This window comes from Podarcis raffonei, chromosome W, assembly GCF_027172205.1.
Source record: "Podarcis raffonei isolate rPodRaf1 chromosome W, rPodRaf1.pri, whole genome shotgun sequence".
Classification (NCBI taxonomy): domain Eukaryota; kingdom Metazoa; phylum Chordata; class Lepidosauria; order Squamata; family Lacertidae; genus Podarcis; species Podarcis raffonei.
The window spans coordinates 9,216,843-9,288,931 of NC_070620.1; positions in this window are offsets into that span (position 1 = coordinate 9,216,843).

Here is a 72,089-nt window from a genome sequence, read left to right on the forward strand (position 1 = left end):
AGAGGCGTGTAATTGAGCCTCGGAGTGAGTGCCAGAGTGGGAGACTGCGCCATTTTATGAGCTGTTGGAGGGGGAAGCGCAGGTCTCAATGTAAATCGGATTTCAGTGACTCTGATGGGTGAAATTTCTGCTAATTGCTACTTGTAAATCTGTAAATAAAGATCATAAAAGCGCCAAAGAGACTCTCGTGGCTTCTGTGTGAGAGGAGAGGCCATCAGCTCTGACAATGGGACTCTCAAGAGTCTCCTCCAGCACCATAATTCAAAAGCATCCATTCTTCGGTGATCAGCCTTCTTTATTTTTTTATCGGGTTTTTCACACACAAACAACAAGAAAATAAAGCAATCTTTTACAATCAACATTTTAAGTCATCATATTTACACTGCGTGTCCTCACGCCTCGACTTCCTTCCTTCCCTGCTTCGGTTTTCTTGAGATATATCCCCTCCTGTAGATTCTTATTCCCCTTCTATGCACATCACAGGAATTATGTTAACCCTGCCATAGTTTTTAAGCTTCTACAGTTTGTTCTTATATATGTCATAAATTTACCCCATTCTTCATCAAACTTTGTCCCTTTTTGGTCTCTTATTCTATATGTCATTTTAGCTAATTCTGTATATTCAAAAAATTTAGCCTGCCATTCCCTTACCATGGGAGTCTCCTGTAGTTTCCATTTTTGAGCCACGAGTATTCTCGCTGCTGCAGTAGCATATTGGAATAATTTATGATCTTCCTTTTTTACTTCCTTCCCTATTATCCCTAATAAAAAGATTTCGGGTTTTTTGGGGAACGTATACTTGAGAAGTTTGTTTAATTCAATATATTTTGACTCCCATTTTTCCCCCCATCTTTTCGCACTCCCACCACATATGATAGAGATCCCCCTCTTTCGATTTACATTTCCAGCAGGCTTTATTATTCAATTTTTACATTTTGGGCAATTTGACCGGGGTACTATACCACCGGTATACCATTTTTTCTAGATTTTCTCTTAAGGTGGAGCATGCTGTAAATTTCATCCCATCGTTCCACAATTTAACCCATTTATCGTAATCGATATTGTAGCCAAAATTGATCGCCCACTTTATCATAACTTCTTTAACCATCTCATCCTTAGTGTCCCATTCCAACAAGAAATCGTACATTTTGGACAAAAGTTTTGATCTGCTTTCCAAAATATCTGTTTGAAATTTAGATTTTTCCTCGCTAAATCCCTTTTTTTGTCTTCTTTTAATAAACCGTTTATTTGATGGTATTGTAACCATTCTGTGAGCCCATCTTTTATTTCCTCATATGGTTTAATTTTCCACCCGTGTTCTGTTTTCACTAATATATCTTCATAGGTTATTCTCTTTCCCTCCATATTCAATTTTTCTTATTGTTAACACAACTATCGGGGATAGCCACAGGGTGTGGTTCTTTCTAGCAGATATTTGTTTTTGTCCCATACATCATATAAGGGACCCCTAAAGATGTGATTTGTAAAACATTTATGTATTTTCACCTTGTTTTGCCACAGATAGGAATGCCAGCCATATCTATTATTGTATCCTTTGAGATCTAGCAAGTCAGTTTTCTTTAAGATTATCCATTCTTTTATCCAGCACAGACAGGATGCCTCATAGTATAATCTCAAGTTTGGAACTGAAAAACCTCCTCTCTCCTTCCTGTCTGTCAATAATTTAAATTTAATCCTGAGTCTCTTTCCTTGCCAAATAAATCTTGATAAAGTTTTTTGCCAATCTTTAAACTGGGATGTTCCTTTAATCACTGGTATTGTTTGAAAAAGAAAGAGCAACTTTGGTAAAATGTTCATTTTAATCGCTGCTAGTCTTCCGCTCCAGGATAACTTTAATCTATTCCAGGTATCCAGGTCATTTTTAATTCCTTTCCAAACTAATGCATAATTGTCACTAAATAGATTGATATTTTTCATCGTTAACCAGATCCCTAAATATTTTACTTTTTTCACCACATTAATTCCACACTTTTGTTCCAATTGTTCTGTCGCATTCCTATCCAAATTTTTAACCATCCTTTTAGTCTTTGTTTTATTTAACTTGAATCCCGATAATTTGCCGAATTCCTCTAGTTCCTCCAATGCTTTCCCAGCACTTCTTTGTGGTTCCTCTAGAGATAAAACCAGATCATCTGCATAGGCCTTCAGTTTAAATTCTTTGATCCCAATTTTGACTCCTCGTATTTCTGTCAATTTTCTTAGCCTATCTGCAACAACCTCTAGAACCATTATAAACAACAACGGAGATAGAGGGCAACTTTGTCTCGTGCCTTTCATGATGTCAAAGGGCTCTGTCAATGTATAGTTTACAATTAATTTGGCTGTCTGAGTAGAATAAATTACATCTATCCCTCTCATAAATGAGCCCTCTATCCCCATTGCTTCCATGGTCTTCAATAAAAACTGCCACGACACATTGTCGAATGCTTTTTCTGCGTCAATAAATATTAACGCTGCTGGTACATCGTTCCAGATTTCTAAATATTCAATAACGTTTACAATGTGTCTTACGTTGTCTTTGAGTTGTCGACTGGGGAGAAAACCAACTTGATCCTTATGGATAAAGTCCTTCAGGCTTCTTTTCAATCTATTTGCCAATATTTCTGTGAAGATCTTATAATCGTTATTTAACAACGAAATCGGCCTATAATTCTTGATGTTTAGCTTATCTGTATCTTGTTTAGGAATTAAAGTTATATGTGCTTCTTTCCATGTATTTGGAATATTCCCTCCTTGAAGAATATTATTCATAACTTCACATAGAGCTGGAATTAATTGTTCACTAAGAGTTTTATAGTATTTGGAAGAAAGGCCATCTGGACCTGAAGCTTTATCCAATTTCATCTTTTTTATTACCATTTGTATCTCTTCTGGTGTTATTGGTTTATTTAGTTGTTCTCTTTCTTCCCCTGTTATTTGTTTTCCTTTATAGTCTTCTAAATATTTTTCTATTTTACCTACTTCCTTAGACTCTTTCTTATATAGGTCTTTATAAAATTTATGAAAAGCCTTCTTTATTTCTCTCTGATCTTCTATTTGGAATTCTCCAATTTTAATTTCATTTATCACATTCTGATTTTGTCTTTTTCTCAATTGCCATGCAAGGAGCTTCCCTACTTTATTAGCCGATTCAAAAAATTTCTGCTTCATATATTTAATTTTCCATTCCACTTCTTGATTTACCAATATTGAAAATTGTGTTTGTAACATTTTAATTGCTTGTTTGGTCTGTTCATCTTTAGACTTTATTGTTAATTCCCTTTCACACTCTTCCAATGGAGCCAAGATTTCTTCTTTTTTCTATTCTCTCAATTTTTTCCTATAAATATTTTGTTGAATCAAGAAGCCTCTCATGATGGCTTTACTTGCATCCCAAACAATGTCCAAACTACTTTCTGTCGAATTCAAGCCAATAAAGCCAGCGAAGTTCAGAGGAATTGGCCACCCTCCAGGTGCCCGGCTTGAATTCTTGTTGACCTCCCTGCCAGCGACTCCCGGCAAGACCAGGGGAGGTCTCCAATCGGCGATTCTTCCCAACGTGAAGAAGAACACACCATTCCTCCCCCTCCCATTGCTAGGGAGGGGATAGAGACAGACAGAAATATATCTACATGCTTTTATTCCTGTCTTTCCAGCAGTACAGAGAAATCATGTCTGTACTCTCTCATCCCAACTGCAGAGAGAGAAAAACTCCACCCATGTACTTCCAGTACAGGGTCATGTGCCACTCTGAGCTAACATCCGGTGCTCAGTGCACTGAATAGACCGTCCCTGGTTCCCACGGTACAGTCCCATAACATCAGCTTCCTGTTTACCATTCCAGCCATCTGGAGCTCGCTTCTGCATTGCTCCTTTTTCGTAACATCCTCCCCCAAAAGAATCAATGCGTGTTGCGGCAAGCAAAGCGTGATCCAGAGAAGAAAACAAACAGTTGTTATACACATAACACTCCCCTGTTGTTTCAGTTCCACCCTTGGAACTCCCCGCCACTGGTTTCCCCAGTGTACCTCTCTGGTTGTCTGGTATCCAAGGAATGAGTGCATCTACATTACCTTGGTTAGCATCTCTCCGTTGTGTCTTTGTCTCTGACTTAGACACAGCTCCAACCTGTCCTCGGTTGTGTACAACAGCAACACATGCAACAGCTAAGTTAGCAAACTCTTTTGAGTACCTCTTGGGTGGTTCACCCTTTGTAACTCTCTCAGACCTACGTATGAGGTTCTGATCCTCTCTGCTCACTGGTTCAGTCTCAGGACTCTTTGGAGAACCAGTTCCAATAGTAAACAGTGGTTCATCCTTCACCTGCGAAGGTCTATCCATTGTGTGAGATTTCCTCTCAATGACTGTGACAACTGAGCTCTCCGAGCTATCACTGTCACTCTCAGTACCACTGTAATCTGTAAAATCAACATCATCATCTGAATCGTCCTCAGTGGGAAATGTGTGTACTTTCACTCTCTCCTGTTCAGGAGCACTCTCTACAAATTTTGTGAGAATCACCTGACCAGATTCAGACAAAATTACTCTGTAGAGACCCTTTTCATAACCCACAAAAATGCCTCTGGCATTCTTTACTCCACCTGGAGCTTCTGTCCTCACATGAGACCCAAAAACCTTGAAATGGGCAACAGAAGGTTTTCTATGGAACTGTTTCTCAAAAGGAGAACTTCCCAACTCTTTTAAAACCTTTCTCATCTTCGTATAACAGAACGACATTAGCGACTCAGCCCAGTACTCATGTGACAGATGTGAACTAAGCAATTGCGCATTCATCCCCTTTTGCAATTCTCTGTTCACCCGTACACAGACACCCCTGTTCCACGCTTCCTCTGAAACAGCAACCTTGTGTCTTATCCCTTTCTTCTGCAGGAACCTCTGGAAATCCTGTAAAAGAAAAATCTGCTTCTCGTCTGTGAATAGACAATCAATGTTAGCATCATGCATATTCTTAACCTTGTCACAAAACTCCTGAAACCTCTCCAAGGCTTCCTGTGGCTTTCTCAACACATAAATCCAGACAAAGTTAGAGAAATGATCCATACACACAAGATAATATCTTGCATTGCCTCTAGATGGTTCTAGAGGACCAATCACATCAGCATACACCTGCTGAAATGCTCTGTTGACCCCGGTGACCTTCTTTGTCACACCTGCAAGAGAAACTAGGTTAGACACAGATGAATTACATTCCATGTAATCACTTTGGTCAAAACTCAACAAATACAGTCCATCTTTCTGTCTGGCAGAAAGATATAACTCTCCATCTTTGAAGATCTTGCAGCTTTCAGCATCATAGGACAGTCTCAGTCCTCTCTTTGCAATCTGTGAAACACTCAGCAGATTGAACTTCAATTCAGGAACCAAGTAAACATTGTTTATAGTCAAGTTCAGACTCTTAAGATACACAGTCCCTATCCCGGTCACTTCCAGCTCCTGACCATTGGCCTGTTTCACAGCGAAGCTTTGCTTCTTAAACGTTGAAAAGAGTCCTCTGTGTGGGGACATATGAACGGTGCTTCCTGCGTCGATTACAAACGCGTTCCCAACATCTGGCGTGGTTCCTTTCACCATCAAAGCCTTTGCAGGTTTCACCGAAGACTTGGTATGACCTTTGCCTAACGCCTCAGGCTTTGCTGAGCGGCCCTTCGCTCCTTTTGGTTGGCGTGGCTTTTTACAGTTCCGCTGAAGATGCCCAGCCTGTCCACAATTGTAACATTGGACAACGTTCAAAGCTACTGCTTTATCTCCAGTAGCCTCATCGGTGGGGGAATTAGAACTCCGTTCCTCCCTCCCCCTGTCCTTTACTTCCAGTGCAGCAAGCCGGTCGTGTTCATCCAGAACCACGGCACTCAGGGGAGGTGGATAGGGTAACCCTCCCCCTTTCTTGGCATTCATGCTGAATCCAAGTCCTTGCTCTCACTTTCAGGCCAGTAAAATCCAAAAGTCACTCCTGGGCTGTTTACAGCCTTCACTGGCAGGCAAGCTGCACGCTGTTTTCCACAGCTGCGCAGAATTCAAAACAATTCCACTTCCCAGGCTCTTTGACTGAGCCAGTTACTTTCCAAGCTGTCGTTGCCTAGCAACCTGCTCGGGACGGGAATGTTATCTACCACAAGAATTCCTGGTATGCCAGCCTTGCTCTCAGAGCAAACGTAGCTGTCGTGAACCAGAGAATTAATCTTTCTGCGTTCACACTCTTTAGCCCGAAATTCAGCATACCTTTTTGGGCTCCGTTGCCTGGAAAACACTCCTCTCGGTATCCAGCTGTCTGTTCAGCTTCTGGCTGCAGGCAGACACTTTCTTTATCTCCTTAGGTGCAGAGGATGGCAACGATTCATCGACCTCTCACCACTCAGGCTGATTCCCATGGATCAGTAAACCAACGGCAATGCTACCAGATGTCGAATTCAAGCCAATAAAGCCAGCGAAGTTCAGAGGAATTGGCCACCCTCCAGGTGCCCGGCTTGAATTCTTGTTGACCTCCCTGCCAGCGACTCCCGGCAAGACCAGGGGAGGTCTCCAATCGGCGATTCTTCCCAACGTGAAGAAGAACACACCATTCCTCCCCCTCCCATTGCTAGGGAGGGGATAGAGACAGACAGAAATATATCTACATGCTTTTATTCCTGTCTTTCCAGCAGTACAGAGAAATCATGTCTGTACTCTCTCATCCCAACTGCAGAGAGAGAAAAACTCCACCCATGTACTTCCAGTACAGGGTCATGTGCCACTCTGAGCTAACATCCGGTGCTCAGTGCACTGAATAGACCGTCCCTGGTTTCCACGGTACAGTCCCATAACATCAGCTTCCTGTTTACCATTCCAGCCATCTGGAGCTCGCTTCTGCATTGCTCCTTTTTCGTAACACTTTCTTTATTTGAGTTCCACTTAAAATAATCTTTTATAGTCTCTTTAGCTTTTTCAATCACTTATTGATTATCAAAAAGATTGTCATTCATCCTCCATCTGAATAACTTCTGTTCTTTATTTCTTAACTCTATTATTATAGGATTGTGATCTGATAATGTTTTTGGGAGTATCTCGCATTTCACTGTTCTTGGGGACAAATCCCTTGAAATCCAAATGTAATCTATTCTTCCCCAGCTTTGGTGAGGCTCAGAGAAGAAAATAAATTGTTTGTGGTTGGGTGTTTAAGTCTCCAGATGTCTATCAGTTCAAAGTTGTCCACGAGATTGTTGAATGGTTTATTTAAATGTAAAGGTTCATCATTGTTGCACCCGATGTGTATGTCTTTAAGGGGCCAGAGCAAGGGCCAGAGTAAGATAACGAGACCCAGCTTTACAGCTGTGAAGCATAGCAGGTGCTGCTGAGTTGTATTTGATTAAGGTGTGTCAGCATTTGGGTGTAGTATATAAGGAGCAGCACCTAGCTCTCCCATTACCCTGGGGGATGGGTTGGTGGTTGGGTCTGGTTTGGTTGTTAATGTACTTAGTGTAAAAGGGGTTTTTGTTTTTCTTATTAAAACCTAGTTTAAGTTATTTTTGAGTCCTTTATTTTTTTAATGCATGGTCTCCCCAGCAAGCTCTCTGCAGCGTTACCATACTGCAAACAGACAACAGAGATCAAAAAGAGTTCTTGGTAATTTGCCTTGCTTGTACTTTTTCTTTTTTGTTGATCTATTTCAGGTGTCACCACACCATTCCAATCTCCCATTAATATTATCTTTTGATCGACTGTTTCTGTCAGTCTTTCTTCCAACTTCTTATAAAATTCTGTCTTGTTTGTATTTGGCGCATGAATCCCAACCACATTAATCCTCCCCCCCGGTAGTTAATTTGAACAGCAATTATTCTCCCTTCTTCATCCTTAAAAATTAGTTTAGGCTCCCATTTCTCTTTAATATATAGCACTACACCTCTTTTCTTATTGACATTTGAGTTAATAAATTCCATACCCAACCTTTTATTTTTCAAAATATGTTTGTGTTTTTTAGCTACGTGGGTTTCTTGTAAACAGATTACATCAAGGTTTTTTGTTTTTGTTTTTTTTCTTCAAAACATTTTCAACTTTATTTCTCTTAGATTTCTCATTCAGGCCATTCACATTCCACGTTAACAATTTCAAGGTCATTTTTACGTATTTAGTTCACAGCTATATAACAAGTTCAGATTCGGGTGGTTTTGTCCCCAAAATCCGCTTCCTCTTCCTCTTCATCCTCTTCCTCCTCCTCCTCTGCTTCTTCCTCTTTACCCTCCTTTGGCTCCTTCTCTCTCTCTTCTCTCCTCCTCCTACTTTCTTCCTCAGAGTCCTCCCTTACTCCAGGTCTGTGAACGACTCTATCCCCATCCAGCTTTCCCAACTCTCTTTCATACCTCCTTGAGAATTTCTTTACCTCTTGAATATCAGTAAGCCTAAATCTTTTATCTTTATAATAAAAAGAGATCCCCTCAGGAAATTCCCACCTATGTTGTATTCCATTTCTTTTCAGCAAAGTCACTAGCTGTTTGTATCCGTCCCTCTTGCGTAAGAATCTGGTGGGAATTTCTTTAAAGATAATAATTGGCCTACCATCAATTGCCAGTTTATTTTGATAACTCATTCTCAAGATTGCGTTTCTCATATCTAATGAGTTAAAAATCATTAAACAGTCGCCTGGTAATTTTGTTGATTTGGCCTTCAGGGATCTTACTTTAATTCTAAATACATTATCCACAGTGTATTCAATTTCTTCTTCCTTCATATCCATCCATCTTGCCAATTCCTTAATCATTTTTATCTTTATATTTTCATTCATTTCCTCATTTACGCCTCTGAATTTCAGGTTAAGCTGCTTTTGACGCATCTCCAATAAGGCTAAATTGTCCCAGACCTGCTCCTGTGTTTTGTTTGAATCTACCACTTAATCTTTAATTTTCTCCATCTCTTTCTTGTTTAACTTCCTTTTGAATCCTTTTCGTTGATTCCTCAATCATCTTGGACCTAACAGTCAAGTCTTTAATTTTATTTGAGAGTTCTCCCACCACTCCCTCTATTTTTTTATCCAATGTTTCCTGTATTTCTCCTAATTTTTTCTCCATATGCTGTTAATTCTGTTTAAATTCTTCCTTTATTTTTAACCACAAAATATCCAAATCTTTAATCACTTCTTGTCTAGAAATTTTCCTTTCACCTGGTGTCCCCCCAATTTTTGTTGGGATACTGCCAGGGAGATAAAGTCCATCTGAGCCCCCAAGCTCGGTGCCGGACGATCCATCGACCTCCCTTAGTCACGCAGTATCTTGCAATTTAGCGACACTAAGCCTCAGGCTTAGTGCACACTCTAACAGCAGAATTCACACAGCATGAAGTTGCACAGCATGAGAGCAGAACATGCATATTTACAGATTTATTCAGCGTTGGTCAGAACAAAGAAGACATGACCGTCTGCTCCGACTGCTCAGGCAAAACAGCAGAAAACGAAAGGAACTTACAACATAAACATCCTGTGAGACAGGAACTTACGCAGGCTGTTATACAAACATCCTGCTCCCTTTTAAGGTGGAACGGAAATATCCTAACATCCTCCCCCTTTCCGTGTAACCTGTAGTACCTGTGGTTCAACCCAATTGCAACCTTCGTGCGTAAACCTTCAGTTGTTCTCTGTTAACAACCTTAGACAACAGATCAGCAGGAATTTCATTTCCTGGCATGTAGGACACCTGAATGAGTCCTTTCTGAATACACTCTCTTGCACGATGTAGCTTAATCTGCAAGTACTTGGTCCTTTGCTTGCAACTCTCCGAGTTCAGCAAAGCCAAACAAGATCTATTGTCTTGATACACTTGTATAGGACATTTCACAGAAACCCCAATGTCCTTAAACAGTTGCATCAACCATTCACAATCCATGAGTGAAAATGACAGAGCATTGAGTTCTGCTTCACAGGAACTTAGGCTAACTGTCGTCTGCTTTTTGCACAACCAGTCAAACAGGCAGTGGTTGTACATGTAGCATACTCCAGAAGTGCTCGTACCATCTGTGGTGTCACTTCCAAAACTTGCATCTGCAAAGATTTCAAGACCTCCAGTCTTCTGACTGGTGAACCTCAGCCTGTAATGCATAGTCCCTTTCAAATACCGGGCTATGCGCTTCAGAGCTTTCCAATCCTGAACAGTAGGATTGTTAGCATGTCTGCTAAGCAGGTTACTGCTTACAGCAATGTCAGGTCTTGAACATCTAGCAATGAAATTCAGCTTGCCTAGAATGCATCTGTACAGCGTTGTGTCAGAAAACGCTTCAGCAGTACTGTCTACCTGGTAACCTGTCACCATCGGTGTGTCTGCTGGGTTTGCATCAACCAAATTCAACCTGGTTAATACATCAGCAATTTTCTGTGTTTGGTGTACCAGAAAATTACCTGCTTGGTCCCTCTCCACCTGCAGAGAAAGATAGTTGGATACCTCACCAAGATCCTTCATGTCAAAGTGCTCCTTCAGCTGAGCTAGGGTGCTTTGGTAAAAAGCCTGATTCTTCCAAAACATCAGAAGATCATCAACAAAACATAAACAATACAGTTTGTTTTGCCCCTCCTCCTTGACAAACACACATGGATCAGCTTTGCCCTGGTGAAAACCTAGAGAGAGCAATGTCTCAGTGAGTTTTGTGTTCCAACACCTGGCACTCTGCTTGAGACCATACAAGGATTTCCGCAGTTTACAGACCATTCCCTTCTGTATCTGCATCCCGTCAGGTGGAAGCATGTACAGCTGTTCGTTCAAAATCCCGTACAAAAAAGCTGTATTTATGTCATGATGGGAAACATGCAGTTTCTCCTCCGCAGCGATCTTGAGCATCAGTCGAATGCTCTCATATTTGACCGTGGGTGAGTAGGTCTCGTGGTAATCCTGCCCTGGTACCTGTGAAAAACCTCTGGCAACCAATCTGGCTTTGTGTCTGACAACCTTGCCATTCTGGTCTGTCTTGGCCTTGAAGACCCATTTGCTGCCAACCAGTCTCATCCCTGGGACTACCGGTACCAGCTCCCAAGTTTGGTTCCTGTTCAAGGAATCAACTTCAGCCTTCATGGCATTAAGCCAAGGCTCAGCATCTTTAGAGGTTAACTCCTGGACCTCTTTGAAGCTTGAAGGTTCCCACACCTTCTCTGAGCTACTAAGAACAGCAGTTGCCGTCTTAGCAAACTCATCAGCAAATCTCTTTGGAGGTTTGCCTTTGGTCGCCCTTTCAGACCTGCGAACCAGACGCAAGTCTTCTGGACTCATCTCCTCTTTCTTAGGAGAAAAGTGACCAATGGTGAACAGTGGTTCTTCCAGTTCATTGTCAGACTCATCAGACGGTCTGACTGAGGCCTTTGCGCTCTTGTAGTCTGCTGTGTCATCACTGTCACTGACAGCAGCAGCAGCGCCGCCCACTGAACTGGAATCCGAACTCTGATCATCATCATCATCATCATCATCATCATCAGTTTCCTCCAGCTTTCTCAGCATGATCTGCTTTCTTCACATCACCTTCATCCTCCTCTGGGTAACTCTGGAAAATTCCCACATTTTCCCCCCACTTAGGATTGTACTCAACACTCCTTGTGAACTTTATGGATTTTGAGTTAGTCATCCATACCCTGTATGCACCTTTTTCGTACCCCATGAACAAACCATGTGCCCCACGATTCCCAAGCTTGTTGCTTTGTGGGGTGTGTACCCACATGTCAGAACCAAAGATTCTCAAGTGCTTGACACTAGGTTTCTTACCAAACAACTTCTCATAGGGAGTGCAGCCAATAGGTGATGACAGTCTCCTGTTAAAAGAATAAACAAAATTCGCCAAAGCCTCCCCCCAAAACTTCTCAGGGAGATTGGCATCATGCAACAAGGTTTTTATCCCTTGCAGCAACGTTTGATTTGCTCTCTCCGCAAGCCCATTCATCCATGGCGATCTAGGCGTTGACAAATCATGCTGGATTCCCTTCTCAGTCAGGAAAGCTTCAAACTGCTGAGAAGTGAACTCCCCGCCCCGATCAGTAAACAGACAGCCGATACGTTTACTGTGAGCATTCTCCAACCAAGCACAGAATGCCTTGAACTTAGGAAATGCTTGCGATTTCTGCTCGAGCATAAACACATGAATGTACCTGGAAAAAGAATCAATTAGAACCATGAAGTACCTTGCTCCTCCCAAAGAGGGCGCTAGAGGACCTACCAGGTCTGCGTGAACTAGCTGGTAGGGTTTGGAAGCCTGCCTGCTAGACTCCTTGCCTTTTGGAGCAACCTTCACTTTGTTCTCTGCACAAGATACACATTTCATGTGAAATTTACAAGGTTTGACGTCCAAACCTTCAACCAACCCAGGCATCTTGGCTAGCGCTTGCCAAGATAAGTGACAAAATCTTCTATGTGCATCGTGAATGCATCCTGCATGAAGAACCTTGTTAGTTTGTGCAACACAACAAGAATCAGCATTAGATATAACAGCATTGTCATCATAAGTTAGACAGAACAAACCATCCATCAACTTTGCATGCAAAATGTCCTCTTTGCCTTTTCTGATGACACAGACAGTCCTCTTGAAGGAAACCTCAAAACCACGCCCATTCAGCTGTGGGACACTTAGCAAATTGTTCGCAGCTCCTGGAACAAAAAGTACATCTCTGATGGTTGTATGCAGACTAGCAAGTTTCACAGTCCCAACTCCTGTAGCTTGCAAAGTCCTTCCATCAGCCAGCTGGACCTCTCCATCTTGAGGTGTGAAGGAGATAAACAGATGGCGGTCTTTGGTGAGATGGCGCGTGCACCCTGAGTCAATAACAAACCTGGCCTTGGCCTTGTTTCCCACCGGCGTGGGCTTTTGCAGCTTGCCTTTAGCCTTTGGTGAAGCTGTGCCAGCAAACATAGCCTTGTTTTCCACTGGCGAGGGCTTTTGCAACTTGCCCCCCTGCTCCTGGCCATCAGACGTGCCTTTAGCCTTTGGTGGAGCTGTGCCAGCAAACATAGCCTTGTTTTCCACTGGCGTGGGCTTTTGCAACTTGCCCCCCTGCTCCTGGCCATCAGACGTGCCTTTAGCCTTTGGTGGAGCTGTGCCAGCAAACATAGCCTTGTTTTCCACTGGCATGGGCTTTTGCAACTTGCCCCCCCCCCCCCGCTCCTGGCCACCTGCAAGCATCTTGCTCTGTTTACATCTGGTCTTCCGGCCTCTGCAAAGGCTCTGACCTTGGTTCTCACGAGAAACAGAGCTCTCAGCTGCCGACTCCTTGGCTCCCCCTGGAGGCTGGAATGCTGCCTGGGATGACGTTATAGTCTGCTCCCCCTGCAGCTTGCAACCGGTGCCCTCAGCATCCCTGCATTCACTAGCATTCTGGGAAACAGCCAGGACCTCCGATGCATTCAAACACTGGGCTGGGATTATTGGCTGGTGGGCCTTTTTCAAAGCATCCCACATGTCACGTGCCGTGAGATTTCCAGCAAGCGTCTTTATTTCCTCCAGAGAGACGGATAAGACTATAATATCAATGGCCCTCGAATCCTGGGCCTGCCATTTCTCTGTCCGAGGAACTGGAGTGGCTTCTGAGACAGTATGCCAGACTCCAAACTGACGCAGCAAACTCTCACACCATTTTGCCCAGGTCTTATAATTGTGCCGATTTAACTTAGGGCACTCAATGGCCTCCGAAGCTTGGAAAACATCCATTCCAGCTTTTTGCTTTAGCCGTTATGCCTTCTAAGACATCTTATCTCGGCAGCCCATAAATCACGATGCCTCTGGCTCGGCTCCCAGGCCAATTAGTCTTTGCCGGACATCAAAGACTTCTTCCGCGGCATCCAGAATAGCCTCTGCTTTCACTTTTCCAGCACATACCTTTCAGCAGTCTGTCGCTGTCTTACTCTCCTGCAAGTGCCGTGAATCTGGGCCCGAAACCTGTTGTTGGGATACTGCCAGGGAGATAAAGTCCATCTGAGCCCCCAAGCTCGGTGCCGGACGATCCATCGACCTCCCTTAGTCACGCAGTATCTTGCAATTTAGCGACACTAAGCCTCAGGCTTAGTGCACACTCTAACAGCAGAATTCACACAGCATGAAGTTGCACAGCATGAGAGCAGAACATGCATATTTACAGATTTATTCAGCGTTGGTCAGAACAAAGAAGACATGACCGTCTGCTCCGACTGCTCAGGCAAAACAGCAGAAAACGAAAGGAACTTACAACATAAACATCCTGTGAGACAGGAACTTACGCAGGCTGTTATACAAACATCCTGCTCCCTTTTAAGGTGGAACGGAAATATCCTAACAATTTTTTCCCCGTTTTCCCCTGACATTTTCAGTCTGTTGTTATAATACTCAATTTTGTCCACTAGAGGGCAGGGAAAGTCTCCACAAAACAAAACAACCTTACCAACACTGTACCTCTAGATGTCCCCCTCTCACTCCCCCTCACCCACAGTGACTTTCACTTTATCTCTTTGTTCCCAACTCCAATTAATACCAAATTAATTAAAAATCCTTAACAATTCCGCTTCAATCATTTGTTACAAAAATAAAGGAGCAGGAAAAAAACAGAAAAAATACATAAAGACTCCTATTATTAGTCCAATTAAAAGTCCTCTTCTACGGAGACTTCCGGGTTAGCGCCATCGGCAATGGCGGAGTTCCTCTGACCGGGAGGAACCCGCTCCGCAAAAATCGGGTCTTGCCGCCGCGGCGAAGGCGGAGACCCCTCAAAAATCCCAGGCGGACGAAGCCTGGGAACGTGGGATTCGGCTGACACCAGGAGCGCCTCCCCTACTCGCAGGGAAACCCTTTTTCGGGGATCCGAAGCAACGTGGGGTGAGCAGCGCGGTGTTTTGAATCGACCGCTACTTTTACAGAGTGAAGCCGCACAGCCGTTGCCGGAGAGCGCTGACTTTTTCCTGTGGACAATAGGACTCTAAACAAGTATCCGTGAGTAGAAACGGAAAATTGGATAAAGAAACATTTTAATTTGGCACCGAAGCGGGAAGGTTCAAAACAGGAAGTCCGCCTTCCGCTTTTGTAAATAGACTGAAGCAAAAACCTTGCAAGCTAAAGTCTGGAAAGTCGTATATAAAGGTCTAAATTTCCTTCATTTATAACCACCAAAACCCCCCTTGGAAGCAGGAGAAAAGGGGGGGGGACTTTGACTGTTCAAGCCTGCAGGAGAGAGAGTAAAGAAAGATAAATTTCCACCGTCTCAAACCTGGGAACGGGGTGTCAGAGACAGAAATTTTTGGGGATGTTCATTGACTGTGAAGGGAACGTCTTTGACAGATAGCTAAAAAAAAAAAAAGAGAGAAACAAATTGATTCCAATGTTGCCTTTTGCATTCAAAAGAAACAAAATATTTGAAAAATGAAAGTAATTTTCCTTTGTTGGACCTGCTTTTAAAAGACTTTTTAAAAGACTTTTTAAAACTTCAACCCGTGAGTAGGGGATTGAATTTGGATTAAGAAGATAAAATTTATGAATCTGGCATACAAGCGGGAGACGTAACCAGGAAGTCCGTCTCCCGGGTTTTGTTGTAAGATCAAAGCAAAGACTTTTAAAAGAACCCAAGCCCCGGACTTGGAGCTAATAAGTTTCAAACTCTCACATTAAGTTTAAAGACCTCTCCTCAACTTACTGTGGGGTGGAGGAGGTGAAAAATTAGCCTTTTCCTACCTATTCTTTGAACTTTGGGACTGGAAAATATTGAATCTCTGGTTACTGAGCTGCCAGGGTTGGAATTTGAAGGCTGCTTTGGAACTGTTACTTAGTATCTCGCATCTTGCTGGGACAACCTAACTTGTTAAAGAGTAACTCTGTGGAAATCTAAGGGATTTAAGAGGAGCCTGAAGGTCTTTTTGCAATTGGATACTGTTTAACTTCTAGAGGGAACTTTGTAACTTTTATGAACTGCGACATTTTTGAACATTCTTGAATACAGTGTCCCTCTAGTGGAACAACTTAGTTTGGCAACCTACTGGGGGAATTTTCCATCTGTGGATTTGGGGATTTCCATGAGAAAGACAGACTGTGAGACTGACCTTGACGCATAGATAAGAAGGGGTATGAGTGGAAGGACAAGATCAGCTAAAGCAAAAACAGTGCAAACTACTTTAACTTCTCAGCTACGCAGATCATCTGTTCCCACGATTCCTGTGGCACAAGTGGAAGATATAGAACAACCTAGGCCGGAAGGAATGGCCTCAGGAGGGGACTTTACTACAGTGCTAAACAAAATTTTGGAAAAATTGGAAGGTTTAAGCAAACAAGTCACTGACCAGTCAGCTAAGATAGACCAAAATACTGCAAGTATCAACAACTTGACCCAACAAGTAAACTTAAATGCACAAACCATTGGAAAGCTTGTGGAAGACACTACTGCAAATCGTAAAATAGCTGAGGAGGCAAAGCAGAAAGTTGAAGAAGTTCAAGGAGAAATCAAACCTATGCGCAAACAGATAGGGGAACATCAGGCACTGCTGTCTATGATCGAATTGAAAAATAAGGAAAATAATCTGAGAATCAGATCTGTACCGGAAATTGATAAGGAAAATCTAATTGAGTACCTTACACAATTTTGGTCTCTGGAAGAAGAAAAGGACTTCAAAATCGTAAGTGCATTCAGATTGGGAAAGGGAGGGAGGAAGATTAAGTCGAGAGACTGTCTGATCTCCCTTAGAACGAAGGAAGAAAGAGATAAGATTCTGAGTGCGCACTTTAAGACGCCTTTAGAGATCCAAGATTCAAGGCTGGAAATTTATAAGGATATTCCGAAACATCTGTTGGAGCTCAGAGTGAACTACGGTGATTTGGTGCAACTACTGAGGAGCAACAGGATTATCTTCAGATGGGAATTCCCCCAGGGGATATCCTTTACCTTCAGAGGGAAAAAAGTTAAAATTAAATCGGTGGAAGACAAAGACAAATTTTTGAACGATTACGGAGAAGACCTTCAGAAAGGGATTGAAGAGCCAAGCGATTTAGGACCTGGATCATCAAGCCCAACACCTGCACCTGGGGGATTGAAAGATCCTGAGAAAGAGACGCCACTTTTGGGAGGAACAGGAGGAAAATAGTACTATTTCGATATGTCTCTGCAATTATTAAGTTGGAATATTCATGGTTTGAATTCCCCTGAAAAGAGGAGGAAAGTTTTTCATTTATTAAAAAAGGAACAATTGGACATAATCTGCTTGCAGGAAACACATGTGATTAGGCTGCACAGAAAAGTGTTAATTAATAAAAAACTAGGCCAAGAATTTATTTCATCAGACAAGGTTAAAAAGAGAGGAGTGGCAATTTACGCAAAAGAAAGCCTATCACCAAAGTTTCTTTTTAAAGACGAACAGGGAAGAATCTTGGCAATTGAAATTCAAACACAAGGAGAGAAATTTTTGATTTTAGGAATTTATGCACCAAATGAGGGGAAATCAGAGTTTTACAAGAAACTGCATGAGACATTGATGGACTTTATGGACTATAACAACATTATTATGATGGGAGACATGAATGGAGTGGTATCTACGAATATGGACAAAGCACAAAGACAGACTATAACGAAAGAGGGCAGACTACCAAAAACTTTTTTTGAACTGACTGACAATATGGACTTGATTGACATTTGGAGGACTAAAAACCCCCTAGGTAGAGAGGGAACGTTCTTTTCTGAAGCCAAAATGACATGGACAAGGATCGACCAAATTTGGACAACTAGAGGCCTGGCACCTAAGATAAAAAAGGTGGAAATCTGCCCAAAAACCTGCTCCGACCATAATGCGGTAAAGATGGAAATGAAACTAACACTTATCGGTTCCTTTAGATGGAGGATGAATGACACCTTATTAAGAAACCAAGACATTGTAAGGAAGGCCCAAAAGACTTTGAAAGACTATTTTGAAATAAATATGAGAACCACGGTTGAAAAAAGAACAATCTGGGACGCAAGCAAAGTGGTTATGAGAGGGTTCTTGATTCAACAGAATGCAATAAAAAAGAGATCCCAAAATGAGAAAAAAGGGAAAATTTTGGAGAAAATAAAACAAGGGGAGAAGAAGTTAAGAGCTAAACCAAACTCAAAAGAGATCCTAAGAGAGATTAAGTTATATCAGGTGCAATATATGAAACTGATTAATGAGGAAGTAGAATGGAAAATTAAACAAATGAGACAAAAGACTTTTGAGTCAGCCAATAAATGTGGGAAATTACTGGCGTGGCAGTTGAAAAAAAGACAGAAGTTAAATACGATTACAAATCTTGAGATCGATGGGAAAAATATACAGAACCCGGAGGAGATTAGAAGGTGTTTCCAGAGATATTTCAAACAACTTTATATGCAAGGGCCGCAGAAAGAAACTGAGATAGACCAATTCTTAAGAACCAATGGATTACAAAAAATATCTTCAGAAAATAAATTAATATTGAATCATCAAATTACAGAACAATAAATCGAAGGTGCCATTCAGAACATGCAATTGGGCAAATCTCCAGGACCGGACGGACTAACCTCCAAATACTATAGGACTCTGAAAGACTTTTTAATTCAACCATTAAAGGAGGTGTGTAATGAGATTTTGGAAGGGAAAAAGGTGCCTGAATCGTGGAAAGAAGCATTCATCACATTGATACCCAAGACAGAAGCTGAAAAGACACAACTAAAGAACTACCGTCCCATCTCCCTCCTGAATGTGGATTACAAAATCTTTGCAGATATTTTAGCTAATAGACTTAAAAAAGTGTTAGCGGAAGTAATACACAAGGACCAGGCAGGCTTTCTTCCAGGCAGACACTTATCTGATAACACAAGGAATATAATTGACATTTTGGAGTTGCTGCAAATGAATATTAATACGAAAGCTGTGTTAGTTTTTATTGATGTGGAGAAAGCCTTTGATAATATCTCTTGGAGTTTTATGAAGAAAAATTTGAAAGGGATGGGAGTGGGACAGGGGTTCGAAAATGGTATAGGAGCAATTTATTCAGAACAAAAAGCAAAATTGATTGTAAACAATGTGGTGACTGAAGATTTTATGATAGAAAAAGGAACACGTCAGGGTTGCCCTATCTCTCCATTATTATTTATCTCGGTCCTGGAGGTGCTGCTGAACATGATTAGAGGGGACCGGTCTATTAAAGGAATACAGGTCGGAGCCAAACAATATAAATTGAAAGCTTTTGCAGATGATTTGGTTTTAACTCTACAGGAGCCGGAATCTAGTATGAAAAGAGCTTTGGAATTGATTAAAGAATTTGGTCATGTGGCTGGATTTAGATTAAACAAGTCAAAAACTAAAGTATTAGAGAAGAATTTAACTCCAATGGAAAAGGATAGGTTTCAGAATGAAACAGGTTTAACTGTGGTTAAGAAAGTGAAATACCTAGGGATTAATATGACTGCGAAAAATTTGAACTTATTTGAAGAGAACTATGAGAAATGTTGGTCAGAAGTTTAAAAAGACTTAGAAATTTGGTCTAATTTGAAGCTTTCCTTGCTGGGTCGAATTGCAGCTATAAAGATGAATGTATTGCCAAAAATGTTATTTTTGTTTCAATCTTTGCAAATTTTGGACAAGATGGACTGTTTCAAGAAGTGGCAGAGAGATATTTCTAGATTTGTCTGGCAGGGCAAGAAACCTAGAATAAAGTTTAAAATTTTAACTGATGTAAAAGAAAGAGGTGGATTTGCCCTGCCAGACCTTAAATTGTATTATGAATCAGCAGCATTCTGCTGGTTAAAAGACTGGCTGCTTCTTGAGAACACGGACATTTTGGATTTAGAAGGTTTCAACAATGTTTTTGGGTGGCATGCATATCTGTGGTACGACAAGGTTAAAGCTCATAAGGCATTTAAAAACCATATTGTCAGGAAATCTCTGTTCAACGTCTGGATAAGATATAAAGATTTGCTGGAAAGCAAAACCCCAAGGTGGTTGTCACCTATGGAAGCTAAGGCTCAGAAAAAGCTCAATATGGAGGCCAAATGGCCAAAATATTGGGAAATTTTGGAACAAGAAGGTGACAGATTGAAACTGCAGAGTTTTGAAAAATTAAAAGACAAAGTCCGAGATTGGCTTCACTACTATCAAATAAGAGAGGCCTATAATTTGGACAAAAAAATTGGCTTCCAGGTGGAGAAATCAAAATTGGAAACAGAACTGTTAGAACCAAAAACTAAGATTTTGTCAAAGATGTATAACTTGCTGTTGAAATGGAACACGCAGGATGAAACGGTTAAATCAGCAATGATTAAATGGGCGCAGGATTTAGGTCATAACATTATGTTTGCTGACTGGGAGCAGTTGTGGACCACCGGTATGAAGTTTACGGCATGCATTGCCTTAAAGGAGAATATTATGAAAATGATTTACAGGTGGTACATGACCCCAGTTAAGCTTGCAAAAATTTATCACCTGCCTGACAACAAGTGTTGGAAATGTAAAGAAGCTGAGGGAACATTCTTTCACCTTTGGTGGACATGCCCAAGGGTCAAGGCTTACTGGGAAATGATATATAATGAACTCAAGAAGGTATTTAAAATTACCTTTCCTAAGAAACCAGAGGCCTTTCTTTTGGGCATAGTTGGCCAATGGGTGCCAAAGAAAGATAGAACATTTTTTATGTATGCAACAACAGCAGCAAGAATACTTCTTGCCAAGTACTGGAAGACAGAAGATCTACCCACCGTGGAGGAATGGCAGACGCAAGTGATCGACTACATGGAGATGGCTGAAATGACTGGCAGAATCCGGGACCAGGGAGAAGAACTGATGGAACAGGACTGGAAAAAGTTTAAGGACTATTTACAAAAATATTGCAAAATGTTCGAGTGTTAACATGATGTGGGAAGTGAAGGTAACAGGGTTTGTGTGACTTGGTTAAATGTGAATTAAAAGAAGAATGTTCAAAAGGATAGGGGGTTATGAACAGAACATTATTATGTCATAGTATATAAGATGAGGTATGGATTAAAATAATGGAAAATCGGGACATAATAATTAGAAGAATATAAAATTAAGTATGGTTTAAATAAGGTTTTGAATTTGCTGAATTGGATTGGAATAAAGAGGAATACAAAAAAGGGGGATGTGAGGAGGTCAAGACAGAGGGGTATGGAACTTTATAAATTTAAGAAAAAGGGTTTTTCTTTTTTCTTTTTTTTCTATTTTTCTTTTTTTCTGCTTTATATTTTTGTTTTTCTGTTGTATTTGTTTTTTATATGAACTTTATGTATGGAAATGATACATTTTGAAATGATGAATCTTTTGTTTTGTAAAATCTTAATAAATATTTATTTAAAAAATATATTAAAAAAAGATGGATACAAATAGAAATTGTCTCCTCTAGAGGGAGCTTGTTAAATTGTTGCTGCAGTCGATTTGGGGATTTCACAGCTGGGAGATTAGGATCGTGGGACCAGTCTCTGACCTTGAATAAAAAATGTGTTTAGAAGAAGTTTTGGTGCTTGCTCTTTGCAAGACAAGCGCTTTGTTGGAGCAGATGCATGAGAAGATGGATTTGATGACTGTTGCAGTTAAAAACTTTGGACAAACGGTGAATACTCATATAGAAACCATTCAGGAACCAACCCAGGAACCTGTTTTGACAGGGCAAGTGCAAGTGCAGAAGATAATGGAGGAGGTTGCTGTTGAACCTCAAGTAATACAAATGGAGAGACCCGAGGCCCTGCAGGAGCATAAGCCGTCGTTTTTGAAGATTGAATTCGGAGTGGGCCAGGGGGAGTCTGGAGCTGTGGGGGCTCTTAATCTCGGAAGGACTTTGAAACATGCTTTTAAATATTTTCTGGATTACACTGCTGACTGTGGGGAGTGGGACTGTGGGGAATGGGCTGACCTGATGAGGGGAGATGGAGATAATTTTGGGTTGGAGACCTACTCAATGGAGACCCGAGACCTACTCCTCAATGAGAAAGGAAAGAAATTAAGAAAGAGATCAACAAAAGACAAGGAAAAGTGCAGATATAAACAAGAAGAAGAAGATCTGCAGAAGGGACATGGAAAAGACTTAAGAGCCTCGGACATAAGATTACCAGGTTGATGGACTAGATGGAATGGACAGTAAGGACTGACATAACCCGAGACCAGGAAGAAGAGACGTTGGATGAAGATTGGAAGAAAGTTTATAAAAAAAATTATTTTGGGAATTAGTGTAAAATTAATGAATATTAGGGAAAATGTTGGAATGAAACTATCTGGCTTCAGTAGAAATGATATAAGGAGTTATGTATAAATAAGTATTAAGTTTTAAGCTTTAAGGTATTTTATGGTAAGATAAGGTTAAAATAAATTAAGGCAAACTGAATGATAGAATATAGTGAAAGATGGATAGAATTTGCAGAGTTAATTAATAGGTCAGAGTGTTAAGATAAATTACCCAACAAAAATTGAGAAAGATGGAAAGAATTTGCTGAAACAATTAATTAAACTAGAACACAAAAAGGGAGGTGTGAGGAGGTCGATGAAACAAGCAAATGAAAGATAAAGATATGGAATATTGGATGTGGTGTTGTTTTTTGCTGTATTGTTGTATTGGTTTTTATGTACTTTTTTCCTTTTTTTAAATGTATTATAATGTATGTTTTGTTAAATCTTTTTGTTGTTTTCTTTTTTTCTTTTTTCTGTAATCTTTAAATTTCTAATAAATATCTTTTTTTTAAAAAAAAAAAGTCCTCTTCTACGGTGTTCTTCTATTCTTCCATAAAATCTTAACTCAGTCTTTCAATAAAGTCTTCAGCCCTTGATCAGCCTAATCCACGTAATGGAAACACAACAGGAGAAAAAACGCAACAGGAGAAAAAAGAAAAATCCTTAACTCAGTCTTTCAATAATATCTTCAGCCCCTTAGTCGGCCTAATCCACCACGATGAAGGTACAGAGGGAGAAGAAGATGAAAAGAAATCTTTAAATTTTTATATCTCAGTATTTATCTCTGGCCTCTTGTTAATTTAATCCAATAGCCTCTTGCTGGTTTAATCCAATACAAAACTAAGGGTTGTAACAAAATCCCTCATTTTTCTTCTTAGCCTCTTGTTGGCTTAATCCACGTGAGCAGATAAAATGGAGGTGCAAAAAGTTTTAAAGTTGTCCATCCAGCCTTTCTTTATATAACTCAGTTCTTATTCCACAGGCTGTTTTTTGACTATTTTATTCCTCTTACACTCCCTCTTGTACTCTCAAATTCAGTCTTATCCTCCGCAAAAATATAATCCAAATAGTCCAGATAGTATTATTTATATTGATAATATTTGTGTTAATACTGTAATACAGAGGTTGGTATATTGGCTTATTATAAAGGCTTATTATTTTAGCAGTCTCATGGAGCATTACAGTCTTTTACATTAAAGCCGTTTCTAACCACCTTTTATTCTTTAAACTGCAATGTTCTCTCTTTACTTCTTTACTTCCCCTCCACCTCATAAGTACCCAAAAACAGCTACAAAGTCTCTATTATTTAACTCTTCTTTCAGCTGATTGCTTTTAAGTATCCTTTGCCTCAGGGCTCTGAGGACTTTCACTTTGTACTCACTCAGCAGGAACTTTCACTTCCTTCTTTGTTCCTGTGACTTTGATCTCCATGCCATTTTCTCACCGCTGCAGGGATGGACTCCCCTTTTACATCCTACAGCATCCAAATCTTCTCCAAATATTTTCAAAATTTTCCTGGATATACATATCCTGTAAGTACTGCAGATTCTAAATATTTCTCTTTTGGAAGCTTGCCGCTTTCTTTTGAAGCTTGAGACAGTGCTGTTCGGGGGTGGTGGTGCCTTCCCTTTCGTGTCAGCAGCTCTATCCTGTTCTCGGGCTTTAATAAAAAAAATCCAAGAGACAGTAGAGCCGCTCCGACGCCACTGGGTGCCTTTGTCCCTCAAGGATCACCCCCTTGAGGTTTGGGGGTGCGCAGTGCCCTTGCACCCGCTTAAACGCACGGGCAGCTTGGAAAGCCTCCAGAGAGGTTTTTCCGCGCTTCAGACCATGTCCGTGTGAGATTTTGACCAGCTTCGGCCCATCTGAAGCTGATACAGGCTCGTCTCATCTTGAGCCCACGCAGAGCAGTCCATACAGCAGAAGGACAAGCAGTATGTGCCACATTCTTAACTTTATTTCTTCTCTTTGCTGAGAGAATACAAACATGCATCTTGCCTCTGTGAGAGCAGAGAAGCAACCGTCTCTCTAACAAAGAAACCGAGAGAACAGTGAAAAACAGGAAACCAGTGAACGTCACATCCAGTCTCCCATTCCCGTGGGAATCCAACAGTAACTCTGACTGTGGAATGCAAAACAATGTCTTGTGACTGCAGTTGCTGCTCAGTGAGGGAAATAGAAGCCAACAGTCCGCAGGCAGAACCGGAAGCCGCAATCAGCCTTCTTTATGGTCCAGCTCTCACTTCCATACATCACTACTGGGAAAACCATAGCTTGAACTAAACGGACCTTTGTTGGCAAGGTGATGTCTCTGCTTTTTCAGATGCTGTCTAGGTTTGTCATTGCTTTTCTCCCAAGAAGCAGGCGTCTTTTAATTTCATGACTGCTGTCACCATCTGCAGTGATAATGGAACCCAAGAAGGTAAAATCTCTCACTGCCTCCATTTCTTCCCCTTCTATGTGCCAGGAGGTGATGGGACCAGTGGCCATGATCTTCGTTTTTTTGATGTTGAGCTTCAGACCATATTTTGCGCTCTCCTCTTTCACCCTCATTAAAAGGTTATTTAGTTCCTCCTCACTTTCTGCCATCAAGGTTGTGTCATCTGCATATCTGAGGTTGTTGATATTTCTTCTGGCAATCTTAATTCCGGCTAGGGATTCATTCAGTCCAGCCTTTCGCATGATGAATTCTATATGGCTAACCTGATCCAAAACACCCACCCACCCCACTCACACATGAAAACAAAGATCACCACAGCCAATCACAAACAACCAACCACACCCTAGGCCAACCCCAACCTCTCTCACCACCAAAGAAACACAAACGAACAGCAGAGAACCTGCACGAGCAATGCTGACACCAAACCATACATACATTAAGCAAAATAGAAATATTGCCACCCGACCCCACCCCCACCCATCTTCCCCCCTCCCCCCTTCCCCCCCTAATGTCTCAACAAATGAAACTGACTTGTAAAAATGTTACATGGAAAAAAATACGAGAGACATTACACATACTTCTGTAAAACAAGAAAATCTTAATTAAAAGAAATAAAAATAAATTCTGCATGACGAAGCCAGCCGTCAAAAATGCGCTTGTTTAGCATAAAATAAAGACACAGAGAGCCAGCAATATTTCCATGGACGGAGGGCAGCTCATTCAGACTTCTTCTCTCCTCTCCGGTCACTTTTTATTATCCTTTGTTCTCTCCTCCAGCATGGCCGTTTTACAATGTCTCACGTTACCTACATCCGGTCATGGCTTTTCCCCACCCTTCACCTTATATGGTCATGCACTTTATACACTGCAAGGCACGGACATGCAGGTCACTGAGGTCAGCAAGGCACCAGGTGGCGCTATTTGCCATGACTTCCTGGCTCCCACATGCCCTCTTTCTTTATATTTTAATCAGAATCATATATATCAGTACCAATACGGTTATGTCGAGCGCGATAAGCGACTCTTGTGAGACTGGAGAACCATGCAGAACATACTGAAATTAAAGAAGGAATACATTGTATATAGCAACACAAAATAATGCAAATAACTACTATTATGATCACTAAAATCAATAAATGTCGAAGCCAACTTCCATCCGGAAGCCAAGAATATAAGAATTCTGATTCCAAGCTGCATGGTAGGCTTCCTTTCTAGTTTATTAGCCATGCACTGGTGTCACTCCTATAGCACTGAAATTGGTCACTGTATGTTCCTGTAAGAGAACAAGAGCTATTAAACATGAATTTCAATGTATATTGACAGTTTGGATATATGCCCCATGATTCTTTCCCCTCTTTAATTTGAAAACAAATGGGGGCAGGCATACACACCCAACATTTAGAAGCATGCAATAAACTGGTAAACTTAATTATATCTTGTACAAAAATATTATTCCTCCATATCTTATGATAATTTTCTCCCCTAAAAGTCTTATTCAACAACGCTGTTCTTATAGTTCGAGAGTGGCTGAGCCGTGGATACTGCCAGCCAGAGTAGGATTCAGGCGACAGCTGCTTGCCAGCCGATAAGGTGAAATATGGTGGTTTCAACTGGTCTGTGTCGTCTGCTTCTCTTCCTTGTATAACGGAGCAGGAAAGGATGACAAGGCAAATGGTTAGGAAGGCACTTCCGCAGTTGAAGGGGCTCACCATGGCCGCACACATCGAGCTGGAACCCATAAAGGCTTGTCCTCGACGTCCACTGCCTCGTCCCCTCGTCCCCACGTGATCAGCGGGACAGGTCCATGCCACGCGGGATCAGGCAAGCGTCGGTACACCACCAAGGGGCGGGGGAGTGCCTCCTCCTTCCTAAAATGCAATTCCGCGGGAGTACGGGTCCTATTATGTGGATATAAAAGATGGTTAAGTACAAAAAGAACTTGGTGAACAGCCGAAGGTATATCCGCTGTTGGTATGCTTTGGTCGCCAAGCTGTTTAAGCAATAGTGTTTTGAACGTCAGGTGTGCTCTTTCCACTATAGCTTGACCTGTGGAGTTAAAGGGTATGCCATGAGTTAATTTCACATTCCACAACATACAAAATTCTGAAAATGTTTTAGAAATATACGCTGGACCATTATCAGTTTTGATAGGCGCAGGTTTACCCATGACTGAGAAACAGCGGATAGTGTGCTGAATGACATGCCGAGCTGTTTCCCCCCTCATGGGCATAGCCCATATGAATCCAGAGTGGGTGTCCACCGTGAGGTGAACCTTGGAGAGTGGAGCCAACACAGGTGTGTGTGTGACATCCATCTGCCAACATGCCAATGCAGACGTGCCCCTAGGATTGACAGCATCAAAAGGAATGGCCAGCTGAGATTTAGAACAAGAAGCACATTGGGAAACTATATCCCTTGCTTGGGCCAAGGGAATAGAAAACTGCTTTGCCAATGCTTTCGCAGGAAGGTGAAAGGTGTTATGACATAGTATAGGATCAGAAAAGAGAGAAAAGGCAGAAATGTTCTTCAACGCTGCATCTGCTCTTGCATTGCCCTCTGCTAAATACCCTGGGTGCGATGTGTGGGAGCGAAGATGTGCAACATAATAAGGGAACTCTCTGTGCTGAAGTAAGGCCTGCAGGGCAAGAAACAAGGAAAACAAGTCAGAATCCAAGGAAGGAGTTATATAAGATATTGGTAAAATAGCAAAAAGGCGATATACATACTGAGTATCCACAATAAGATTGAAAGGTTGAGTAGGAAAGGATTGAAAGGCAAGAATCACAGCCGCTAGCTCAGCTCGCTGGGCAGAAGACTGTGGAGGGGTAAATAAATATTTCCATTTTCCTCCCTCCTCCCACGTCACTACCCCCCTACTTCTTGTTCCATCCGTGAAAAGGGTCCTTGCAGAGGGGAGAGGTGTGAGAGACAAGGGGGTAGCCAAAACATAGGTGACCTGTGTCAGAAATGTCAAACGGTCATCCTTTGGAGGGTTAAAAATGGTGACACCTATAAATTCAGCCAAAGCAATTTGCACGGCAGCATTTGTGATCAATAAATGCTGCTGTTCAGTCTGTGAAAAAGGCAAATAAATTGATGCAACATCAAAACCGCTCAAAGCTATTGCTCGTGAACGTCCTTTGATAACAATGTCTGATGTGGATTCAATTACTGAATAAATGTTTTTTGGAGGGGTATGTGGTAGATGTAACCATTCTATAATGCAGATAGTCTTCTTCTTGTCCGTCTGAGCATATAAAATTCCTGTTGGCAACAATGGTGTAGCAAACACTGCCAGATGCAGCTGTGTGCAGCACCTCTAGGTGGCGCATGCGGAAAGTTTCGATGCTTCATCCACAAAATGCTGACAAAGTGTAGGGGAGTTCCGCATGCTGTGAGGCAGGACAACCCACTGGTATCGCTGGGTGGGCAAATTGTTATATACTGGCAATGTAAAAGCAAACCGTTCCCTGTCTGCTGGAGCCAGTGGCATGAAAATGGTTTATTGTGGCCGAAAGTCAATTGTTCAGAAATAAGCTGTTCAGAACAAAGCTGGTGCCATTGCTGCGGATTTTTCTTTTGGTGGAGGCCACTGTTCTACCCACACTGAGGTATCGGTGATCTTGGTTTGCCACGCTGGAAACGTTGTATCGGTGGCTACAGGCTGGTTTTTATTTTGCGCTGCCACCAGTAAATGAGCTGCTGTACCTACAGACTGACAAATGCGAAGCATGGCTGCTGTGTCTGTGGCAGGATTGTGTATTATCGGGCGCAACGCAACCTTACAATCCTCATTTGCATTTTCAAAGGCCAATTGTTTGATAATTATTTGTTTGGCTTCAGGATTTTCAATTTGTCTACTCACTGCTGTAATCAGCCTGTCCATAAAGGAAGAATATGATTCTCTAGGTTCTTGTCTGATTGAACCCCACCTAGACTGGATACTAGTGGGTTCTGGGATTTTTCTCATTGCTTGTTGAGCAGCAAGAGCAGTATCCCTCAATAAGATATGCAGCAGAGTGGCTTGTACTGAAGCCTGAGTGAAAGGGCCACGCCCCATCATGGCATCTATGACGTCTGCAAGAGTAAGGTTAGGATTATTCCCTCTTGCTTGTTGTAATAATGCTGGAGCATAAGCACGGCAGGCGATTTCCCATTCATGGGCAAACAATACACCAGCTGATGGGGGTAAAACTGTACGTGCCAAAAGCTTGATGTCATCTGGCAGCAAAAGCTGGGCTAATGTGGCTTCCAAAAGAGCCTGTGTAAATGGGGCTTGAAGTCCATTTGTCCTTACTGACAAGTGTAGCTCTTTCAAGATCTTAAAGTCAAAAGGTTGGTGCTGGGCTTGAGTTCCTGCTGGAGCACCAGCAGGGGGCACAATAACAGGGAATGCCATAGTATCCTGAATTAAGGAGCAGGCAAGGACTGCACGTTGAAAAGGGGTAGCTGGTTCTGCCGCTGAAAGAGCAGGGTCATTTCCAGACAGACCACGGTATTTTTGCAGGATTGGGTCCTCTGGTGAGGAACTGTAGTCCGGAGGTTTGGGGTCTGGAGCTGCTGGCAAAGCGAGTATTGGAACAGATGCCAGCACAGCAGGCTGAATTAAAGAAGCTGAAGGTTGTGTTGGCAATGCAGCCATGGAGATATTTTTTGGTGATAAAGAGCCCATGGCATAACGAACCTTGCACCATGCACTTAAAATCCGAACACCTATGCTGGGGTGCCCATGAAAATGTGTCCCGATCTTATCCCAATGTTTTAATTCCCATATCCCATCGGCAGGAAACCAGAGACAATGTTCATCAATGCACAGAATGAGCTGTATCAAATCACCCTCTGGAACTTCCAATTTGTTGGAGGAGAGGAGAAATTTTAAGTCTTTAAAAAATTTCTGTTGGGGAGTAGACAAAGAGCTGCCCATTCTAAAATAAGATTAAAAAAAGAAAAGGGATCGAACTCACCGGGATCTTTTTTTTAAAGATGTAAAGCGCTTGAAATCCTTGCCGGACGTAGTGAGCTGATGATATCCACTGCTTGGATCGAAAATCCTCTCACAGTGTCTTTTAGAATCCTCTTAGTCTGCCTCAGACTGTGTGCTTTAAGTTGCCTCTTTTAAAGGCCTCAGCCGTATTCTTTTATTCAGCCTCACACGGGGCACCACTTGACGAAGCCAGCCGTCAAAAATGCGCTTGTTTAGCATAAAATAAAGACACAGAGAGCCAGCAATATTTCCATGGACGGAGGGCAGCTCATTCAGACTTCTTCTCTCCTCTCCGGTCACTTTTTATTATCCTTTGTTCTCTCCTCCAGCATGGCCGTTTTACAATGTCTCACGTTACCTACATCCGGTCATGGCTTTTCCCCACCCTTCACCTTATATGGTCATGCACTTTATACACTGCAAGGCACGGACATGCAGGTCACTGAGGTCAGCAAGGCACCAGGTGGCGCTATTTGCCATGACTTCCTGGCTCCCACATGCCCTCTTTCTTTATATTTTAATCAGAATCATATATATCAGTACCAATACGGTTATGTCGAGCGCGATAAGCGACTCTTGTGAGACTGGAGAACCATGCAGAACATACTGAAATTAAAGAAGGAATACATTGTATATAGCAACACAAAATAATGCAAATAACTACTATTATGATCACTAAAATCAATAAATGTCGAAGCCAACTTCCATCCGGAAGCCAAGAATATAAGAATTCTGATTCCAAGCTGCATGGTAGGCTTCCTTTCTAGTTTATTAGCCATGCACTGGTGTCACTCCTATAGCACTGAAATTGGTCACTGTATGTTCCTGTAAGAGAACAAGAGCTATTAAACATGAATTTCAATGTATATTGACAGTTTGGATATATGCCCCATGATTCTTTCCCCTCTTTAATTTGAAAACAAATGGGGGCAGGCATACACACCCAACATTTAGAAGCATGCAATAAACTGGTAAACTTAATTATATCTTGTACAAAAATATTATTCCTCCATATCTTATGATAATTTTCTCCCCTAAAAGTCTTATTCAACAACGCTGTTCTTATAGTTCGAGAGTGGCTGAGCCGTGGATACTGCCAGCCAGAGTAGGATTCAGGCGACAGCTGCTTGCCAGCCGATAAGGTGAAATATGGTGGTTTCAACTGGTCTGTGTCGTCTGCTTCTCTTCCTTGTATAACGGAGCAGGAAAGGATGACAAGGCAAATGGTTAGGAAGGCACTTCCGCAGTTGAAGGGGCTCGCCATGGCCGCACACATCGAGCTGGAACCCATAAAGGCTTGTCCTCCAGCATGGCCGTTTTACAATGTCTCACGTTACCTACATCCGGTCATGGCTTTTTCCCACCCTTCACCTTATATGGTCATACACTTTATACACTGCAAGGCACGGACATGCAAGTCACTGAGGTCAGCGAGGCACCACGTGGCGCTATTTGCCATGACTTCCTGGCTCCCACATCTGAATATACAGTAAGTTAAATAAGCAGGGAGACAATATACAGCCTTGTCGTACTCCTTTCCCAATTTTGAACCAATCAGTTGTTCCATATCCAGTTCTAACTGTAGCTTCTTGTCCCACATAGAGATTTCTCAGGAGACAGATGAGGTGATCAGGCACTCCCATTTCTTTAAAAACTTGCCATAGTTTGCTGTGGTCGACACAGTCTAAGGCTTTTGCGTATTCAATGAAACAAAAGTAGATGTTTTTCTGAAACTCTCTAGCTTTCTCCATAATCCAGCACATGTTTGCAATTTGGTCTCTGGTTCCTCTGCCCCTTCGAAATCCAGCTTGCACTTCTGGGCATTCTCGGTCCACATACTGCTTAAGCCTGCCTTGTAGAATTTTAAGCATAACCTTGCTAGCCTTTGAAATGAATGCAATTGTGCGGTAGTTGGAGCATTCTTTGGCACTGCCCTTCTTTGGGATTGGGATGTATACTGATCTTCTCCAATCCTCTGGCCACTGCTGAGTTTTCCAAACTTGCTGGCATATTGAGTGTAGCACCTTAACAGCATCATCTTTTAAAAAATTAAATTAATAGTTTAGCTGGAATATCATCACTTCCACTGGCCTTGTTACTGTCGGAGCCTCCGCTACGACCGAGCTACTCCTCCAGTCGAGCCTTCGGAATCTCCTCCGACAATAATTAACGACCTGAGCCTTTGATGAGGCTCTAGGCATGTTCCCCCATTACACAGAGTATCCAGCACGCAGGGAAGGACGAGAAATATGAGCTACATTGCAAAGGGTTTTATTTCTAACTATGCAGACAGAAAAGAAATATACATGCTCTCACTGTGAAAGCAGAGAGCAACTGAAACACAAAAGAACAGGAAACCAGTAACACCACATCCGTCTCCTGTCTTCCGTGAGACTTCCAATAGCCTGGAATGTCTGGAATGCAGAACAGAGTCTTGTGACTCCAAGCACTGCACAGTGGCATAAACAGAAATCTAACATCCTCCCCCTTTCTGTGAACACCACTGTACAGTGTGTCAGTACAACCTCAGTACAAACCCAGTTTCTGTACATAGGTACAGTGTTGATCCTTCGGAACAACCTTGGACAATAAATCAGCAGGAATTTCATTACCTGGCATGTTGGACACCGTTACGCGTCCTTTCTGAACACATTCTCTAGCATGTTGCAGCTTCAATTGCAAGTGCTTCGTGCTTTGCTTACAACCTTCAGAAGTCAGCAAAGCTAAACATGCTTTGTTGTCCTGATAAACCTGGATTGGATACTTTAGAGGAATTCTCATGTCTTTACACAATTGTAACAACCATTCACAATCCACAAGTGAATAAGACAGTGCATTTAGTTCAGCTTACTTAAGCTTACTGTTGTTTGCTTCTTGCACGACCTATCAAATAGACCCTGGTTGTACATGTAACAAACTCCAGACGTGCTTTTCCTGTCTGTAGTGTCACTTCCAAAACTCGCATCAGCAAATATCTCAAGACCTCCAGAATTCTGATTGTTAAATCTCAGTCTGTAATGCATAGTGCCTTTCAAATATCGTGCTATGCATTTCAGAGCTTTCCAATCCTTAACCGTAGGATTGTTGACTTGTCTGTTTAGCAAATTACAGCTAACTGCAATGTCAGGTCTTGAACATCTGGCAATGAAGTTTAGTTTGCCTAGCACACTTCTGTACAGTGTAGTGTCAGAAAATGCTCCTTCAGTGTCATCTACCTGATAACCTGTTGTCATTGGTGTGTCTACAGTGTTAGCATCAATCAGGTTCAGTTTGGTTAACACACCAGCAATTTTCTGTGACTTGTGTACTAAAATATAACCATCTTGGTCTCTCTCTATTTCCAGAGATAGGTAGTTGGTTACCTCACCAAGATCTTTCATGTCAAAGTGCTCTTTCAGGAGAGCTAGGGTGCTATTGTACATTTTGGCATCCTTCCAAAACAAAAGAATATCATCAACATAAAATAAGCAATACAGCTTCTTTTGCCCTTCCTCTTTGACAAATACACATGGATCAGCTTTACCTTGCTGAAAACCTAGAGAAAACAACACTTCGGTGAGTTTAGAGTGCCAGCACCGTGCACTTTGTTTGAGACCATATAGGGACTTCTTCAGAGAGCAAACAAATCCCTGTTTTACCTGTACGCCATCAGGTGGAAGCATGTAAAGTGATTCACCTAAGGTTCCATACAAATATGCTGTATTCACGTTGTGATGAGAAACATGTAGATTCTCTTTTGCAGCAAGTTTGAGCATAAGCCTAATGCTCTCATATCTCACGGTGGGTGAGTAGGTCTCATGATAGTCTTCTCCTGGTACCTGTGAAAAATTTCTGGCAACCAACCTGGCTTTGTGTCTGACTACCTTGCCATTTTGGTCTACGTTCGCTTTGAAGACCCATTTGCTTCCAAGCAGTTTCATTCCTGGAACTACTGGAACTAGCTCCCATGTTTTGTTCCTCTCTAAGGAATCAAGCTCAGCCTTCATGGCATTTAATCATGGCTCAGCATCCTTTGAATCCAAATCCTGGATTTCTTGGAAGCTTGAAGGTTCAAATACCTTCTTGGAGCTTTTAACATCTGCTACTGCTGTTTTAGCAAACTCATCAGCAAATCTCTTTGGAGGTCTACCCTTAGTGGCTCTTTGTGACCTGCGAATTAGCCGTAGGTCTTCAACACTCTCCTCTTCCTTCTTAGGAGAAAAGTGACCTATGGTGAACAATGGTTCCTCCAATTCTTCTCGATCAGAGCATTTAGAGGGTTGCATAGAGGCTTTCGCACTCTTGAAATCCTCTGAATCATCTGATTCAGTCTCAGACTCAGAATCAGGACCTTGATCAGTGGGTGTGGGTTGTTGCGGCAGCTGTGGCTGTTGCTGCTGCTGTTGCCTATCCTTCGTCTCATCACTGTCATCAGGATAACATTGGAAAATTCCCACATTCTCCCCCCACTTGGCATTGTACTCAACACTTCAGTCATCATTATTCTGTAAGAACCTTTCTGATAACCTAGAAAGATACCATGCAATCCATGCTTGCCTAACTTGGAGCAAACATAATGTCATGTCCGATATCCTGTGCCCATTTAATCATTGCTGATTTAACCGTTTCATCTTGTGTATTCCATTTCAGCAGCAAGTTGTACATTCTTGACAGATTCTTAGTATTGGGTTCTAACAATTCTGTTTCTAACTTTGACTTTTCCACCTGGAAGCCAATTTTCCTGTCCTGTTTAAATACTTCATTTATCTGGTAATAATGAAGCCAGTCCCTTACTTTAAACTTCAATTTCTCATAGCTCTGTAATTTCACATTTCCACCTTCTTGTTCTATAATTTCCCAATATTTTGGCCATTTAGATTCCATATTAAGTTTTTTCACTTCCTTAGCCTCCATTGGTGACAACCACCTAGGGGTTTTATTTTCCAACAGATCTTTATACCGAATCCAAACATTATATAGTGCTTTCCTAACAATATGGTTTTTAAAACCTTTGTGAATTTTTACCTTGTCATACCATATATATGCATGCCAACCAAACCTATTATTGAACCCTTCCAAATCCAAAATGTATGTGTTCTCAAGAAGTAGCCAGTCTTTTAGCCAGCAGAAAGCCGCTGCTTCATAGTACAATTTTAAGTCCGGCAGGGCAAACCCCCCTCTTTCTTTTGCATCAGTTAATATCTTAAATTTTATTCTGGGCTTTTTGCCCTGCCAGACAAATCTAGATATATCTTTCTGCCACTTCTTGAAACAGTCCATCTTGTCCACAATCTGCAATGTTTGAAACAAAAACAGCATTCTTGGCAAAACATTCATCTTAATAACCGCAATTCTGCCTAACAAGGAAAGTCTCAGATTAGACCATATTTCTAAATCTTTCTTAATTTCTGTCCAACATTTCTCATAATTATCTTTGAATAAATTCACATTCTTAGGTGTTAAATTAGCCCCCAGATATTTCACTTTATTTGCTACCATCAATCCAGTTTCACTCTGAAACTTCTCTCTTTCCACAACTGTTAGATTTTTCCCCAGTACCTTTGTTTTTTGTTTGTTTAGCTTAAAACCTGCTACTCGACCAAAAACTTGTATTATTTCCAAAACTCTTTTTGTACTAGTGTCTGGCTCTTGCAAAGTTAGTACTAAATCATCTGCGAACGCTCTCAACTTGTATTGTTTAGCTCTGACCTGAATCCCTTTAACCAGCTGGTCTCCTCTAATCATATTTAATAACACCTCCAGAACAGATATGAAAAGTAATGGGGATATTGGGCACCCCTGTCGTGTCCCTTTTTCAATAGCAATTTCTTCAGTAACCACGTTATTTACAATTAGTTTTGCTTTTTGTTCAGAATAAATTGCACCTATACCATTCTCAAAACCTTGGCCTACCCCCATTCCTTTGAGATTCTTTTTCATAAAACTCCAAGAGATATTGTCAAAGGCTTTCTCAGCATCCACAAATATTAATACTGCCTTAGTATTAATATTGTTTTCGAGTAACTCCATAATGTCTATTATATTTCTCACATTGTCAGATAATGGTTTTTGCCTCTTCAGCAGTCTTACGAATTGTAACATTTTCTTCAATTAATTTATTTATAGTCTCTGTATTGGATGTAACACTTTTGGTATTTAAATCTAACTTCGCTGATAACTCTGTCAACTGTTTAGAATTTTCTGTACCTTGCTTAGTCAGAGCTTCTAAGGCCTCATTAATTTTTATTAATGCTTGTGTCACTGGAATGGTATACAAAGGATGAGGAGGTTAAGTCAGTTATGATTCATTGGGCCAGGGATTTTGGATATAATATACAATTAAAAGATTGGATAAGATTGTGGAATGAAGGAATGAAATTTACTGCATGTACTACAATAAAAGAGAATGTGATGAAAATGATATATAGATGGTATATAACACCAGTAAAATTAGCAAAAATGTATAAAGTAAGTAATAAATGCTGGAAGTGTAAAGAAAAAGAGGCAACATTTTATCATATGTGGTGGGAGTGTAAAAAGGTGAAATACTTCTGGGAAATGATATATAATGAGTTAAAAAAAAAGTTGAAATATACATTTGTAAAGAAACCAGAAGCATTTTTACTAGGAATAGTAGGAAATGAAATTAGTAAGAAAGAATGGAAGTTGTTTTTGTATGCAGTAACAGCAGCAAGAATATTAATGGCCCAGAAATGTAAACAAGAAGAATTACCTACGACTGAAGAGTGGAGAATGAAATTAACGGAATACGCAGAACTTGATAAACTGACAGGAAGGATCCGGAACCGGCGAGACCAGAAATTCACTGAAGACTGGACTAAATTTACAGATGATATGAAAAGTGTATGTAATGATCAGACGTTTGTAAGTTTTCAGGAAGTTTTGTGAAAAATTAATAGTAGAAATATTGCATAAAAAATAAGGTGGACCAAGCTATTATTATTGTGCAATATTAATAAGGGAATGTGAAAGAGGTGAATAAGACGGAGAATTATCAGACGAGCTGATGGAAGTCCAAAATGATGATGTTGGTGATAAAGTGGATGTATTATCTGTATAACTTTATATTGCAAAATTTATATGTATATATATATATATATATATAGAGAGAGAGAGAGAGAGAGAGAGAGAGAAAGAGTGTGTGTGTGTGTGTGTGTGTGTGTGTGTGTGTCTTTTGGATGATCAGAAAATAATAGAAAAGGCACGTAAGAACTTAACGGACTATTTTGTGAACAACTGTAATAAGGGTATGAAAATTAATACGGTATGGGATGCCAGCAAAGCAGTGATGCGGGGATTTTGTATTCAGCAAAATACGATTAAAACAAATTTAGAGAAAAAGGGAGGAAAGAAATTTTAAAACAAATAATGGAAAATGAGAAGAATTTAATCGAAAAACCAAACAATTCGAAAATAAAGCAAAATATTAAAATATTACAAACTCAATTTGCAATGATAATAAATAAAGAAGTAGAATGGAATATTAAAAGAACGAGACAGAAAAATTTTGAGTTTGCAAACAAGTCTGGAAAATGGCTGGCATGGCAAATTAAGAAAAGAAAGGAACAGAATACAATCAACAAAATTATAGTGGATGGGAAAGAAACATATAATCCGAAAGAAATTAGAAAAGGGTTCGTAGATTTCTATAGACATTTATATAAAAGAAATGAGAAAAGTGATATTAAAAAAATAGAAGAATTCCTGAGGAAAAAGGAGGTGCAAAAAATCCCGACTGATAAAAAAGACAGACTGAACGACCCAATTGAAATAGAGGAGATCAAAGAAGCTATAAAAGAATTGAAAAGTGGAAAGACACCGGGACTGGATGGATTCACTGCAAGATACTATAAAGAAATGAAGCACATCCTTTCTGTGCCAATGAAAGAAGTTATGAATAATATATTAAAGAAGGGAGAATTACCTGAAACATGGAAGGACGCATATATTACATTTATTCCGAAGCAAGATTCTGATTTAATGCAAGTAAAGAATTATCGGCCAATTTCGTTGTTGAATAATGATTATAAATTATTTGCAAGCATATTAGCGAGCAGGATGAAAAAAATACTGAAAGAAATTATACATAAAAATCAGGCAGGTTTTCTTCCTGGCAGACAGATGAAATATAACATAAGGAACATAGTCAATATTATTGAATATCTGACAGCCAGAAATGAAAAGAAAGCAATGTTAATTTTTGTGAATGCGGAAAAGGCCTTTGATAATATATCTTGGGAATTTATGCTTAAAAATTTGGAATTGATGGACATGGGTCAATCCTTCCTAAATGGTTTAAGAGCTATATATTGTGGTTCGAGGACCCGATCCCCGCTTAGTGGAATGAAACACACGGACACGTGATATAAGGTTAATGGGCAAGAAAAGGCCACAACTTTATTGATTACAGCAAGTGAAAAGGTATTGGCTTAGGCATTGGATCACATCAGTTGACTCCACCTACTCGGAGAGGGGTGAGTCTAAAAGGGGGGTTTATTCACCAGTAGGTGGAGCCTGTTGATGCTAATCCAACTATAAGCTCTCCCCTGATGTCACCGAGGGTCGTGCCATGGTCCCCCGCCACACAGGCATCGGACAGAATACACGACCGCCGGATTCCTTTAACGGAATACCCAAAAATTGAAGGCGTAGGCGATGGCCACACCTAGCCCTTCCACACACCTCAAACACATTATTCCAATGCCTAACCTACCCACCAATACCACGAAAGTTGTGATGATTGCTATGAGGTAGGCGAAAAAACCACAAAGCTTAATGCCAAATGGAAAAATTCCTACCAGGCCCCCTGGACAACCAGGGCGACCAACCTAAGGTCCATAGCAAGGCCAAGAGAAAAACTGAAACCCTGAGCTCTAAGGGAGTGGAGGGTGGGTGACTCGCGACGGGACGGCGAAAAGTGAGGCCGTGTGGCTGGCGCAGCAGCAAGTTAAGCTGCCGTCCACGCCCCTTCCAAGGCACCAGCCAGGTGAGAGGGTGGCAGGGGGCTAACTGTAAGGATATTTCCATTTCACCTTAAAAAGGGAGCAGGCTGTTGTGAGTCACAAAGTCTGCGTACTTCCAGCTCACAGGAAGTTTCTCTTTTGTATATAGCTGTTGTTCTCTTTCTGTGCCTTGACACGCAGGCAGGCAGTCATGTTTTTTCTTTGTTCTGACCAACGCTGAATAAAGTTGTAAATAATGCTCTCCTGGGTGCATCTTTCGTTGTGCGAACTCTGCTGAAAGAGCATGCATGAGCCCTGGAATGTGGCAAGCTATTTCTGAGGCTTGTGTCACTAATTGACTGATACTGTATCTACGGGAGATCGATGGATCGTCCGGAATCAACGTGGAGGCGTGATGGCCTTTGTCTCCCTGGCAGTATCCCAACAACAGGTTATGGGCCCAGATTCACTGCACTTACTGGAGAGTAAGACTGCAAAAGACTGCGAGAGGTATGTGTGGGACAGTAAGGCTTTTCTGTTGCAGCGGCAGAGTCATTGATGTCCGGCAGGCTATTTAGCCTGGGAGCAGAGCCAGAGGCTTCGTGATTTATGAGTAGCCAAGATAAGGAGTCTTTGAAGGGAATAAGACTCACAGCTCAAGTAAAAACCTGGAATGGAGTTTTTCCAAGCCTCTGAAGGCACTCAGTGCCCAAAGTTAAATGGCCAAAATTATGAGACCTGGGCAGTGTGGTGTGAGAGCTTGCTGCGACAGTTTGGAGTGTGGCATACTGTGTGTGAAGCCCCTCCAGTTCCTCTGACAGATGGAAGGCCCAAGATTCACGGGCCATAGATGTAATTGTCTTGTCCATCTCTCTGGAGGAAATTGTAACACTGGCTGGCAACACAACAGCAAGTCAGATGTGGAATGCTTTGAAAGTAGCCCACCTGCTGGTCATCCCAGCCCAGAGTTTGACTGCGTCGGAGGTCCTGGCTGTTTCCCAGATTGAGAGTGATTGCAGGGATGCCGAGGGCACTGGTTGCAAGCTGCAGGGGGAGCTGACTGTGATGTCATCCCAGGCAGCATTCCAGCCTCCAGGGGGAGCCAAGGAGTCGGCAGCTGAGAGCTCTGTTTCCCATGAGAGCCAAGGTCATATTCGCAGAGGCCGGAAGGCAAGAAGTAAACAGAGACAGAAGCCCGCAGATGGCCAGGAGCAGAAGGGGGGTGGAAAGCCCAGGCCTGTGCAAAACAAGGTTTTGTTTGCTGGCACTGCTTCACCAAAAGCCAAAGGCAAGTCTGATGGCCAGGAGCAGGGGGGCAAGCAGCAGCCCAAGCCAGTGGAAAACAAGGTTCTGTTAGCTGGCACTGCTGCTCCAAAGGCCAAAGCCAGATTTATTGTTGATTCAGGAGCGTCAAAGCATTTATCGAAGGATCGGCATCTTTTTATCTCCTTCACGCCTCAAGATGGAGAGATCCACCAGGCTGATATAAAGACCTTGCGAATTGCAGGAGTCGGGAATGTGAGACTGGCAAGTCTGCACACAAGCATCAGAGACGTACTTTATGTTCCAGATTCTGCAGACAATTTGCTCAGTGTCCCACACCTGACTGGGCATGGCTTTGAGATTTCCTTCAAGAAGAGCGTCTGTGTCATCAGGAAAGGCAAAGAGGACATTTTGCATGCAAACTTTATAGATGGCTTGTTCTGTATAACTTATGATGACAATGGTGTTGCTGTGTCTAATGTTGATTCTTGTTGTGTTGCACAAACTAACAAAGTTCTTCATGCAGGATGTATTCGCAAGGCGCACCGAAGAGTTGGTCACATGTCTTGGCAGGCGCTGGCCAAGATGCCTGGAATGGTTCAGGGTTTGAACATCAAGCCCTGTAAGTTTCACATGAAATGTGTATCTTGTGCAGAGAACAAGGTGAAGGTTGCTCCAAAAGGCAAGGAGTCTAGCAGGCAGGCTTCCAAACCCTACCAGCTAGTCCACGCAGACCTGGTTGGTCCACTTGCGCCCTCTGTGGGTGGAGCAAGGTACTATGGAGAGAGGCTCAGAACTCGCAGGGTTAAGAGTTCTGAGTGACGTCTCACATTTTGAGGCGGGTTTAGAACACTGAGGGGAGGGTTTTACTGCGTCTCTCAGTGTGTGTGTTTGCTCCGAGGAGAGAGCAGCAAGATGTGCGCTCTGTCGCCAGGAAATTTATAGCTGTTGTGTTTTGCTAAGGAATAAAGACTTTAAAGATAAGGAGACTGCTGCGTTTCAGCCTGAATTATTACCACACGACAGAACGTTCCTGCTTCTATTCCGCTGTGTTTACTTGCTGCTGGAGTCAAAGGTCCCTGGGGAAGACCAGAGCCGCGCAGAGAAGTGTGCCGGACGCCATTGGGCTCCATAGGTACTTCATGGTTTTAATTGATTCTTTTTCCAGGTACATTCATGTGTTTATGCTCCAACAGAAATCAGAAGCTTTTCCTAGGTTCAAGGCATTCTGTGCTTGGTTGGAGAATGTTCACAGTAAACGCATTGGCTGTTTGTTTACTAATCAAGAGGCTGAATTCACTTCTCGGCAGTTTGAAGCTTTCCTGACTGAGAAGGGAATCCAGCATAGCCTCTCAAGTCCTGGATCTCCATGGGAGATTTGTGAGCAAGCAAAGCAAACATTGCTTCAAGGCATGAAAACCTTGTTGCATGATGCCAATCTCCCTGAGAAGTTTGGGGGGGAGTCTTTGAACTCGTTTATTTATACCTTTAACAGGAGACTGTCATCATCTATTGGTTGTACTCCCTATGAGATGTTTGGTAAGAAACCTTACGTCAAGCACATGAGAATCTTTGGTTCTGACATGTGGGTACACACCCCACAGAGTAACAAGCTTGGGAAGCGTGGGGCACATGGTTTGTTCATGGGGTACGAAAACGGTGCATACAGGGTATGGATGACTGACTCTAAGTCCATTAAGTTCACAAGGAGTGTTGAGTACAATCCTAAGTGGGGAGAAAATGTGGGAATTTTCCAGAGTTACCCAGAGGAAGATGAAGATGATGTGAAAAAAGCAGCTGATGTTGAGGTAGAAGAGGAAGCTGAGGATGATGATGATGATGATGATGAGAGTTCGGATTCCAGCTCAGTGGGCAGCGCTGCTGCTGGTGTCAGCGACAGTGATGACACAGCAGACTACAAGAGCGCAAAGGCCTCAGTCAGACCATCTGATGCATCTGACAACGAACTGGAAGAACCACTGTTCACCATTGATCACTTTTCTCCTAAGAAGGAGGAGATGAGTCAAGAAGACTTGCGTCTAGTACGCAGATCTGAAAGGGCCACAAAAGGCAACCCTCCAAAGAGATTTGCTGATGAGTTTGCTAAGACAGCAACTGCTGTTCTTGGTAGCTCAGAGAAGGTGTGGGAACCTTCAAGCTTCAAAGAGGTACAGGAGTTAACCTCTAAAGATGCTGAGCCATGGCTTAATGCCATGAAGGCTGAAGTTGATTCCTTGAATAGGAACCAAACTTGGGAGCTGGTACCCAGGAATGAGGCTGGTTGGCAGCAAATGGGTCTTCAAGGCCAAGACAGACCAGAATGGCAAGGTTGTCAGACACAAAGCCAGATTGGTTGCCAGAGGTTTTTCACAGGTACCAGGACAGGATTACCACGAGACCTACTCACCCACCGTCAAGTATGAGAGCATTTGGCTAATGCTCAAGATTGCTGAAGAGGAGAAACTGCACGTTTCCCATCAGGACGTTAATACAGCTTTTTTGTACGGGGTTTTGAGGGAGGAGATGTATATGCTTCCACCTGATGGAATGCAGATACAGAAGGGAATGGTCTGTAAACTGCGGAAATCCTTATATGGTCTCAAGCAGAGTGCCAGGTGTTGGAACACAAAACTCACTGAGACGTTGCTTTCTCTAGGTTTTCACCAGGGCAAAGCTGATCCACGTGTGTTTGTCAAGGAGGAGGGGCAAAACAAACTGTATTGTTTATGATCTTCTGATGTTTTGGAAGAATCAGGCTTTGTACCAAAGCACCGTAGCTCAGCTGAAGGAGCACTTTGATATGAAGGATCTTGGTAACGTATCCAACTGTCTTTCTCTGCAGGTGGAGAGGGACCAAGCAGGTAATTTTCTGGTACACCAAACACAGAAAATTGCTGATATATTAACCAGGTTGAATTTGGTTGATGCAAACCCAGCAGACACACCGATGGTGACAGGTTACCAGGTAGATAGTACTGCTGAATCGTTTTCTGACACTACACTGTACAGATGCATTCTAGGCAAGTTGAATTTCATTGCTAGATGTTCAAGACCTGACATAGCTGTAAGCACTAACCTGCTTAGCAGACATGCCAACAATCCTACTGTTCAGGATTGGAAAGCTCTGAAGGGGCATAGCCCGCTATTTGAAAGGGACTTTGCACTACAGGCTGAGGTTCACCAGTCAGAAGACTGGAGGTCTTGAAATCTTTGCAGATGCTAGTTTTGGAAGTGACACCACGGATGGTACAAGCACTTCTGGAGTAAGCTACATGTACAACCACTGTCTGTTTGACTGGCTGTGCAAAAAGCAGATGACAGTAAGCCTAAGTTCCTGTGAAGCAGAACACAATGCTCTGTCATTTTCACTCATGGATTGTGAATGGTTGATGCAACTGTTTCAGGACATCGGGGTTTCTGTGAAATGTCCTATACAGGTGTATCAAGACAATAGATCCTCTTTGGCTTGCTGAACTCAGAGAGTTGCAAGCAAAGAACCAAGTACTTGCAGATTAAGCTACATCGTGCAAGAGAGTGTATTCAGAAAGGACTCATTCAGGTGTCCTACATGCCAGGAAATGAAATTCCTGCTGATCTGTTGTCTAAGGTTGTTAACAGAGAACAACTTAAGGTTTATGTACAGAGGTTGCAATTGGGTTGAACCACAGGTACTACAGCTTACACAGAAAGGGGGAGGATGTTAGGATATTTCCGTTCCACCTTAAAAAGGGAGCAGGCTGTTGTGAGTCACAAAGTCTGCATACTTCCGGCTCACAGGAAGTTTCTCTTTTGTATATAGCTGTTGTTCTCTCTCTGTGCCACAACACGCAGGCAGGCAGTCATGTTTTTTCTTTGTTCTGACCAACGCTGAATAAAGTTGTAAATAATGCTCTCCTGGGTGCATCTTTCGTTGTGCGAACTCTGCTGAAAGAGCGTGCATGAGCCCTGGAATGTGGCAAGCTATTTCTGAGGCTTGTGTCGCTAATTGACTGATACTGTATCTACGGGAGATCGATGGAGCGTCCGGAATCGACGTGGAGGCGTGATGGCCTTTGTCTCCCTGGCAGTATCCCAACACTAACGCCCCCTGCTTGAGGCGGAGATCGGCTCCCGCCCACAACCCCTCCCCTCTTTGCAGGAGGAGAGTCTTTGTGGTTCGAGGACCCGATCCCCGCTTAGTGGAATGAAACCCACGGACACGTGATATAAGGTTAATGGGCAAGAAAAGGCCACAACTTTATTGATTACAGCAAGTGAAAAGGTATTGGCTTAGGCATTGGAACACGTCAGTTGACTCCACCCACTCGGAAAGGGGTGAGTCTAAAAGGGGGGTTTATTCACCAGTAGGTGGAGCCTGTTGATGCTAATCCAACTATAAGCTCTCCCCTGATGTCACCGAGGGTCGTGCCATGGCCCCCCGTCACACAGGCATCGGGCAGAATACACGACCGCCGGATTCATTTAACGGAATACCCAAAAATTGAAGGCGTAGGCGATGGCCACACCTAGCCCTTCCACACACCTCAAACACATTATTCCAATGCCTAACCACCACCTGAGCCCAAAAAGGCTCGCCGCCAATACCCTCACAGCTGTAACCAATCCCTGATGCTGCTGCTGATGCTACCTAACCAAATATCATTCCCTTTGTCTGAAAGATGAACCCCATCATTTCAGTACAAGGCCTGATCACCAATCCGGATACGGTCATGAGAAATGACTCGGCCATTCATAAAGCGTACCCAGCGGGCTCTTGCAAGAAAAGTGAGGCTGCGAGGCTGGCACAGCAGCAAGTTAAGCTGCCATCCACGCCCCTTCCAAGGCACCTGGTTGGGCGCTTGCCCGTCGGCGTGGTGCGCCAGCCAGGTGAGAGGGTGGCAGGGGGCTAACGCCCCCTGCTTGAGGCAGAGATCGGCTCCTGCCCACAACCCCTCCCCTCTTTGCAGGAGGAGAGCCTTACTGAGCAGAAAGCAAAATTGATTGTAAATAATATAACAACAGACAATATTGTAATTACTAAAGGCACAAGACAAGGATGCCCCCTTTCTCCACTATTATTCATATCGATACTGGAAGTACTTCTAAGGTCGATAAGGAAAAATGAGTTGATAAAGGGTGTTACAGTCCGTCGGAATGAATATAAGGTAAAAGCCTTTGCTGATGACTTGGTATTAACAATTAAAGAACCATAAATAAGTATTAAGGAAGTAATAGAGGAGATAGAACAGTTCGGTCAAGTGGCAGGTTTTAAATTGAACAAAAGGAAGACTAAGATATTGGTTAAAAATATGGAACAGGAACTGGTTAAAACATTGCAACAACAGATAGGTATAGAAGTGGTTAAAAAAATTAAATATTTAGGAATTTGGTTAACTCCCAAAAATGTTGATCTGTTTCAAAATAATTATACACCAATGTGGAATAGTGTGAAAAGAGACTTAGAGGTATGGGGAAGGTTGAAATTATCATTCTGGGGAAGGATATCAGCAATAAAGATGAACGTGCTACCAAATATGTTATTTCTGTTTCAGACAATTCCAATAATCAAAGGGGCAGCAATATTTAAAGCGTGGCAGAAGATAATTTCAAGATATATCTGGCAGGGTAAGAAGCCGAGAATACAATATAAGCTATTAACAGATGCTAAAGAAAGAGGAGGCTTCGCCCTGCCAGACTTGAAATCATACTATGAAGCATTGTGCCTCTGTTGGTTGAAGGAGTGGATGAAATTGGAAAATACAGAACTGTTGGATTTAGAAGGTCATGATAATAGATTTGGTTAGCACGCATATTTATGGTATGACAAGAAAAAGGTCCATAAAGGATTTGGAAATCACATATTTTGAAGATCTCTTATTGAAATCTGGGATAGGTATAAAAACCTATTGGAACCAAAAACACCGCATTGGTTGTCTCCATTAGAAATGATGTGTGTAAAAAGGTCAATATGAGTGGGAAGTGGATAACATATGGGGAATTAGCAATTAAAGAAGGAGGAAAATGGAAATTGAAACCATATGAAGAAGTGAAAGAGTATGTTAATGATTGGTTACATTATTATCAGGTGAATGAAGTGTTTAAACAAGACATCAAAGAAAATGGTTTCTGTGAAAAAGAATTGAGGTTTCAACAAGAAATACCGAATAATGATTTTAAAATTCTGTCAAAAATGTATAAATTACTGCTTGAATGGCACTTGAAAGATGAGGAGGTAAAATTAGTTATGATTCATTGGGCAAAAGACTTAGGATATAATATTCAGTTAAGTGATTGGGTCAAACTATGGAAAGAAGGTTTGAGATTTACTGCATGTAATGCATTAAAAGAAAACGTGATGAAGGTGATGTATAGATGGTACATCACACCAGTTAAGTTAGCAAAAATGTATAAAGTCAGTAATAAATGTTGAAGTATACTTTTATTAAAAAACCAGAAGCATTTCTTTTAGGTATTGTTGGAAATGATATAAACAGGAAGGATTGTAAGTTGTTTTTATATGCAGTAACAGCAGCAAGAATATTATTGGCCCAAAAATGGAAACAAGAGGAACTACCAACATTAGAAGAATGGAGGGTGAAATTGATGGACTGTGCAGAATTAGACAAGCTAAGAGGAAGGATCCGAGACCGGCGGGACCAGAGGTTTACCGAAGACTGGACTAAATTTACTGAGTATCTGAAAAGTATTTGTGATGATCAGATTACGTTTGTAGGACTACAAGAAGTTCTGTGAGGAGTAATTTAAGAAATATTGTAAAAAGGGAAAGGGAGAAATGATTTGCTAGAAAATGTAAAGGCAATATTAAGTTAAGAATTGCAGGAGAAATAATCAAGACAGAAGGCTATCAGAGATGCTGAAGGAAGTCCAAACAAGGACATATGTATAATAATTTGTGTGGTATGTCTTTAAAATTTGTGTATGCTAAAAATTAATAAAAAATATTATAAAAAAACAAAAATTCTCATGTGCTTGATGTATGGTTTCTTGCCAAACATCTTTTCATAGGGGGTACAACAAATGAATTCTCCCCCTCGATCTGTAAATAAACACTTGACTTGTTTATCATGCACATTTTTCAACCAAGCACAGAATTCCTTGAACCTAGGAAACGCTTCTGATTTCTGCTTGAGATTGAACACATGAATATACCTGGAAAATGAATCAATGAGAACCATGAAGTACCTGGCTCCACCCAAAGAGGGTGATAGTGGACCAACAAGATCAGCATGCAATACTTGATATGGTTCTGTAGCTTGTCTGCTAGACACCTTACCTTTTGCAGCCATTTTAACCTCGTTTGCTGCGCATGCCTTACACTTCATGTGGTACCTGCAGGGTTTAATAGTCATACCTTCAACTAAGGCAGGCATTTTGGAAACTGCCTCGAAGTTTAAGTGAGCAAGTTTCTTGTGATAATTATGAATACATCCTGCATGCAAAACCTTGTTAGTGTCTGCAATACAACAAGTTTCATCCTGCACAACTTCAACAGAATCTTCATAATGCAATACAAACAAATGATCAATATAATCAGCATGCAATACAAAGTCATCTTTCTTGGTGATGGTGCACTTTCTCTTCTTGAAAGAAACATCTATATCCTGTTCAGTCAGCTGCAAGACACTCAACAGGTTGTGTGCAGCATCTGGAACAAAAAGAACATTGCGTATAGATGCATCCAAGCTGTGAAGAACAACCGTTCCATAGCCTTGACTGGAGATCGTGTGGTCATCCGCTTGGTGAATCGCACCTTCCTGAGGAGTAAAGGACACGAACAGGTGTTTGTCCCGACAGATGTGCCTAGTAGCTCCCGAGTTGACAATGAAGAAAGATCTAGACGTCTTCTGGACCTTTGGAGTGAAGTGTGAGACCATAGCCTTGTGTTGCGTCGTCTTGGACTTCTGACCTTTGCCTTTTTGCCTTTTCCGCGCGTTGAGCTTTTGCTGCGCTTCTCTGTTGCCTTGGCCTTGGGATATTTACATTCCCTCTTCACGTGGCCTAGACATCCACACGAGTAGCATTTCACTGCCTTCAAAGCTTTGGCGCCATCTAGTGGTTGCACTGCATTCTGGGATGACGTCTGTGAGGACTTCTCCTTAGTGATGTAGCTAGCACTACGGCAATCCGCTTCATTTAACACCACAGCAGTAACATGTGCTACCGTCAGCTGAGCAGTAGGCAAAACAGCAAGCTGGCTGGCAATCGCTTCCCAACTTGAACCCAAAGAATGTAGAATCATGAAGGAATACACAGCCTCTGGAAAGGTGATTCCACGCTGTTGCAACTCGTGCCTGAGATTCTGCATTTCCATGAGATGAGCACGTACATCTGATCCTTCAACAAGTGCCATATCATGCAACTTGGCATAAAAGAACAAAGAAGCACCCGCTTTTGTTCTTAAATGTGACTCTTGGAGACTGTCCCACACCTCTTTGGCTGACCCTTTGTCGTGCAAAAGACATAGCTCTTCAGGGGACACAATAAGCGTCAGAGTTCCTGTTGCTTTGGAATCCTTAGCCTCCCATTCTTCGGTTACTGGAGCTGGGGGTGCGTCTGATATCACATTAAACAGACCCTCTTTTCGTAGCAGAGCCTCTGCATACTGCACCCATTCCAAATAAAACTTTTTTTGGAGCTTTGGAAATCCAAACGCATTTTCAAGAGCCTCTGTTACTCTTGGACTGGCCATGTCTGTGCCTTTAAAGCAGACTGCATCTATTTACCAGCTGCATTCCAAAAGCACACTACTTGAGACTTTCGCTTTCTCCTGCCGCTGCTGGTAAGTGCTTTGGCTAGAAGTTCAAAGTCCACCCCTTAATGCCATTAATTAGTGACTGGCAGGCTTCCCGGGGCTAGAGCACATAACTCTCATCAATCTTGACACACAGAGAAGATAAGCTGCATTCTGTTCTTCTGCCGTTCGTCTGGAGGCATGACCAAAAATGTCGGGATCTCCACTTGGCCCATTTTCTTCCCCCGAGTCTTCTGCCGCCTCCCGACGTATAACGACCTGAGCCTTTGATGAGGCTCCAAGGCACATTCTTCAGCAGAGTTTCCAGCACAGGAAAGAGACAAGAGGTTTGGGCTACATTGTAAAGAGTTTTATTTCTAAGCTAAGCAGTCAGAAAAGACATCCTCTCTCTATGAAAGCAGAGAGCAACTGAACCAAAGGAACAAAGGAAACAGGAAACCAGTAAGGTCACATCCGTCTCTAGTCTCCCGTGAGACTTCCAATAGCCTGGACTGTCTCTGGAATGTAAACAGAGTCCTGTGACTTGCAGCAGCTGCTCAGTGGCAAAACAGAAACTAACAGAAACTATCCTATAAGGAGACAGTCTCCTTTTCCTCTCTTGGCTGGAAGCCAAGACAGCATCTTAGGCTAAGCAGATGTTGCTTCTTTGACGAATGTGGTCAGAGAGAGAGAGAGATGGCGGCCAGTCCTATGCTTTTGTTACCTGCACAGGTGAGGCCACGCCCACCTCTAGTCACATGCAGAGGAAGTCTCTCCCAGCGTAGGAGAAACAGGAAGTTCCGACTGGCTGGTCCACACATCCCCTTTTATGTCCACTCTAGGGATGGTGTATTTGACTGCTCTTGTGTTTCACATCCCACATACCCCTTCTCAGGCAATACAACATGCACAAAACATAAATAACTTTATTCAACCACCCAGAGTCCCAGCTTTACACGTAGGTTCTGGAAACTATCTCTTGGCAGGGGCTTTGTCAGGATGTCAGCAGTCATCTCTTCAGTGCTGCAGTAAGACAGTTCCACAAGTCCATCCTGGATCATCTTGGGTATATAATGGTACTTCACCCCAATATGTTTTGTTCTCACATGGAACTTCTCACTCTGTGTCAGCTTCAGGCAACTCTGATTGTCCTCTAGCAAGCTGACAGTTTCCTTTCTCACCAACCCAAAGTCCTTGATGAGTTGATCGAGCCACGCAACCTCTCTGCATGCTTCTGTCGCTGCAACGTATTCTGATTCTGTGGAAGACAATGCTACACAGCTCTGTTTATAACTACCCCACGCAACAGGTCCATCCCCAAACATAAAAACATGACCACTTTTTTATTTATAGTCAGCATTGTCCCCAGCCCAATCCTCATCAGTATACCCAACCAACCTAGGGTTTCTGACAGCTGGTAACCTTAATTTACAATTCATGGTACGCTTCAAATACCGCACCACCCCTTTTACACTTGCCCAATCATGCTCAGTGGGCGTATTCACCTTTCTGCTAAGAATTCCCACAGCATTTGCTAAGTCAGGTCTACATGTGGTAACTAAATACAAAAGTTTACCAATCACCAACCTGTATTCACTGTTGTCTGGCAACCGCTTCAAATCCTGCTGATTCTTCAAGAAGTCAGTAGCCATGGGTGTTGCAACTGCGTGTGCGTCTTGCATCTGCATGCATTCAATCAGTTTGTGGATCTTTTGTTTCTGGCTGAGAAGAAATGAGCCGTCCTCTTCTCTTTCCACTTGGATCCCGAGGTAGTATTGGACACCTCCCAGTTCCATGACCTCCACCTCTTTGCTAAGGTGTTTTACTATCTGTGCATAATCTGTTTCACTTGCTGTGGCAATAATCAGGTCATCAACAAATGCTAGAACATATGAGCATTGTCCATTATTTGACTTACTGTACAAGCACTTGTCAGCATTGCCTTGCCTTGCCCCTGTGTGAGTGCCTGAGGGCCCTGCTCCTGCCACTCACCACCTGGCCCAGGGCGGGGCCTGACAGGCCTCACAAGGACTGCTACTGCTCTGCTGCCCAGGAGGACTCCCCTGTGTGAGTGCCTGAGGGCCCTGCTCCTGCCACTCACCACCTGGCCCGGGGCGGGGCCTGACAGGCCTCAAAAGGACGGTTGCTGTTAATGCTGCTGCTGCCCAGGAGGACTCAGAGGGGCGCAGAGTTCTTTTTAAAATGTTTGAAAATTTTCCTTTCCCTTTTGACTTATTTTGTATATGGGGTGGGTGGGGGTGGGATGGATGTTTGGTTGGGCTTGGGAATTTGTTTGATTTTGATGGATTTGTAATTTTTACAGTTTTTTTGTTTGTATTGTTTTATTATTTTCTGGGTTTTTTTTGTTTTTTATTATTTTAAGGTTTTATTTTGTTCTTAAGGGGAGGGGTCAGGGCTGCCGGGGAGTGGGTCCCAGCCAACAAAATGGCTGGGGCATGTTCCACAGAGGGGGATGTGCTGGGACAACTGATCTCAGTGATCACGTGTAGGAGGAGGAGTTACACTAAGACCAGACCATATCATTACAGAGGAGGCAGGTTTAGTCGTTGTCTGAGGACTATCCCTGCCTCCGGGTCTGGTCCTGACCGGACAGATACTAGAATCAGCAAGGGATACCCACATGACCTGAAGGTGCTGCTGTGCAATGCAAGGTCAAGGATTCATAAGACCACTGCCATCCATGACTTGATCATGGATGGAGGACTTGACCTGGCATGTGTAAGAGAGACTTGGTTGGATGAAGCAGATGGGACTGTCCTAGCCGCTGCTTGTCCACCAGGTTTCTCTTACACACAGCAACCCAGGCCTTGTGGGCGGGGAGGGGGGGTTGCAATGATTTTTAGGAAGTCATTAGTTTGCACCAGGCGTCCTATTGGGAAGACCCAGTTCTCTGAGAGCATGTTCTGGAAGTTGGGCAATAGGGGCAGTACAGGATTCCTTTTGGTGTACCGACCTCCCCGCTGCACCAAGGATTCCCTGTCCGAGCTGCTTCAGGTCGTGGCGGATGTTCTCCTGGAGACATCTAGCTTGGTTGTCCTGGGGGATTTTAACATCCATGCCGCTTGGGACTTTGTGGAAAGCATGGCCTCCATGGGGCTGTCCCTGAATAAGTCTGGCCCAACCCATAGCCGCGGACATGCCTTGGACCTGGTGTTTACCTCTATGGATGTTGGTGATCTGACACTAAGTAAAAGCGAAACGAAAGAAGTGCCATGGTCAGATCACTTCCTGGTGCAACTGGACTTCTCCGCGACTCTTCCCCTCTGCAGGGAGGTGGGACCGATTCGGATAGTCCGCCCCCGCCACTTAATGGATCCAAATGGTTTCCAGAGAGTGGTAGGGGATGCTTTATCCCATGTTGATGGCCTTTCAGCTGATTCCCTGGTGGCCCACTGGAATGTGGAGTTTTTTTAATAGTTTTTTAAAAATTTATTTATTTATTTATTAAAAAGAATTTTTAATACACATATATTACAAATATACAAACATACATTTCATACAATCCTTAAAAGTGTTCAAACATACCTACACTCAATCCCACAAATAATTCATTTCCCCATCACCATCCACCACCCCTCACCCCACCTTTGTGTTTGACTTCCAATCTACTCAATTGCCATTTCTTTCCACTTCTATTACTTTCTTTCACACACCTTTAACCTAATTTCATACTTCTTTTTCTGTTACACATTGTTATCCATCTTATTTAGTATTTGAAACGGAACTTGTTCATTCTAATAGGAGTTCTGATTTTTCGATATGGTTTTGCAAGTATCTTTTAAACACCTTCCAGTCCCTGTCTATCTTCTCTTTTGAGATCCTTCCAATTTCTCCCATTGTTTTGGATATATTGTAGTACTCCAATAATTTGGCAAGCCACTCTATTTTTGTCGGTACAATACCGCTTTTCCAATTTTTCGCAATCAATAGCCTTGCGGCTACTGTTGCGTATAAATATAAGGTCTTGTCTTCTTCCTTTAGGCTTCCTGGTACTATTCCCAATAGAAAACCTTCTGGTGTTTTCCTAAATGAATATCTGAACATTTTTTTCATATTGTTATAAATTATTTCCCAAAATTGTTTGATATTTAAACAATTCCACCAAATATGTATCATAGTCCCTTTTCCACTGTTGCATTGCCAGCAGACATCGCTACAAATTTTATTCATTTTTGCTATTCTTTCAGGTGTTAAATACCATCTATGTTGCATTTTGAGGTAATTTTCTTTCAATATATAACACATAGTGAATTTCATATCTTCTTTCCACAATTTCCCATTGTTCAAACATTGATGCTTTAACCAATTCATCCTTTGTTTCCCACTCTAAGATCAGATTGTACAATTTAGATCCCCCCCTTGTATTAAGTATTTATTGAATTTTGATATTTCTTTTTCAAATCCTAACTTTTTGTCTTTCGCTAATCTATACTTAATTTGAATATATTGGAACCAATCACTAATATGAACTTTAATTTCTGTATAATCCTTTAATTCCAATTCTCCGCTTTCTTCCTTTAATAGAATTTTATAGGTAGCCCAATTTTCTTTCATATTTAATTTTTTCACTGCGACAATTTCTGCCGGCGATGCCCACCAGGGAGTTTTAGATTCTAGGAGTCTTTTATATTTCTCCCATATTTTATATATAGACTTTCTAACTATATGCCCTAGGAAGCCTTTATGTACTTTGCCTTTTTCATCTATTAGATAGGCATGCCATCCAAATCTCGTCTCTACTCCCTCTAAGTCCAATACATCCGAGTCATCTAATTTGATCCATTCTTTTAGCCAGGTCAGACCCACCGCATCATGATATAACTCCATGTCAGGGAGACCAAATCCTCCTCTCTCCTTCTTATCTATCATTATTTTGTGTTTTATTCTTGGCTTTTCCCCTGACCATACAAATTTAGCTAAATCTGTTTTCCAATTATTAAAACATTTATCTCCTCCTAGTATTGGGCTACTTTGAAATAAAAACATCATCCTTGGTAATATGTTCATCTTTATTACCGATATTTTTCCTAGTAAGGAAAGATTTAATTTCCCCCATACTTGCAAATCATTTTTTATTTCATTCCATGTTTTCCCATAGTTCTCATTACTTAAATCTATAGTGTTTGTTGTTAAATTTATTCCAAGATACCTTATTTTCTTTTTAATTTCCAATCCTGTAATTTCTTGTAATTTCACTCTATCTTTTTCTTCCATATTTTTCACTAATATTTTAGTTTTCCCATAGTTTAATTTGAATCCTGCTAATCTGCCATATTCGTTTATGCATTCCAATATTCTAGGTGTACATTGTAGGGGATTTTCTGTTGTGATCATAACATCGTCTGCAAAGGCTCTTAACTTGTATCTTTTTTCACCAACTGCTATTCCTCTTATTTGGTTGTCCTGCCTTATTTTCTTTAATAGAACCTCTAATACTATTATAAATAACATTGGGGATGGGGGCATCCTTGTCTTGTACCTTTAAAGATATTGATTTCTTCTCCAAACTCTCCATTAATAATAATTTTTGCTTTCTGTTGGTTATATATTGCATTTATACCTTTTTGGAATTTTTCACCTAGACACAATTCTTTTAATAGTTTTTTCATAAATTCCCATGAGATTTTATCAAAAACCTTCTCCGCATCGATTGAAATCAGGGCTGCTTGTTTATCTCTTCTTACTTGTACGATTACGATTACGATATCTTTATTGTCATTGTCCCTTGCGGAACAATGAAATTGAAAAACTACATAAAACTAAACTACCACAAAACTACATAAAACTACATAAAAACTACATAAAACTACATAAAAACTACATAAAACTACATAAAAACTACATAAAACATTCGAAAACCCCTAAAAACTCTAAAACCCCATTTTAAAATAAACTATACTACAAAGACCCCTTATGCTGCGTTTAGAACCAGAATTGCATTAGCGTAGAAACTGTTTCTCAGGCGGCTAGTCCTGGCCTTTATAACCCTATACCTTATTCCAGAAGGCAGAAGCTGAAAGAGATCATTTCCGGGGTGCGTACTATCATGTGCTATCTCTGCCGCTTTCTTATGGCACCTGGCAGCATAGATTTGATCTAAGGTGGGAAGAGTGCACCCAATAATTCTCTCTGCAGTCTTTACAACCCTGGATAGCATTGTTTTTCCCCTGGCTGTGCAGCTCCCAAACCACAGACACAGACCATAAGTTAGTACGCTCTCCACAGTACAATGGTAAAATGCCATCAACAGGTCCTTTGAGAGGTTGTTTTTCCGGAGGATTCTCAGAAAATATAACCTCTGCTGTCCTCTCTTAGAATCATAGAATCATAGAATCATAGAGTTGGAGTAGACCACAAGGGCCATCGAGTCCAACCCCCTGCCAAGCAGGAAACACCATCAGAGCACTCCTGACATATGGTTGTCAAGCCTCTGCTTAAAGACCTCCAAAGAAGGAGACTCCACCACACTCCTTGGCAGCAAATTCCACTGTCGAACAGCTCTTACTGTCAGGAAGTTCTTCCTAATGTTTAGGTGGAATCTTCTTTCTTGTAGTTTGGATCCATTGCTCCGTGTCCGCTTCTCTGGAGCAGCAGGTCTTTGCTGTTCTCTCCCCAGGTTAGGTCGTCTCTCAACTCCATTCCCAGAAATCGAAACACCGAGACCTGTTTCACGCACTTCCCCTCAATAATAAGTGGCTGAATATTCAATTTACATTTCCTAAAGTCCACAATGATCTCTTTTGTTTTCTTTAAGTTAAGGAGTAAGTTGTTTTTCCTGCACCACTCCCCCAACTGCTCAACTTCCTTCCTATAGGCCGCCCCCCCCGTCTCCAGCTGTAATTAAACGTTTGTTGATTTTTATTCTTAATTTCTTGTACTTTCTTATCTGTCTCCTTCATTCTTTCTAAGACTTCTGTTAATTTTTCCTTTATTTCTTCATTTTCTTTTTCATTTTTTTTATTGTGTTTTCTATTTTTTTCTAATTTTCCATCAATTGTATTGATTTTTTCTTCCAGCTCTTTTCTCAATCCTCCCACGTCCAATTTCAGCTGATTCCCTGGTGGCCCGCTGGAATGTGGAGTTAACCAGGGCTATTGACTGTCTGGCTCCGAAGCGCCCTCTCCGATTGCACGGACAGCCCCGTGGTTTTCCCCGGATCTGAGGGCAATGAAACAATCGTTGAGACAGCTAGAGCGCCGGTGGTGGATGACCCATTCTGAAGCTGACCGGACACGGGTTAGAGCTCAATGTCGAGCCTACCAAGTGGCGGTAGCGACGGCGAAGAAGGCTTTCTTCACCGCCTCTATTGCATCTGCAGAAAACAGCAGCAGGAGACTTTTTCAGGTGGTTCACAATTTAGCAGAACCACCTGCTACATCGGGGCCCAGTATGGGCCACATGATCTCCTGCAATGATTTTGCAAAGTTTTTTGCAGATAAAGTCGCTCAGATTTGGGAAGAGGTAGACGCCACCGTGGGAGCAGGGCTGGGGCGGGAGAGTGCTAGAGTCCTGTCTAGTCAAATTGTGTGGGGTCAATTCCAATCTGTTACCTCCGAGGATGTGGACAGGCTGCTTGGACGAGTGAAAAGATAGCCGGGAAGGACTGGGCGATGGGCTCTGCGGGGTGGTGAATGCTTCCCTCCTTGAGGAAGCCTTCCCAGACCCGCTGAAAGAGGCGGTTATTAAACCGCTTCTTAAAAAACCATCTTTAGATGCGGGCACGATGGCCAACTATCGCCCAGTCTCAAATCTTCCATTCTTGGGCAAGGTGATTGAGCCAGTGGTTGCTGAACAACTCCAGGCACACCTGGAAGAAGCGGACCATTTGGATCCCTTCCAGTTGGGATTCAGGCCTCATCATGGGACTGAAACTGCTTTGGTCACACTGGTTGATGATCTCCGGCGGGCTAGGCACAAAGGTGAGAGTTGTTTCCTAGTTCTGCTGGATGTCTCAGCGGCGTTTGACACCATCAACCATAACATCCTTCTGGACCGTCTTGAGGGGCTGGGAGCTGGGGGCACTGTCATACAGTGGTTCTGCTCCTTCCTCCTGGGTCGTGTTCAGAAAGTGGTGGTGGGGGATGAGTGTTCAGACCCCTGGGCTCTTACTTGTGGGGTGCCTCAGGGTTCTGTCCTCTCCCCCATGCTTTTCAACATCTACATGTAGCCGCTGCGAGAGATCATCAGGGGGTTTGGGCTGGGTGTTCATCAGTATGCGGATGATACCCAGCTCTACCTCTCTTTCAATTCAGAACCAGTGAAGGTGGTGAAGGTCCTGTGTGAGTGTCTGGAGGCGGTTGGAGGATGGATGGCAGCTAACAGATTGAGGTTGAATCCTGGCAAGACAGAAGTACTGTTTTGGGGGACAGGAGACGGGCAGGTGTGGAGGATTCCCTGGTCCTGAATGGGGTAACTGTGCCCCTGAAGGACCAGGTGCGCAGCCTGGGAGTCATTTTGGACTCACAGCTGTCCATGGAGGCACAGGTCAAATCCGTGTCCGGGGCAGCTGTTTACCAGCTCCATCTGGTACGCAGGCTGAGACCCTATCTGCCTGCGAACTGCCTCGTCAGAGTGGTGCATGCTCTGGTTATCTCCTGCTTGGACTACTGCAATGCGCTCTACGTGGGGCTACCTTTGAAGGTGACCCGGAAACTACAACTAATCCAGAACGCGGCAGCCAGACTGGTGACTGGGAGCGGCCGCCGAGACCATATAACTCCGGTCTTGAAAGACCTGCATTGGCTCCCAGTATGTTTCCGAGCACAATTCAAAGTGTTTGTGCTGACCTTTAAAGCCCTAAACGGCCTTGGTCCAGTATATCTGAAGGAGCGTCTCCACCCCCATCGTTCTACCCGAACACTGAGGTCCAGCACTGAGGGCCTTCTGGTGGTTCCCTCACTGCAAGAAGCCAAGTTACAGGGAACCAGGCAGAGGGCCTTCTCGGTAGTGGCGCCCTCCCTGTGGAACGCCCTCCCACCAGATGTCAAAGAGAACAACTACCACCAGACTTTTAGAAGACATCTGAAGGCAGCCCTGTTTAGGGAAGCTTTTAATGTTTGATGTATTACAGTATTTTAATATTTTTTTGGAAGCCGCCCAGAGTGGCTGGGGAAGCCCAGCCAGATGGGCGGGTTATAAATAATAAATTATTATTATCATTATTATCATCATCATCATCATCATCATTATTATTGCTTGTACCCAAGCTGCGTCAGCATTTTATGCAACTTTTGGTTCCAGGCTCTAGCAGCCTGCTTAAGTCCATAAAGTCCCTTTTGCAGCTTGCACACTAAATGTGCCTCATGTGGTTTTACAAAACCTTTGGGCTATTTCATGTAAATTTCCTCAGAAATCTGCCCATGAAGAAAAGCAGTGGCAATGTCAATGTGTTTCACCCTCATTTGCTTGGAGGCTGCGATGCTCAAAAGCATTCTTATGCTGCTGTACCTCACGGTTGGTACAAAATCCTCACCGTAGTCTACACCAAAATGTTGTGAAAATCCCTGTGCTACACGTCTAGCTTTGTAGCATTGCATTTCTCCTCCTGACCCCTTCTTAACCTTGAAAACCCACTTGCTGCCAGTGGCCTGCTTACTGGGAGGTAGCTCTGTGAGTGTCCAGGTCTTGTTTTGATGCAGTGCATCCATCTCCTCCTGTGCGGCCTTCCACCAGAGACTGGCTTCAGCAGCTGGCATCGCCTGTATCTCTTCCCATGTGGAAGGTTCCTGTGGAAATGCCGACCCTGCAAAGTAGGACAGCCGTAATGGTGGGACACCTCTGTTGGTTCTGGATGAGTGTCTGACCTCTGGTTCTGTGACAGCATCAGCTTCCTCATCCTCCTCCAACACTAGCATGTCTCCATCCGAGTCCTCCTCTTCGTATCTGGTGCCGCCAGGGGTCTGGTCCTCTGCGTCTTCCGTTGCGTCACCAGTACGGGGGTGCTATAACACTGGAAGGCAGATTTTGACTTTCTGAGGTTGTAGAAGGGAAGTATACAAGTTCTTGAGTCCTTTCTGACTCCTTGGAAAAATCCAGAACACTATTCTTAGTGTCAGCTTTGCCATGTTCATCAAATAAACTGCATGGTGCGCACTTGTCTTACCAGTTTGTAAGTCCATGATTCTGTATCCCTTGCCTACAGAAGCGTACCCTACAAGGATACCTGCTTGTGCCCTGGAGTCAAGCTTGTGTCTGTGTTTTTTTGGGATGAGGTAGTAACACAGACTCCCAAACACACGTATGTGCGGCAAATTGGGAACTTTCCCATGCCAAAGTTCAAATGGTGTGCGCTCTGCCCCCTACGTTGGCAATCTGTTCTGCAGAGAAACTGATGTGCTTGCTGCATCTGCCCACAGCTTCTGTGGCAGGGATCTTGTCTTAGCATGCATCTTGTCATATCCATAATGGATCTAAACTTTCTCTCTGCTATGGCATTCTGCTGTGGTGTGTAGGGAATTGTGGTTATGTGTACGATTCCCTCCTCGGCCAGGAGAGCCTGCATTTCACGTGAGCAGTACTCACTTCCATTGTCACTCATCAACACTGCTGGAGCTCTTTGGAACTTGTTATTGACCATGGCAACGTAGTCCTGGAGCATGTCCACTGTCTCACTCTTTTCTTTGATGAAATATGCAACACAATACTTTGAAAAATCATCCAGAAATATTAGTATGTACCTATTCTTTCCTTTTTAATTTTTTTTTAAATTTATATGTCAACTTTGCCAGCTCTGCATAGCTCATCAATTTTTCTTGCCGTTGTTCTTTTGTTGGGATTTCCTCCTTCTTCCATCCTTGTGCTAACAAGACTCCTGCCGCTGTTGTAGCATACATAAATAGGTTCCTTGGGGTTTTTTTGGCAGGTCTTGTCCTAAAATCCCTAACAAAAATGCTTCAGGTTTCTTTATAAATGTCATTTTTAACATTTTTTCCCAAATCATTATATATCATTTCCCCATTTTTTAAAACTTCTCTACAGTCCCACCACATATGATACATAGTACCTTCTTTTTCTTTACATTTCCAACATGTATTTAACCCGGTTTTGTACATTTTTGCTACAATATTTGTACTGGTGTAATATACCATCTATACGTCATTTTCATATAATTTTCTTTCAAAAGAGAACAATCAGTAAATTTCAAATCCACTTTCCACAACTTTTCCCAATCCTCCAGTTGTATATTGTGTCCAATATCTTGTGCCCATTTGATCATGACTGATTTAACCTCCTCATCTTTTGTTTCCCATTCTGGCAGAATACTATATGCCTTTTTGAGCAGCTTCACCTCTTCTTCCACAACCTCTTTTTGAAATCTAGAAGTTGCGTAACTAAACCCTTTTTTATTATCTTCTTTATACATCTCATATAGTTGTCTATAATGCAGCCAACTCTGAAAATGGTATTTGATGTCCTCATAATCTTTTAATTTCCATTTCCCTTCCTGATCTCTCAGTAACTCTCTGTATGTAGGCCACTTCCCCTTTTCCCCCAACGGTTTGAGTAACGAAGTAGGCTCAGCCCCGGGGGAGAAGATGGCAGGTGGCCAGGAATTTTTCACGGTCCCTTTTGAGAAGTTAAATGGGAGCAACTGGGAGGAGTGGTCCCGGAAGCTGAAGGCCTGGCTGGTAGCCAAGGGTCTGTGGGAGGCTACGCAAGGACCCCCACAGCATGCTCCAGCCGACGCTGCAGCAGCGGTCATTGCAGCTGCCCATGCCTCACAGAGGAGGGACCAGAAAGCCCTGGGAGCTATAGTGCTCAGTTTGGAGGGCTCACAGTTACCTTTGGTGGAGGGGCTTGAGACCGCCCAGGAGGCCTACCAAGCACTAGAGAGAGTGCACCATAGGACCACAGCTGGGGCAAAGATCCACACCACCAGAAGCTTGTTTGAGCTGAAGCTGCGTCCTGGTGATAGCATCAGACAGCATGTGACTAAGATGCTCTCTGTTTTCAACAAGCTGAGACTGTTGCAAGTTAACTTTACTGAGGAGTTGAAAGTTTATATTTTGCTCAGCTCTCTGGACAAAAGCTATGACAATTTGTGTCTAACTTTGGAATCTATGAATCCAGCGGACCTGACGCTGCAGTATGTGACTGGTCGTTTGTGTGATGAGGAAGAACGCCGTCTCAGAGAGGGCCGAGCTGGCTCAGGGTGCCCTGCTGGTAGCAGAGGGGGGGCCAAGCCAGAAGGCACAGTTCAGGCTTTTTCCACTCGTCATTGCTTTGTCTGTGGGTCTGTTGAACACCTGCGTTGGTCCTGTCCAAGGAGAGCCAGAGAGGCTGGACAGGATGTCTCCAAGGTCGTTTCCCATGGCAGTCAGCCAAGTCCTCATGGCAGTCAGCCAAGTCCTCATGGCAGCCAGCCAGGTTTCCATGGCAGCCAGTCTAGGAGAGAGGCCAGCGTGGGAACACGAAGGGAGGAAGTGTCAGAGGAAGTGAGAAGGATGGTTTTTCTTATCATCTTGCTGCCTCCATGGCAACCGTGAAGGACAACCCCAGTGGAGGCAGCATGCTGTGTTGGAGCATTGACTCAGGAGCCAGCCACCATCTGATGCCATCTAGTGGTGAAATGTGGAACTGCAGGGCTTTTTCAACTGGGAACACAGTCACTCTTGGGACACAGAGACAATTAACCACTGTTGGGAATGTGTTTGTTTCGTTTTTACAGGCAGAGCTGGAAGCCTACGTTGTGCCAGGAATTCAATGTTGTCTTTTATCTGTATCTGCTCTTGTAAAGGAGAGCTATAAGGTTTGCTTTGAAAATGATGTCTGTTCTATTTCCAGGGGAGGGAAGCAACTGGTCAGTGTTGAATGTCAGAACAGGCTCTATGTCCTGGAGACACCTCTGGAAGGTAAGGGGGATGCTGAAGACAGCACAGGCGCAATGTGCTAACGTTCCCACACACAATTCGTGTGCGCATTTGTGGCACAGGAGAATGTCTCACAGCTGCTGGAAATATATCCAGAAGCTGCCAGAGTGCACTGAGGGCTGCAAGATGAAGGCATGTGATATGTTCTTGGATTGCAGAGCATGCAAAAGAGGAGAGGAAAAAAGGTGCAGTTATCAGAGATCGGAGAAGGTAACCACAAGGCCTTTGGAGCTAGTGCATGCAGACCTACGTGGATCCATGCCAGTAGCGAGTCTGGGCAGAGCTAAGTTTGCACTCACGCTGACAGACGATTTCTCTAGGAATGGGTGGGTCTTCTCGCTGAAACACAAGAGCGAGGCAGCGCCGCTGATCGAAGACTGGATTGCACCCCCTGATGCGAGAGATGGGGGTGCCGAACACTTGGCACAGGCCCTCGGTGAAGTCAGATCTTCCTGACGCCGATTCCAATCAGCGCGTGCTGGTTGCTTCAGCTCGGAATTATAATTGGAAACATACGATTGGAAATGAAGCGAAAGCACATACATCAAGTAAAGCTCGACTGATAAGACTGCTGATTAATGGATCTCTGCAACCAGGAGTGACGGATGGATAAGTAAATCTTCTGATGAATTACCACAAGGACACTGTATGTTTGGAACGAAGGGGGGGTGGAGGAAAAAACTCTTTTTTTCTTTGCACGATGTGATATTAATAACCCTTCACCCCAGATAGAAAGAAGATCGTCGCGTTTTTATGAATCACAGGCAGGATTTTAAGAACTATGTGGGATGGATTACAGCAGGAGAGAAGACTGGTGAACGATGAGAAAAGAGGAAAAATTTTATGACGCAGTTAAAAAATGGTGTCTCGCCATAACAGGCTTGCCGGAGAAAGAAGGACAGGGGGAGGAGAATCAGGATTGTTCGAATGAGAAGGAATGTTGGAATTCAAGTTTGACCTGACAGAGCCCCCAGACTCATTTGATTTATTTGGTAAGCCTGAGAAAAATAAAGGACAGACCGGAGATTAATTTTGTTTATGGAAGCGTTGTACAGAGGCTGTCCCTGACCGATATGATTTTTGGAAGAGTACAAAATCCACATAGAATGCCAGCTTTTAACCTGCTTGTGAAAATCATCAGAGATCGCAAAGAAAGGAATTTACGATAACAACAAGAAGAGAAAGGAAGTAATAAAGGACTATCCGGATCAAACTGGACAGAACTGTTTAATTAAAGCAGTAAGATAAGTGATGCTGTTTTGTACTCGTGCGGAGCTTGATGTATGGGTACCCCCAACAAAATTTAAAATTTGGCTGTATAATTTGGAACTAATGTGATATGGATAATGTGATGTGATTGGCCTGTTAATAAAAAATATTTATAAAAAAAAGAAAGAAAGACTGGATTGCTGCAGTGGAACTACAGTTTTCCACTAAGGTGCAGAGCTTTCAGAGCGACCGGGGTGGAGAGTTCACCGGGTCTGCTTTGCAGAGTTTCTTCCGCCAGAAGGGGATACGTCACAGGTTGATGGTTGCTTTTTCTCCTCAGGAGAATGGCGTTGCAGAGCGTAGGAACAGAATGCTACAAGAGGCAGCTGAAGCGCTACTGTTTGACGCTGACTTGCCTCAGCGCTTTTGGGCCGAAGCTTGGAAAGCTGCCAGCTTCACTTTAAACAGGTCCTATAGCTCTGTTGTAGGGGACACGCCCTATTTTCTGCTGCACGGTAAGAAGCCCAAGGTGCATTTCTTCTGTGTGTTTGGTTGCGAAGCTTGGGTTCTTGTGCCAAAGACCCAATGCAAGAAATGTGACCTGAGGTCCCGGAAAATGATCTTTTGTGGGTACGAGCCTGGGACAAAAGGGTGGAGGTTTGCCTATCCTGAAGGCGATCAGTCCAGGATTCTAGTCAGCAGGAGTGCTGAGTTCTGTGAGCAGAGTGGATGGACACGGATCCATGGGAATCCTGATGTTCTCTCAGAGTGTCTGTCTGATTCTGCTGAGGAGAGAGAGATAGATGCTGAACCTGTTGCTGAGGATCAGGTCTCTGACCAGGATCAGGAACAGGGAAGGGCATCTCCGCAGCCTGTTAAAAGAGAGCCCAAAATTGAGCCTTCGTCTCCCGTTAGTCAAGTGCAGAAGGCCAGAAGACGCAGTAAGTCAGAGGGGGCACCTGAGACAGTGCTCAGACATTCCACACACACTACGAAGGGGGTACCACCTGAGAGGTTTGAGGTCACCAGCGTGTGGGTTGGTTTAGCGCAGTGCGAACCTGAGAGTTTTGAGGAAGTTCAACAGTTGCCTGAGGCAGAAGCCAGGAAATGGCAAGAGGCAATGGGAAAGGAGTTGAACTCAATGAAGTCCTTAGGTGTGTTCTCCACCACGAAGCTGCCAGCGGGCAAGCAGGCTGTGAGCTGTCGTTGGGTGTACAGGATTAAGCCCACAGCGTCTGGAGAACCACAGTACAAGGCTAGGCTAGTAGCCAGAGGGTTCACACAGCGGAAAGGGCTGCATTACACAGAGGTGTATGCTCCCACTTCCCGGAGTGAAACTCTGTGCGTGCTTTTAGCAGTAGCTGCTCAAAGAGGGCACCAAGTGCACCACTTTGATGTGGATGTGGCTTATCTGAACTCGAACCTGAAGGAGGATCTATACATGCTACCTCCTCCAGAGTTTGAGGGCAATGAGACAGGTGTTGTGTGGTAATTACACAAGTCTATTTATGGTTTGAAGCAGTCGGCCAGAAATTGGAACATGCGCCTGAATGAAGCTCTGGAAAGTTTGGGTTTCCGGAGGAGTCTTGCAGACAGTTGCCTGTACCTGAAGGGGTCAGGAGAGACATAGGAGGCAGTCCTGGTTTTTGTGGACGACCTCCTGTACTCAGCACAGACAGGTAGACAGGTGCAAGATTTTGCCAAAGAGCTTGGTAAGCAGTTTAAGCTCAAAAACCTTGGTCCTGTTCAGGTTTATCTGGGAGTTAGGATAGACAGATCTGAGAACAGAAGTTTTTTGCTCAGTCAGAAAGGCAAGATTGAGCAGTTGCTTGAGAAGTTCAGGATGTCTGACTGTGCAGGGGTCAGAACGCCCATGGAGACAAGTTACGTGAAGGACAGTCAGCTTGGGGAGTGTTTTGATTTCCAAAACCCTGAGGTGTTTCAGTCAGCGCTAGGGAGTCTGTTGTATCTCTCTCAGTGAAGCAGACCGAACATAGCGTTTGCTGTGAATCTGCTCAGCCGGGAGGCTACAAAGCCCAGTGTGAATGCCTGGCTAGGCATCAAGAGAGTGTTGAGGTATTTGCAGGATACCAAAGATTTTTGCCTCAAACTGTCAGCTGAAGGTGACGCACGGCTTACGTGCTGGAGTGACAGTGACTGGGCAAATATTGGAGACAGGAAGTCCGTGTCTGGGCTGGTAGTAAAGTTTGGGGAATCCCTGGTTGGGTGGAAGTCCTGGAAGCAAAGTCTTATTGCACTTTCCTCCACTGAAGCTGAGTTCAGTGCATTGTCGGATTTGTGCAGGGAGTTGGACTTCTACCGGTGCTTGATACAAGAGATCTGTGGGGATTGTTGCTTACCCATCACTGTTTGGGAAGACAATCAACCCTGTCTCAAGTTGGCAGAATCTGGACAGTTTAAGTCCAGAACCAAGCATTTGGACATACGTTTCCAGAATGTATGTCAGAGTGTCCAGGCAGGTTGGATACGGCTCAAGTATTGTTCGAGTCGGGAGACATGGGAGTTCTGTGAAGGGTTGTGTTTGGGGTAAGTTGTACTTACAGTTTCCCTCAGGATGCGAGATGAGAGGGTGTGTGAGGAGAATCAGAACTTACAGGGTTAAACAGTTCTGTGTGACGTCTCACATTCTGAGGCATGGTTTTGTTCACATACGGGAATCTTTCTTTGTGTGTGAGTTACTTTTGTTTTTGGCTGTAGAGCTGTGAGGATGTCCGCTCGATTGCCGGGCTGATTTATGATGTTTTTTCTTCTCATTAAAGACTGTTAGAGATTAGCAAGAAGCCTGCGTACAGTCTATGATTTATTACCCACACACAAGGCACCTTTTCTGCTGCTGCGAAACTCTGCTAAGAGCTGAGGAAGAGAGCTCAAGATTTATATCGGCACAGGCGTCTATCGGCACAGGGAGAAGCGTGCAGGGCACCATTATATTCCAGCACACCTCTCTACCAGCTCAGGAACAGAGGGAGAGGGAAGACCAGTTCCTTCTGCGCAGGAACAGAGAGGGTTAAAACGCCTGGAACAAAGAAGGTGTCTGGTACTGCCCAAGCTGCTTTGCTAGAGGAGGAGCCAAAAGTCCCCACTTCCGGGATCTGCTACGATTGATTCGGACACATGAAGCTATGTTCCATATCTTGTAAATAGGTGTAAAATAAAGACTGTAAATACATCTCTGATTGAGCAGAGGTATTTATTGATAAAGGCTTCCCAAACTCATCACAGTATCTCTCCCATACCCTCATTAGCGATCTCCTAATTATATGATTATAGAATCCTTTATGCACTTTTTCTTTCTCATACCATAAGTATGCATGCCATCCATATCTGTTATCATGACCCTCCAAATCTAATGCCTCTTCCTTTTCCAGTTCTATCTAGTCCCTAATCCAAACCAAACATGCAGCCTCATAGTACAATTTAAGGTCTGGGAGGGCAAACCCACCTCTTTCTTTTCTGTCTGTAAGTATCTTATGTTTAATCCTTGGTCTTTTGGCTCCCCCCCCCCAGACAAACTTAGAAATATCCTTTTGCCATCTTTCGAGGCAATCATCCTTTACCATTACTGGGACTGTCTGGAATAGAAAGAGCATTTTTGGCAGTACATTCATTTTTATCGCTGCTATTCTTCCTAGTAGAGAAAGGTTCATTCTACTCCATATTTCTAAATTCCTTTTTATCTCAGACCATACTTTTTCATAATTATCTTTATACACATTTATGTTTCTTGCTGTTAACCATATTCCTAAGTATTTTACTTTTTTACGGATTTCTATCTCAATGCTTTGCATCAACTCCTTTTTCTCTTCTTCCTTCAAATTTTTAACTAATAACTTAGTTTTATTTCTATATAATTTAAATCCTGCCACTTCCCCAAATTCTTGAATTTTCTCTATGACTCTAGGGAGAGTGTTTTTTGGATCCTCCACTGTAATTACTAAGTCATCAGCATAAGCTTTCAATTTGAATTCATTCCCCCCCCCCCCAGTTTTTATCCCTGTGATCTCTTTATCTGCTCTTATATTTATTGCAAGTACTTCCAGGACCAAAATAAACAACAGCAGTGATAACGGACACCCTTGCCTAGTTCTTTTTTGTATCTTACATTCATTTGTTATCACCTGATTTACAATTAGCTTAGCACTTTGTTCTGAATATATTGCTTATATTCTTTTTATAAATTTGAATCCACAATTAATTTCTTCAAGCAATTTTTTCATGAAATCCCAAGAAACATTATCAAAAGCTTTTTCAGCATCTATAAACATCATTGCTGCCCCCCCCCCATTTTTTACCTCCAGGTATTCTATTACATTCAGAATATTTCTTATATTCTCATTCATTTGTCTACCTGGGAGAAATCCTACCTGATCTTGATGTATATATTCACCTAAATTTTTCCCATTCTGGTAGCTAAAATATTTGCAAATAATTTATAATCATTGTTTAATAAAGAAATGGGCAAAACAACAACAAACCTCTGGTTACGTGAAACATTCAATAAACACACAAGATGTAACTGGCTGTACGTTTGAAAAAAATAATATATACTATTCATTGTATTGAATTGTAGATTTCAACAGAAGTAGCTCATAAAGTTCAATGAAAAAAGTAGAAGACCCAGTGGATCAGTTCATTCTCTAATCAGTTTATGCATAAGATCCATATATGTGAAAATGTCTATTCCACCTCTCTGCTCATAGAGTCCAACAACCCACATGAAAGGTTGTTGCAGTTCCACAGAGTCTAAGACAAGGATTTCCAGAATATTAGCCTTGTTTCTCCGTCCTAGGCTTCATCAGTAGTACAAACTCTGGGTAATGCAAATAAATACAATATCGTAATCTCACACATTTTTACAGCAAAAATAATATAAAAACCGTCAACAACCATACATACCATATATGATATCACAGGACAGTGGATCTTATAGCATAGTAGTAGCTGCTGTAAGCAGCAACTTTTACAGAGTGGAGTTATATGGAAGCACAATATTGATTCAAGTAACAGGTGTTGGCAATCAACAGATACAAAATTTCTTTCTTAAAGTGACCCATATGGCACAGCAGAAGTAAAACAAACTTAATCCATACTCAGATGTTATACATATAAACAATAATGCAACTCATACAAAAATGTAATCAAATATCAGATCTAAAGTAATGGCAATTCACAGATACAAAATTTATTTATCACAGTAATCTATTTGGCCCACATAGGTGAAACAAACTTAGCCCATGCTCAGGTGTTCTACATATAAACCTTAGTACACATTTCACAAAAAGCAACTATAATCAATTTCAGTATTCAAACCTGAGGGATATAAGGAATTTAATAAGAAAATAAACCTAGTTTCTTTCTGCATGAGGACTTTTTTAGCTCGTTCTACAGGACCTAAATACGTCCAAATTACAAAAAATGACAAGTCCTCATCGGAATGAGATGCTTCAATAAAATGTTGTACTAAAGGAGCATCTGTTACATTGTTCCTGATCATAGATCGGTGCTCTGATATTCTTATTTTGATAGGTCTGAGAGTGTGACCCACATGCAATAATCCACAGGGACATCTAATCACGTAAATAACACATGGAGTAGCACATGTGGCAAATGCCTGTACAACGAACTTAAAACCTTCTTTGTTATTAAACTCTTTTACCTGCAGAGCATATTTGCAGGAGGTACAATGGCCACACTTAAAAAAAACCACATGGAGGACTGGACAATGTGCATTGTATGGGTATGGATTTTAAATCCGTATGCACCAATATATCTCATTGTAATAAGGTTGCAGAAAGCAAATTAGAATGGACTTTAAAGTCTTTTGAATTGCGTTTTAGTCTTAGAAACTGACCTAAGGGAAGGTTATCACAGAGATGTTTGGGGTGATTGGATCTATAATGTAACAAGGAATTTCCACCTGTGCTTTTCTTATAAGGACATAGTCTAATTCTATTTTTAAAAAATAATTTTATTAATTTATTTAACATAATTACAAAATATTAGCAAAATGTTGCAAATACATACATACATATATATTTCAGATAAGCACACATATATAAAGAAGAAAAGATAAAAAAGGAAGAAAAGATAAAAGAAAAAGAAAAAATAAAGAGAAGAAGAAGAAGAAGAAGAAGAAGAAGAAGAAGAAGAAGAAGAAGAAGAAGAAGAAAAGTTGGAAGAATTTCTTCCAAATTTCTCCTACAAATATCTCAATAATAAAATTTCATTGATTGACTTCCATCGCTTACAGTGCACTTCCTATATACATTTTAAGCAAGATTGTATCTGTTATTCCGTATTTTCCCCAATCTCATGCAAATATTCTCACCACTAAGTTTTCTAAATCTTTCATAAATCTATTCTAAACACAACCAATACCCTACATTTAAACTTTGTCTACTTAAATAATCATTTAAACATTTCCATTGTTTCTGGATTATATTTTTTGGTTTTTGTTTTATCAAATCAGTCAACTTTGCTAATGCCAAATATTCCATTAATTTATTCAACCATTCTTCTTTGGTTGGAACTTAATTTCCTTTCCAGTTATTGGCTATTAACATTCTCGCTGCTGTTGTTGTGTACAAGAAAATATTAATTTTGTCATTCGGGATGCCTCCATTCAAAATTCCTAATAAATATGATTCTGCTCTTTTATTATGTGATGTTTTTATTAGCTTTTTAATTTCCTCATGTATCATATTCCAATATTTATTAATTTCTGGACATAACCACCACGTATGGTATAAGGTTCCAATCATTCTATTACACCTCCAACACTTATTGTCACCCAATTTTTTCATTTTTGCCAACCTATCTGATGGCATATACCATTTATGATGCATCTTCATGAAATTTTCTTTCAATTGATAAGAAGCCGTAAAAATTATATCTTTTGTCCAAAATTTAACCCAATGTTTGTATTCAATTTCATAACCTAAATCTTGTTCCTACGTTAACATATTCTTACTTTTGATTTCCTGATCTATTTGTTTATTATTTAATAATTTATACATTTTTGTAAGTATTTTTTTGTTCACTCTGTAAGACTTCTTTATCTAACTTCGATATTTTATTTTCAAACCCTCTGCTTTTTATATCTTTTTCAAAAGTCGCTTTCAATTGAAAATATTCCAGCCAATTTATTCCCATCTTTTTTAATTCTTCATAATCTTTTAATTTTGGTTTTTCATTCATTTCTTCCACTAACTCTTTGTAGGTTGGCCACAGTTTTCTTGCATTAGTCTTGAGTGGGGAGGTCCACCATGGAGTATTTTCTATGATTTTCTCCTTTGTTCTCTCCCAAACGTCAAATACAGTGGTACCTCGGGTTACATACGCTTCAGGTTACACACTCTGCTAACCTAGAAATAGTGCTTCAGGTTAAGAACTTTGCTTCAGGATAAGAACAGAAATCGGGCTCCGGCGGCGGGGCGGCAGCAGGAGGCCCCATTAGCTAAAGTGGTGCTTCAGGTTAAGAACAGTTTCAGGTTAAGTACAGACCTCCGGAACGAATTAAGTACTTAACCCGAGGTACCACTGTAGAGCCTTTCTCACTAAATGGTTCGTAAATCTTTTGTGTACCTGTATTTCCCCATACATTAGATAGCCATGCCATCCATAAATTCTGTCCCCACCTTCTAATTCCACAATCTCCATATTTTTAAGTAACATCCACTATTTCAACCAGCTCCAACATGCAAAAATATACTTAAAAATATGGAGAGAACAAAGGAGAAGTTATGGGTCTCCTACCACCGCTGCTGGGAGGCTGTAGTCTGCGCCAACCTTCCAGTGCCTTTCGTACGAGGTTTGGGTTTTTTTGGTTAATGACGTCCGCACATCAGTCTGTTGAATATACAGCCTTGCAGAAAAAAAGAAATTGTAGGAGACTGAATGTTAAGAGTCTTTGCTGCCCGGCCCAACTGCCTTAAATGTATGAGGTATTGCAGCACCACGGCCTTTGTAGGGGTGGGTGTGTCCGGCCTAACGTTCTTTATCTTATTTCAAAACTCCACAAAATCAGACCAGGCCTTTTTATACGATCTAAGCGTGGAAGGGGCTACCGACATCGATACTCCCTTCATGACGTCTCGTTCCCAAGGCTCCAAAGGTGCTCCGGGAATGGCTGTGGCGAATGCTGTGCTTCTGGTGCTAACGAGCGAAAGCGATCCATCTGAAAACGAGATAGAACATCCACGATGTCATTGTTAACCCCAGGTACAAACTTAGCGGAGAAATAGATGTTTAGCTCTAGGCACAAAAGGACTAAGGACCGAAGCAGGTTTCCCACCCTAGGGGAGTGCAATTATTGTTTTGACAGGACATTGACAACTGCTTGGTTGTCTGTCCAAAAACATACCCGGTGATTCCTAAACTCCTTGGCCCAGAAGTGCACCGCAGCTACAATAGGAAAAATTCTAGGAAGGCGATATCACGCATAATGGGCTTTCCCTGCCAGGAGCTGGCTGCATCAGACTGCACCTGAAAGTCTGCACAAAGCGTCAGGTTATCCTGCCATAAGGAAATGCCATTGTATTTGTCCAAGAACCTTAAACCATACCTCCAGGTCAGACTTGACCACTTTAGAAAGGTGCACTTTGTGTTGAGGAGCCCGCAATCCTGCTGACAACTTTGCCAAACGCCCACAAAAGGGGCGGCCGGGAGATACCACTCGGCAAGCGAAGTTGAGGTGACCCAGTAGCGATTGAATCTGTCTAAGGGTGACCTTCCTGAGGCGAAGAAGCTGTAGGATTAATTCCTTAAGTGCAGTTAACTTTTCCTTGGGTAAGCGGGATGTCTGCGCAATTGTTTCCAATTCTATGCCCAAATAAGTCATGGTTGTGACTGGGCCCATGACGTAGCCAGGTAGTTACCCAGGCACTCCTCACATTTGAGAAGGTACTTACTGTTTGCCCTCATACAACGCCCCCCCCCCCCGTTATACTCTGAGCACTGCCTTCTGCGTTTTGACTCGACCTTTCCGAACTTATAGTGTTCATGTGGTTTCTTCTCCACGTAGGGACCCCCGTGTTCCATCCAGTAATTCTGGTCCCTCAAGTCCCAGTGGGTGGTGAACAGCAAGGAAGCATTTCTGAATCGTCCTTGGTATCAGAAGGCTTACTTCTCTGCTTTTCTTCGATGAATGTTTCTTCTTTGCCTTCCTCTTCCCCCCTTGCCCATCACTGGTAACCGGGATTGGGGCGACAGCCGCGGGCATTTCCTGTTATATTTGCACCTCCCCTGTGGGTGTAGGTAGAGGTAGCGGCTCCTGAAATATACTAGGAACATCTGCAACCTGCTGTGAAGTGGAATGGTTAGTACTGCCCGAAGCCCTGCCACCCCCCGCACCGGGTATTGACTTTTGAGAACGCGTAGACTGTGAACGCGTGTGGGGGCTGTTAGATGTGACGCTGCCAGGTTGTGCAGCATTGGAACAGGAGGCTGAAGTGCTGGGGCACTCCTGGTTGTTGGGGAGGGTG